General features: G+C 38.4%; 2 protein-coding genes across 2 annotated transcripts; one reads left to right on the top strand and one right to left on the bottom strand.

Annotated features, from left to right (window-relative positions):
* The first annotated feature begins 20,669 nt into the window (after window positions 1-20,669).
* rpf1 (ribosome production factor 1 homolog) lies at window positions 20,670-44,133 on the top strand. Its single transcript, XM_028811543.2, has 9 exons — window positions 20,670-20,975; window positions 21,195-21,251; window positions 21,781-21,861; window positions 29,480-29,575; window positions 36,111-36,264; window positions 39,120-39,202; window positions 40,934-41,115; window positions 41,793-41,919; window positions 42,977-44,133. Exons 1-9 carry the CDS (start codon window positions 20,718-20,720, stop codon window positions 43,016-43,018), a joined length of 1,080 nt encoding a protein of 359 aa, XP_028667376.1. The 5' UTR covers window positions 20,670-20,717; the 3' UTR covers window positions 43,019-44,133.
* gng5 (guanine nucleotide binding protein (G protein), gamma 5) lies at window positions 44,057-55,450 on the bottom strand. The gene is made up of 3 exons (XM_028811544.2): window positions 55,261-55,450; window positions 49,915-50,074; window positions 44,057-44,323 (listed from the first exon to the last, which is right to left on the bottom strand). The coding sequence occupies exons 1-2, from the start codon at window positions 55,336-55,338 to the stop codon at window positions 49,949-49,951; spliced, it is 204 nt and encodes a 67-aa protein (XP_028667377.1). The 5' UTR covers window positions 55,339-55,450; the 3' UTR covers window positions 44,057-44,323; window positions 49,915-49,948.
* Between the last annotated feature and the right edge of the window lie 12,080 nt (window positions 55,451-67,530).

The following is a 67,530-nucleotide window of genomic DNA, read 5'->3' as shown; positions in this document are numbered from 1 at the left end:
TTTTTTAATGAAAAAATTTCCAAAAGGCGTAGCCATTTTTCAAATATACCTAAATTTATTATTTTTATGTTACAAGTAATGAAATGTTTTGTGTCAAACTCACCAGTGACAGGTGTCATTGTAGTGGACCATGGTTGTGATTTGACTCTTTGGAACTGCTGGTCATCCCCATCCTCACCTGTGGTCATGAGCTCAGGTAGTAACCAGAAGAATGAGATCACTAGTGTGAACAAGCCCACCGGGTGAAGAGCTCAAAGCGGAAGCAGGGCTAATGTGGATTTAGCAGAGAGTGGTTGGGTAGGTATACATCAACATTTTAAAAATAAAAAGTCTGTTTCGATGTATTAATCATAACCTTTTCCATTTTTGATTTTCCTAACATCTCTTATATTACATTATGGGTCTGAAAACCTTGTATGCAATTTTGAGAAGTATTTTGATGCCGTTTGATATGGTGGGAAATTAGCAGCACTGAGCATGGAGTGATAATGAGCATACATGACAATGCACTGTAATGAGGAACACAAGTGACTGAGTACAGAAGTCACTGTTTGTGCATGTCTGTAAGTTGCAGTGCCACCCAGAGGAGCATCACAGATGTGTCTGTACCCATTGCTAGTTTTCATGGTTTGACTCCCTGAGCTGTACATGTGTAGATCTTAATAACTCTTCCTTGCCAGCCTCACATCAAGTTGCAGAATTCACTGTTATTGTGGAAATTGGGTCGAGTTGTGACTGCCTCTTGGGATGTCAAACTTTGGCAGGTGGCTTATAATTTTTGGCTGAGTTAGCTTAATCTAGTTTAAAAAATAACCCTGCAGTTTCTAAAAGTGGTGACAATTCAACCATCTATATTGTGTATGCTTGTATCAGTACATGGCAAGTTAGCCTAACATTTAAGATCAATTTGTGAAAATCTTTATAAAGTCCAATTCTTTTTCAATACTTATAGTACATATTTTGATATGGTTGCAGGAAGAATGCTCAGATTCTGAAATCTCAGAGGCCTTTTATAAATGTCCACCATCTGGGGTGCTGATGTTTGGCTCCAAACATAAAAGAAAAGTGCATTGTGGGCTGCTGCCTTGAAGTAAGCCTTACTGTACAAAATGTCTTTTAACCCTTTCTTTCATACCAAAAGACTTATGTTAAACAGATACTATGAGTCATGTGAGTGAGCTCTTGATTCTTTATTTATCCTCTGGTTGGCACAGTGGTGCTGTCATTGGCACTGGTGCCTCACAAATTGAGGGGCAAAGGTTCAGTTCTAAACCTGGCCTTTTTATGTGTTTTCAATTCCTGCCTGTTTGTATTTTGTCTTTCAGTTACTCCTTTTTACTGCTCAGAAAATGTTAGGTGACTTTAAATGTGTCCTTTGTGTCTTGATATCTGCCCAGTGATGGACTGGCATCCCATCCAGAGAAGATCCTCTCCTTGTGCACAATGCTGTTGAAAGGGGCTTTAGCTACTGAACCTCTTATGCAGAAATTGAAAAAAACAAATTTAGAAAATAAAGGACAGATATCCAGATTTTTATTGATGGTTACAGTAAATAAAAGAGACAGTGGAAAGAAATGGATAATAAAATCACTATGCCTAATCAGATGATAGTGTTCAGAGGAGCATTTAGCTCACAATCACCAATGTGTTCAAAAATAGCAAAATCTGTTGTAGCAGAGAAAATCAAAAATTAATTATGATTCTTGAGTGGGTGAATATGTATGTTTAGTACACAAAGTTAACTCAAAGATTTCGATATTCTTTAAAGGTTTAGATAAATGCAGGTGGGTCTCAGGTGACAAACGAGCTAAATTCCTGCAGATATTTGTAATCTGATTTTGTACACAAGCTGGAAAGTGCTGAAAATATCTGTTAATGGAAAAATTGGCAAAAATGCATAATGCTTTGTTATTTATTTTGCAAAAATGTATTTCAAAATTATTAGTAAAATGACATTCAAGTAATATTACTATACTTCAGATATGGAAAATATAAATAACTGAAAGTAACTTAAATTAAACTGAACCACAGGCACACATGGTATAGTATGCTGACCTTGTGCTTGTGCGCAGTACATCATATCTGGAAAAGGCACAATGATGGCATAAAAAGGTACTGTTGACTGACGAGTGATCCCTCAGTACAGACATCCTGTCTTTGCTAAGGTTTTGCACAGGAAGTCAGCTCTGTCTCCCAACATCTGTGCTCCCATATGATGCTGGGAATTGCAATGAATGGCTCCTACTGCTCACCTGAACAGTCAACCGCTGATTTAGTAGCTTACCTGAGACAGAACATATTGTGTGGCTGCACACATCACCATATATGTTTGGTTTCATTTGTGCATGAGAGCACAAAATGGTTGAAAACAATGACTATACTGTATTTCTGTACTATTGCTCAGTGTTAATGATGACTGCTTCTTGTTCATCCTAGTTTGCTTCATTTGTGATTAAAAAGTAAATAACTAAAAAAAGTGGAAGTTATTAGAGGAAAAACTATTTAAAAAATTGGGGTTTTATGTAATAATAATAATTCTTTGCATTTATATAGTGCTTTTCTCACTACTCAAAGCGCTCAGCAATTGCAGGTTAAGGGTCTTGCTCAAGGGCCCAACAAAGCAGAGTCCCTATTGCCATTTACGGGATTTGAACCGGCAACCTTCCGATTGCCAGTGCAGATCCCTAGTCTCAGAGCCACCATATGTGTGTGTTAGTGTCTGCAGCATTATCATAAGCCTGCAGTAGATTTTTATTACATAGCTGTAGCTGCTGGTGTGTAAGGCAAGATCAAGCACGGGTCAAACACATGCTGAAAGAAATCTCTCAGTCCAAAATTTCATTTTAAAATATTTAGTAAAAATTCAAAGCAAATAGTCCACACAAGAATAAAGAAAAAAGGTTGTTACATATACATAGAATACAAGGCAAAAAAATGTTACTTCTCTAAACTTAGCTTTTCTTGTTAAGCTTCAGTTGTTTCTATACTTAAAAGTGCTTTACTTCACCTTCAGTACACTTTAAACGTACGGCACTGCACGTTCAATACAGCATATTAACTTTCATGCTATTGGGCACGTTAGGCACGGTTTAAAACTGTATCCCCTCCATGCCTTACACACGGCAAGGCAGATCACTAACTGAGCCTAATCTATAGTCATAGAGGCTAGAGACAGTTAGAATATACCAATTCAATTCCTCTTGTGGGGGGCTATAAGAACCTCCCATAGACTATGCCATAATATATAGGCAAACATTTAATATTACTTAAATAACTAGCAAATGGCTCTTACAATAGGGTTTCTTTAAAAACACAGCTAAGAATAAAGGTCCAGGGGCACAAGGAACTAGTTCCTATTCTGGAAGAATAGGGTGCAAGGCCTCTGCAGGGTACACTCACACACCTGCACTCACCATTACAGGATATGTGAGAAAAACCAGAATACCCTGAGAAAACCATAGTTGACCTGAGAAGAGCGTGCAACTCTAGATGACTGGGAAAGCTGTGAAGCAGCAACACTAAGCACTCCACCACCAAAATTCCCTATAATATGCTGGTCAAATATTTTGGTCTGTCAGATAACAAACTAACAGGAATAAGGCAACCTAGAAAATTGCAACCTATTAAAGACTACGATACAAAGCTGATTAGATGTGGCTGGACGAGGAAGTCTGTCAGATATCAAACTGACAGGAATGAGGCCATGTACAAAATTGCAACCAAATAAACACCAAGATGCATGTGGCTGGACCTATGGGGGAGGTCGTGTCTCATGAATGGTATTTCTCCAGATTTGTGGCATTCACAGGTGGAAAAATAGCAAGCGGGGTGGTTGAAAGAAGGAAAGAAAAGAAAGACAGGAGAAAGAAATGGGTCTTAAAATTCACTAAAGGCAACACCTCATTTGCATAAGCTATTTCAAGTGATCTGTGATTGGCTGGCTTTGTTTTAAAGTGTTAAATGATTGGCCAGCACTGCCATTGATTTACTTATCTAACTAACTTTTCCTTAGTTAATGGAAAGTGGGGACACCTTCTGGACATAAAGTATTTCTCATGTCTTAAACGAGTCACCAGAGGATTATACCCAGCTTTATACTGAAGCCCACCGCTCTCTGAGAATTAGATTTTTAAACATCTTTTATTACCGTCTCACATATTTTTTGAATAAAACTCTCTGGACACTTGGATCTCCACACTTTCCTCGTGATACATGTAAGTTTGCCATCCTGTTCCAGGAGCTGCTCTTCCTTGCTGAGCTGACACTCTGCTTGGCCCCCTCATACTTATTTGTCTTCCTGCTCTTTCTCAGCTAAGTGTTGTTCATGCTTTAGTAGTGTCATGAGGAGCTTTACTGTGTTAAACACTCCGTTAACAACAAATGTCAGCCTGGAATACAGTAGTCTTAAAACACTGGAATGCTGCAAAACTATTTTTCTGAAGTAAGCTGTAAAGCTCAGTGTTCTAATCACAAGTGCGTCAGATTTTCCAAATGTATGCTTTTTTAAAATAAACTCCACATATGGATCTGTGTGCAGGAAAGTTTCTGACACTAGTACTGTGTGAATTCAAAATGTTCTGCAATTTCCAGACATAACGATTATCTAAGATAAGGTGAAAATTATCGAGTTTGCATCTCTAAACAAGGGTCTGGTAGCACAGGTCAGGGCTTCAGTATTGGTTACATCTGATCTGAACATCAAAAGAATAACCATTGAGTGGCCCCTAATGGTTCTTTTTCACAGACAGTCCTTGTTATGGGTGGTTTAAATGTTAAGGGTTTCATGTATTAATCTGTTCTTTGATGTTTAATGTTTGATATTTGTATCCATTTTATTGTTTTATCTTTTACAGTGCTTTTATTCCTTTTATAGCCTTCTGAATATTTGGGGAGCTCTCAGAGAATTGAAAATGTGCTATATAAATAAAATGCATTATTATTATTATTATTATCCATCCCACTATATCCTAACTACAGGGTCACATGAGCCAATCCCAGCCAACACAGGGCTCAAGGCAGGAAACAAACCCCGGGCAGGGCACCAGCCCACCACAGAGCGCACACACACCAAGCACACACTAGGGACAATTTAGAATCGCCAATGCACCTAACCTGCATGTCTTTGGACTGTGGGAGGAAACTGGAGCACCCAGAGGAAACCCATGCAGACACTGGGAGAACATGCAAACGCCATGCAGGGAGGACCCGGGAAGCAAACCCTGGTCTCCTAACTGCGAGGCAGCAGCATTACCCACTGCGCCACCGTATTATTATTATTATTATTGTTATTAAAGTAGTTGTAGTAGTACTGGAATACTGCCATTCATGATTTTCACAAACACTGTCATACTTGTGAAAAAGTAAGTACAGTTGATGTTTTTTTCATGACTGCAAACTTTACATGTGGAAAAATGTAAGTAAACCCCTACATTTATCACAACCTCAGAGACCTACAATAAGACCCAGCTGCACCAGGTCAGATGCAGATGATTAGATCACCATTAGAGAGGATCTTGCCTAAACTTGTCTTTTTAAGACCTCAGACATTTCAGACATAAATTTGCTCTTTGTTGTGGATGTGTGTGTGTTATCACCATGACTAGATCAAAACAGCTCTCTGAGCCTCCAGAAGGAAGGTTATAGATGCCTATCAAGACGGGATTTAAAAAGATATCTAAACAATTGGAAATAAATTAACCAATAAACAGTTCAGAAACATGTATACAAGTGGAGAGCATTCCAGACAACTGCCAACTTGTCCAGGCCAGGCTATCTGAGCAAGTCCAGCCCAAGGACCCTAGACGAAATGCTGAAAGACTTTTCTAAGAACCCTAGCATTTCATCATGGGATTTAAATGTAGCTCTTGTCACCTTTGATGTAAAATTACATAAACCTACCATTAGAAAAAGACATCTACATGAGGGGTGTACCAGGTGGAAACATTTGTTGTCCAGAAAGAACATCACAGCAAGACAGACGTTTGTCCATGACCACTTTGTCATACTTCCATTAATTATTAGTATCATCTTTTATTCTTTCATTCTTTTCCATAATTAAAACTTTATGTCTCTATCCTTCTTCTCTATTTTTTTCAGTGCTGGAATTGCCATCATTCAATTTTGTTTATAGACATTACTTCTTCCCTGGGCGGTACTGTAGCTCAGTGCTTAACACTGCTCCTTCACAGATCCAGTGTCCTGGGTTTGAATCCTGCACATGGCTGTTGTTCTTAAGGAGTTTGCATGTCTTATATTTGCCTGCATGGGCTTTTCTCCCACATTTCCAAAGATGTGCGTGCTGGGTTATTTGTCAACTCCAAACAGCGCTGGTGGTGTGTGTGTGTGTGTGCGTGTGTGTGTGTGTGTGTGTGTGCGTGTGCGTGTGTGTGTGTGTGTGTGTGTGTGATTGATTCTGCCCAAGTTACTTTCCTACCTTAGGCCAAATGCTGTTGGGCTAGGATGTGTTTGCTGTGACCCTGAACTAGATGAAGAAGGTTTGGGAAAGCGCATATGTAAGTTTCTTTTCTAAAATATGTGGTTTTCACATAGCCTTGCTTTGATGCATTTTTATACTTTTCTTTCAATATACTAGTTGCTTGTTCTTTAAAAATCATTGATACAAATGCATTAAATTGGTAGCAGGCATGCTAAAGAGTAGAACAGCTTATTTCGACCAAATGTCATATTAATTCACATCATTTCACACTATGAAACAATCAGACAACAGAATAATTCTATATTCACAAAAAAAGTACACAGCAGGAAAAGTGGAATTCATCTATAAGAAATGAATTCACCTAAAATCAAGATTTAGCTTTGAATAAACATGACTAACTGACACAGAGATCATAATTTAACTCAGAGACAAGACCACTTTTGAGAATACATGTGTATTTTTACGTTTTTCTAAAGTTCATCCATAAGCCATATTCAGTTAAAGGGTCATATTTATCAAAAGGAAGACATAAATGAAGAAAAGGCAACTCATTTTTGTTGTCTTTCTTATGCAGATGTGTTGAAAATCCATACTGTGTGTTTTTAAAGATAAGATTAGCACCTATATGAATGTGCATTTGAGATAATTAACACGCAGCACATACTGTATGTTAATTGCTCTGCACACGTACAAAAATGTACACACTCATTCCTGGCCAATTTAGAGCTGTTTTTAATCTAACATGCATGTCTTTGGAATTTAAGATTGCGGTGGATCTCAGCAGAATGTGGCAAATCTGTGCAGACAGTGAGTGACATGGTTGGAAATCAAATTCACAGCACTGCTCCAAATTGAAAAATATACTCACCTATAAATAAACTAAATGAAAAAATGTATAAAGTATACAGTGTATAAAATAAATCTATTAGTATAGTCCCAGTCCCATACAAATCTAAAGCACTGTATATTTCCAGGTAATACAGTAGATTTTATGGCATATTAGTTTCATTAAGTAAATATAAAATACAGAGCCAGCCTCTGCCATAGGCAATTTTTGTGACTGCCAAAGATGCATTACATTTAAGCAAATTCAATAGCAGCTCATGGTTTGGGCATTATTTAGTTAAAAAAAATACAAACTAAAAACAACCACTGTATAGCAAAAATTGTATGCTACAGAATGCTGTAGTAATAAAATGTCTAAAAAGAAATAAAGAAAAGAATAAGAATAAAACCATCCCCTCACCAAAAACAAAAAAAAACAGAGCAGACACACTTAAATCTGAAGACTGTTGACTGTGTATTGGGGGCTTATCTAGGGAGACAGCTCCACTGAGCAGGAACAGGTGCTACTTTGATAAGATATAGATGTTGCATACAACTAATTGTTCTCCTGGTGCTGCATTCCTAAACAGTGTGTTAAACAGAAAATTCATCAGTAGTAAGGTACAACAAATAGGAAAGTTTATTGCATTGCTCATCATATTAAATGGTGTGCAATTTAACACAGAAATATGTGTAATCACAAATAGCTTACATAACAAATCACTTTAAAGAAACGGAAGCGTAAGTTATATCATTAGGAAAAAAATACTGAAAACAAGATTAAAGTGATTCTGTACTGTTGATATGCATCCTTTGTATAGTCATTTCATTTTCTAACCATTTTCTAAGATGCTGAGTCTAGACAGGGGTATCGGTGATTGTGTGGGATGTTGATTTTAACTAGAACCTATTCCAGCCAGCATAGTGTGCAAGCCTGGACCAAACCCTGGACAGGGTGCCAGTCCATTGCAATGTGAACACACACACACACACACACAACAACCACACACCAGGGCCAATTTAGTATTGCCAATCCACCTAACCAGCATGTCTTTAGGCTGTGGGAAGAAACTGGCTCTGTCGCTAAATTATCTGGGCTGGTAACTTGAAGATTGCCGGTTCGAATCCCAGCAGTGACAGAAGGAAAGCTACTCCACTGGACCCTTCAGTAAGGCCCTTAACCTGCAATTGCTCCAGGGGCAATGTACAAATAGCTGACTTTGTGCTCTGATCCTAAAACTCTGAGTAAATTGTGGTATACAAAAAAAGAGAATTTCCCCTCGGGGATTAACACAATATTCCTGGAGGAAAGCCATGCAGACACGGGAAGAACATGCAGACTCATGCAAGGACCCAAGATGTGAACCCTGGTCTCTATGCATCGAGGCAGTTGAACTACCACTGTGCCTCCGTGCCACACTTTGTTTAATCAGTTAAGCCTATATTTAGATGTCACTGGCAGCTCAAAGCAAAGATATCCCAGTAAAAAAAAATATATACAATGTATAATTGGTTTACATTTATGAGAACACGAAACACAGTTTATTTGTGTATTATTAAGTATTTATTAATTAATTATTGCATTATTTATATTTCTTCTTTTTATTACTAGGGGGCTCCGCCCCCTGCTCGCTTCGCTCGCCAACCCCTGGCGTTGGGGCATGACAAAGAGTGAGATGTATGAATTAGATATAGAATAGTGTGCAGGTGTGGATGATGCATATAGAAAGCCAAAAATACAGTGTTTGGCACAGAGTAATGGTTTATTGGAATATTTCTTTGTACACAACATTAGTAGTAAAGATGGTGTCCTGTCCTTGAATGAGTCTTCCTTGGCATGGAGCATTTATAACTTTAACTTTAACGTCAGATGAACGTCGAACACGTGAGAAGGCAACATAAAGTTGTCCATGTCCAAAAACGGGCTTAGAGAGGTAGATGCCAACCTTGTCCATGGTTTGTCCTTGTGATTTGTTGATGGTCATGGCAAATGCAGGTTTAATGGGGAACTGTCGGCGTTTCAGTGTAAAAGGTAATTCTAGGTCAGAACTCGTAAGGTCAATTCTAGGAATGAGAACAGTATTGTTAGAATGTGATCCTGTAAGAACTGTTGCTTGAATAACATTGTGTGTCATGGTGTTGACGACTAAACGTGTGCCATTGCATAAACCCTGTTTAGTGTTAAGGTTTCTTAATAGCATGATTATTGTTCCGTTTTTAAGGCTAAGATTGTGTTGTGTTAATCCAGCTGGGTTAATAGTGTTCAAATATTCTAAGGGGAAATTCAGATGTTCATTGTCGTCATCAGAGTCAACTTTGTCAGAGCTTAGAAAGAGCCGTGCCTCTCCAGGAAGTAATGAAATGACCTGGTTATTAATGTGATCAACATTAATATTTTTTGGACATAATATAGTGCGTTGTGTTAAAAGGGGCATTTGGTCTAATGAGACCGCTGTTCCAAATATCTCCGTAAGTAAGTCGTCGCAGATGAAGGGCTGAGGAATTGTAATAATATCTGGGTGAAGTCCATCTGTATTGGTGAGTGTACAATGTTCTAGTTGTAATAACCAATTGTTATATTCGGGATCTGTAAATCGCATGTTTTGTACCAAGTGTATCTTTAGAAAGCAAAGCCAATTTTTCGCGTAACATTTTTTGTTCCTCGGTTTTAGAAGCGCGCCGAGGTGAATTTTTTTTGTTTGATGCGGGTTCGTGTTTGTGGTCCCGTTACTCGAGCTGTCTAGTTTTGTATCCGTGATCGTGAATTGATGACTTGTTTGATCTTTATTGTGAGGAATACGGATAAGTAATAAGTAGGATCGAACTCACTGTTAATATGTGGACTGTTTGTTTCTTCGTATTATCACCAATCAGGTCTCGCGCCTGTATATGTATTGTAGTTCGGTCTCGTGTTGTTTATATGACGTCGTCGCGTATTTTAAGGTGGACTGAATAATAGCTGAGCGCATGGTATGTGGAGCAATAGGTAAGCACTGTCTAAAATCTACTCCTAATAAAAGTACCTTTACTCCAAAGGGAATATTATTATTCATCAACGCAATGCCAATTGTCCGCGTATTTTAAGGTGGACTGAACAATAGCTGAGCGCATTGTAAGTGGAGTAATAGTTAAGCACTGTCTAAAATCTCCTCCTAATAAAAGTACCTTTCCCGCAAAGGGAATATTCTTATTCATCAACGTTTGTAGAAGTTTATCAATGGTGTTGAGTAAGTGACTGGATGCCATTGTACATTCATCTATAATTAATAGTGGGGCAAGACGGATGTCACGTGCATTGTTACTGTGAATTGTCATAGTGGATACCGATGTTTCTGTGATTGGGACCGGTATTTGGAATAAGGAGTGACATGTGTTTTTGGAGCCGAGACATTTTTTCTTCCGCGGTTTCAGAATCGCTTTGTGGGTGCCGACGTGATTTGTGCATATTTGCGTTCTTGATTTGTTTCAGGGTGCACTGTTCCAATGCGATGTAATATTTGTCCACATACGCGAAAGCAGTATGGGTCATTGCCTTTTGGTGACATGATATTTACTCCGGTAGATGCAAAATCAAATGAACTATTGTAGGATGTAATGCAGATGCGCCACCGTGTATTTTGTTGTTTCATGCGGGTTCGTGTGTTTGGTCCCGTTATCCGAGCCGAATCGTTTTGTAATAAGGAGGATTGCACTCATTGTTAATATGGAGCCTTTTCTGCAGTTGAACGGTTAATAGTGCTTTATTGTAAGGAGATCCACCTATGCTGCCTAGTGTGAAGGTGTTGAGATGACATATGTTTAATATGGACGGTTCCTTTAGAAATGGGGCTTTGGGTCTGATTCGTCGTTGTTGTGAACGTTTCGTGTGCCATGTCTCGTCTCTAATGGGCCTGGCGTGGTGGTCACGGCTTCTTTTTTTTGTTGCGTTAGGAGCTTGTTAAATCCTCCTGTTTGTGTGGGTCCCGTTTCGTGTGCAATGGGATTCGTGTGGCGCCGTGTGCTTTTTCGGCGTCTGAGCGGGAGGGGGGGGGGGGGGGGGGGATTGGTGGTGCGCAAGCGTCTTCTTTCTTTTTGTGTGCCAGGGGCTTGTTGAATCCTCCTCTTTGTGTGTGTCCCGTCCGTTGCTTGTAGGGTGGGTGGGGTGGTTTTGGGTTCTTTTTTTTTGTGTGCTAGGGGCTTGTTGAATCGTCCTCTTTGTGTGTGTCCCGTCCGGTGCCTGTGGGGGGGGGGGGGTGGCTTGCAGGTGGGCGCGAGCGGCTTCTTTTTTTTTGTGTGCTAGTTTCGTGTGCAATGGGTTTCGTGCGGCGCTGTGCATCGCCTGCGTTTGACTCCTTTTTTCTGTGCTGACTCCTTTTTTCTGTGGTCTTGGGGCCTCATTTCTTTGACTCCTTTTTTCTGTGCTCACTCCTTTTTTCTGTGGTCGCGTCCGCCTCTCGCGGAGCCTCATTTCTTGGGGCGCCTGCGCAGTACGTCTTTTTGCGGCTACGGTCCTTTTTTCTGTGGTCGCGGGGCCTCATTTCTTTGACTCCTTTTTTCTGTGCTCACTCCTTTTTTCTGTGGTCGCGTCCGCCTCTCGCGGAGCCTCATTTCTTGGGGTGCCTGCGCAGTACGTCTTTTTGCGGCTACGGCCCATGGCCGGATGTCCCTGCGTCCATCCGGTTTAGCATTCTCGGTTAGTAATATGGATTATTAAAGCATGTCCCAGTGTAGCAAAACTGTAAACTTACTTCTGTGTGTACGTACTGTATGTGTATGTGTGTATATATATATATATATATATATATATATATATATATATATATATATATATTGTGGCATGTGGCTGGGGGTGATACCGTGGTGGTGGGGGTGGCGACCGCCCTGGTTGCTTTGGGGGCCAAGGATGCAGAGCTTTGAAGCTCAACCCCGTAGGGACCCGTGGTCACTGCCAGGGGGCGCCCGGATGCCTTGGTAGCCCTGGACCTCAGCACTTCTGCCACACCAGGAAGTGCTGGGGGGAAGAGGTGCAGGGACACCCAGAGTGCTTCCAGGGATACAGCTGGCACTTCTGCCACACTGGGGTGTGTCGGTGGAAGATTGCCGGAGCACACCTGGAGCACATCCGGGGGATAATATCTATCTATCTATCTATCTATCTATCTATCTATCTATCTATCTATCTATCTATCTATCTATCTATCTATCTATCTATCTATCTAATAAAAGGGGCTGCCTCCCTTCATTCAGGGCTGGAGTCGGGTGGAAGAGGACGAGGTCTGGAAGGAGAGAAGGAGGCAGTCTGAAAGAAAGGCAGTGTGGAAAGAGGCCTGGACTTTGGGGGTGATTGGTGCTGCGGCACTGGGTTTGTGCAATTTATTGACGTGTAAATAGTTGTAAATAAATGTGTGTTGGGACTTAATGCTATGTCCGTTTGGTGCAGCTAAAGTCAATAACCAGTTCCTTGGTTTTGCTGAAATTAAGGTGCAGACAATTCTGTTTGCATCAAGAAACAAAGTTCTCCACCTGACTCCTTTCTCAATACAACCCATATCTGCAGAATCATCTGAAAATTTCTGCAAGTGGCATGACCTATACATCTATTAACTATGTAGTTTTATGTTTATTTATCAGTTGACACATTAAAATGAATGCAGTTGATAAATTCATTATTCCATAACAATTGAATAAATATTACACCAGGACCAGTTAAGAAATGAAACCAAAACTAATGTTAAAATACACTGGAAAAATGGAAAAGCACTTAATGTACTGTAAGTGTTAACAGGAAATAAACGATTAGAAGTTTATCCAATGAATGAGGAAAGGAAATTGCCAGGCACTAAAAACTTCAAATAGAAAAGCTAACACATAATATTATTATAATATAATATTATTTTATATTATTAGTATTTTAGAATAAACATTATGTTATCAGGGCGGCACGGTGGTGCAGTGGGTAGCGCTGCTGCCTCACAGTTGGGAGACCTGGGGACCTGGGTTCGCTTCCAGGGTCCTCCCTGTGTGGAGTTTGCATGTTCTCCCCGTGTCTGCGTGGGTTTCCTCCGGGCGCTCCGGTTTCCTACCACAGTCCAAAGACATGCAGGTTAGGTGGATTGGTGATTCTAAATTGGGCTTGGTGTGCGGGTGTGTTTGTGTGTGTCCTGCGGTGGGTTGGCACCCTGCCCGGGATTGGTTCCTGCCTTGTGCCCTGTGTTGGCTGGGATTGGCTCCAGCAGACCCCCGTAACCCTGTGTTTGGATTCAGTGGGTTGGAAAATGGATGGATGGATTATGTTATCAAAACAAAGAAAAATCAACATCACATACAATAAGTGTAAGGCAAAAGCAAAAAGCAAACGGGTGAAAGTCTTTTGATTTTTTTCAGAGTTTACGTAGCGAAAAGAACTATATTTAAATGATACAAACATGAATATTAAAGAAAAGATATGAAGCATTCAAGAAATGTGCAAATAAGACATTAATATAAATTAGTATGTGATGAAAGATAATCTTGTTAACATCTTGTCTTTTTTAACTACTAGGGGGCCTCGCCCCCTGCTCACTTTGCTCGCCAACCCCCGTTTTTGTTTGTCCGGATACACACTTTTAAGATTTTTTTTTTCTTTGAATTGTTGCTGTTTCATTAGTTTCACTTTTATTTCTGAACTTCTGTAAAAACAATATTTGGAATCTTTTGAGTCCCAATGTGCTGAATCTTTTTAGTGAAGTCAGTGAGACATGTGTTTAATGACTTTGTACCATAATTCAGGATAGGTTTCTCTGTTTGGAATTTCAGCACAGACAAAGCGATCTACATCATCAGCAGTTAATAATTATTTTTGCAAAGTAACCAATAAATGCATGAGAGGTAAACTCCGTTTTTTAAATTTTCTTGACTTAAACTTCAAAGCCTTACAATATTTACATACTTCTGACATATCACCTGTGTCCATATATTCGATCTCTGTTCGCCTTTTTGTTATTTCTCTGAGTAATAATTTCTCTTCCTTTGCACTAATACGATGTTTACTTTCTTTTTTTGACACTGTCGTTTTTTTCTTTCATATTCTGTATCTTGCTCTGCATGTGTTTCGCGCATACGCTTTTTTTTGAGACTTTTGAATTCCAGTTTTCATTATCTCTAATCTGCTCTGCATGTGTTTGGCCTCCTTGTTTTTTAACCTCTTTATGATGTTTTTCTTTGTTTTATACTCTGTGTTTTATTTCTGACCTCGCTTTATCCTGCTTTTGTTTCAATGAAACCTGGGGCCTCATGTATAAATGGTGCGTATGCACAGAAATGTTGCGTACGAATGTTTCCATGCTCAAATCGCGATGTATAAAACCTAAACTTGGCGTAAAGCCACGCACATTTCCACGGTAACTCATTCCCTGGCGTACGCAATTTCTCTGCTCGGTTTTGCAGACTGGCACCCAGCGTCAAAGCAGTGCTACTGTTCTTGTGTAGTTACCCTTTCTTTCTTAGACCCACATTCCTGACGCAGCTTTATAAATACACTGAAATTATCTGCATATTGTTTATTAGTGTAATGCATCTGATTGAAATTAACCTGTAGCAATATAATGGGGAATAGCCATAGTATTCCAAATACCATAACTGCTTTAGCGTTGTTACGCTCACTGCATCTTCTTCTTCTTCTTTCAGCTGCTCCCGTTAAGGGTTGCCACAGCGGATCATCTTTTTCCATATTACTCTCACTGCACCACTCGGGAGTATTTATATCACTGTATCTGAGTGGGGAATCACAGCAGCAGCTGATCGGAAAGAGAATTATCGGTATACAGTTTCAAGCACACACTACCTCAACCACGGCAAAACGCGTCAAAGCCTTTCCTGTACGGACCTCGTGTTTCAGAAACAGTTTCATCCCAAGAACTATAAACACACTCAATCAGTCCATCAAGTGCTCCTTGTAGAACTGTTTGTACTTATAAGTACAATTACCCCACTGTAAACTTGCACTACAGTTATAATATTGCACAACTTGCGCCACTTTATAAAGCGTGTATGATGACGATATCATTTTTAAGATGAAATGCAGCAAAATATGTTGCTTATAGTATACAGATAAAACTTTAACTTTATTTAAATAATCTGTATTGCTAATAATTAAACATGTGAGGACACGGTGCCGCAGCGCTAGCTAGTTCACGGAGAGCTCCTGCCTTGCGCTGTATTATTGCTGGTGCTGACACGACACTGGAAGGATAGAATGATAGAATAATTAAACATGTACTACGAAGATATTTCAATGTTCCTTAAAAGTTTTGAAGAATCGGCGTTCTAAGCTTACAGATGGTTTAACGTCTATTACAGAGCTGATTGTGTGGCGATTGGGTATTTGGAGAAAGAAAAGTAAGGACAGGAATTGGAGGTTAGTATATTTGAAAGAGACAGTACTTCTGTAATAAATTATTTCATCGAAGGTCGCACATGGCGCAGCAAGCCTCTTGCGTGAGATATGAACAATCACTGCGCCACCGTTTTCCCATGTTTAATAACATGCTTTCATTCCTATCGTCATGAAAAAGATATCACGTATACATCTCAGTATTTTAATTATTCAAAGAGCTGTAATATCATGAATGCAATGGATTCTGTGTCCTGTTGGAGAAAGAGAAAGAACGGAAGCACGTAGTGATTCACACACATAGAGCACATAGAAGATCAAATACAGAACAAAGCATTTAACGTGCTACTTGAGAAACTAGTAAAATAAACGATTTTAAGATGAAGTTTATGATGTTCTACTTTAATGACAAAATAAACTACGTGATTACAGTAGAAATTTCGAGATTAAAGTTGACATTTCGTGCTTTTTTCCCCACTGTGTGCCTATTTTTTTTCTCTGTATCCTAATAAGCTTTCATATGACACTCAGATGGTCCGCTACGAGTCGCCTTTTCACGCCGACTTTAATATGTGACAACTTCTTTTTTATTTTGGGCACTGTGCGACTTTGTGAACTTGAGCTTTCGAGTTTCTCCGACACTATGTCACTCGATCAACTTTCTTTTGTTGATTATACCACTGTTTAAACCAACAAATAGTACGTTTTTCCTTTGCCTCCACTTGGTATTCCCTGAAATTCTTATATTTTCCCCCGTGCTTTTCCCATTGTCTTTTCACAGAAGGCTATTATATAGATTTGCTTATTCAAAGAGGCATAATTCTGGGAGGAGTTGGGGCGGGACAGAAGGCGCGTGCACGTGTGTTACTTTTCACGCTGATCGGGATTTATGTAGTGGAAGAACGTGAAAGTTTGCGTGCACACAGACTCCTGCATCTGGATTTTTCTGTGCGTACGCACATTCCCGATTTTGTGCTTACCCCATGTTATAGTGTGAGTTCTACACACAGCGTTATACATGAGGCCCCTGGTCCGTGGTGATTATTTTCCCTTTTTCGAGTAATAATTTCCATTTGTTTGCGCTAATGTGATCTTTACATTCTTTTTTTTTTTTTATACTTTCTAATTTTCCTATTTACATATTCTTTAACTTTCTCCACATGTGTATCGCGCCAACGGATTTTTTTTTTGAGCCTTTCAAATTCCATTGCTTTCATAATCTCTAATCTGCTCTACATGTGTATAGCGCCAACGTCTGGATTGGACATGCTTTTTTTTCAATTCCACTTGTTCTGGGCTGATAATTACTTTCCTTATTTTCTGAATTTGCACCTAGATTATTCTTTTTGTTTTTTGTCTCTCCGACGCTTTTGAGTCTCTTTTCTCAATGCTGCTTTCTTCTTCGCTTAGTCATCTACATTTCATCTATAACATATTGTCCTGAGAGCCCTGGATCTGTGTGCGCTCAAAGCCAAAACACGACTGAGTGTGTTGCTGCCCGTGCTCTTATTTGGTTGTAAGTAGGGCGTGTCTTGTAAGAATCTCATGTTCTATGTCATCGCGAGATGGTCCTGGGTCAGTCTCTTGGCACAAAGTCTCATGTTTAAGGTCCCCGCGAGACGCTCCATGGCCAATCTCTTTAGTCTCACGGGTCTTTTAAGTGTCTTCCAGGATCTTAAAGTGAAGATCATGTCTCGACGGCCTACTGTTTCTCTGCAGGATTTTTTTTTTTTATAATAGAGAGATGTTAGTGATGCTGTCAACTTGGATGGAGACCATTAGTGGCCAGTTATTTTCAGGTCTTTTCAGAAATGTTCCATTGGGTTCAAGTCTGGGGTCTGCGGCCACTCAAGATTAGTCACAGAGTTGACCCTAAGCCACTCCTGTGTTGTGTTTGCTTTGAGTTGTTGCCCTGTTGGAAGGTGAATGTTCAGCCCAGTCTGAGATCCAGAGAACTTGGGAGACAACATGCACTGTCAGGTACGTGTGAACTTTTAAGGATGCTTTCATTAAGATTTTTCTGTACTTTGCCATATTCATGTTTCTCTCAACCATGTTTAATCTCCCAATCACTGCCACTAAAACAAAACCCACAGCATGATGCCGCCATCACCGTGCTTCATTGATGGAATGGTATTACATAGGTGATGAGCAGTGCCTTAGGTTCTTCAGACATGACACTATTATTAGGTTTCTTCCATCAGACCAGAGAATCTTGTTTTGACTGTCTCGTAGTCCTTTAAGAGCCATTTTGCAAACTCCAAGTGGGCTTTAATGTGTCTTTTACTCAGCAGAGGTTTCTCTCTGGCCACTCTGTCTTCCATTTAAAAATTATGAAGACAACTGTACTCTTGGAAACCCGCAGTGCTGCAGATTTTTTTTTTTTGCCTCAATACAATCCTGTCTCTAAGTTCTGCAGGCAATTACTTTGACCTCATTGCATTGTTTTTGTTCTGATACACAATGTTAACTGTGGGACCTTATAAACACAGGTTTGGGCCATTCCTAATCATGTCCAGTCATTTGAATTGACCACAGATAGACTCCAAACAAGATGTAGAAATATGTTAGTAATGATCAATAGAATGGGGGATGCACTTGAGTTAAATTTCAAGTATCATAGCAAAGGGTCTGAATACTTGTGTCAATGTTATATTTCTATTTCAGTTTTTTATTTTTAATAAATATGGAAATTTTTCTAAAATCCTGTTTTCTCTTTTCACTCTGGGGTATTGAGTGTTGCTTGATGCAGGAAATAATGAATTGAAATGATTTTAGTCCAAGGCTGCACTATACTGTAGCAAAATGTGAAAACGTGAAGGTGTAAGAGCTGATCTTAGAAAGTTAATGTTAAATTTACACAAGTGTCTGCTTAATTTCAATACAATATCAGTTTCCCATAGTTACTTAGATGATGGTATATTCTTTTACCTCCTGTAAGTGAACATGAAATAGAACTTTCTTAACTATCTCTGTATAACAGAGTGTTAATTATGCCAGTTAAGAAATAGTCTCACTACTAGCACAGACTGTTAGATTAGTTTCTAAACAGAGTATTGGCATACAGTTCCCTGACTGTGCTTAATATTCTATGTGTAATATGACTGTATAACCAAACAAAGAAAAATGAAACAAGATAAATTAGCCTTAAACTGAACTTTCTTTAAACAAGAACTTTTCTCTTCTTTGTAATATGAAATTTTTCTCTGTTTTTGTGTGAACTGTTTGCATTGAATTTTACTAAAACTTTTAAAGAGAAGATATATGGATTGTGGATTTATTTGAAAACGTGCCACACTATTGTCTGAACTGTTCTATGACGCAAGATAAAAGCTGCAGAACTTTGGTCATTTTGGACAAATGCAGCTACAGAAAGGATCAGAATATTTTCTATATCCACTGTAATTACATTGGAGATCCCTAATTTAAGTAACTAAGAAAAATGAAGCACAGAAAAACAGGAATCAATATAGGGAAATAAGAAATTGTGTTGTGCTATGCAACTCAGTGAACAATAAGGATTTAAGGTGTTAAATATTAATTTATCAAATGTAATTTTTAAACTTAAAAGGGGAAAAATGACAGACAAAAATGAGACTATAATTTATAAAGCAATTTTTGAGATGATGGATGACATACATTTCTTACAAATTTCAATCTGGATGTCGACAAGATACCAGTTTAACTATTTAACTTAAATAAACAGGCACTAAAGACTTAGAAATAATCAGAAAACAAATAACTATTGTCAATTGTTAGCATAATATGTGGCATTTTGTTGACAAGGCTGTTATTTAATGAAAACAGTCAACTCTGTAACTGTTTCAAATTCCTTTGAAAATATGGGAAACCTGCTACACTCTTAAAAATAAAGCCAAAGTAGTTCTCCTGAGCGATACCATTAAAGATTTCTGTTTTTGTGCACATATTAGGAACTTACAGTATTTAAAGCCCAAAGAATGAATCTCATAAGCAGAGAATCTGCCCCAGAATGAAATAGATCACTGTCAAGCAATGGCTCTGCAAGGAATCACCCAATCCAGTAAAGGGCCATTAAAGAACTGCCATTTTTAGGAGTGCACCACTAAATATTTACTATTTGATACATCTAGTAGAGGCCATATTAAGCTTTAAAAGTGCAATGTAAATATTAAATATTATTACACAAGACAGATTTTGATTGTGGTCCTGATAATAGTGGTTTGTCGTACTGTAATCAGTGCATGCTCCCAAACAACTGATAATAAACGTGACCAAAAATATACTGTATATATAGAAGTATATATGGAACTATATAAGTATTTATGAATTTTTTATACAAAATTAGAAATACATTTTGACTCACCTGTTAAAGAAATGAGCACATTTAAAATTTTCTCACTTAATATTTCCAGTTAAAATGTAATTAAGAATTTAATAGCAGTTTTACAAATGTATTCACACACATTTTTTGTGGAATGACATGGAGATATTTTTAGTTAGAAAAACAAAATGTAACGATAAAAATAAGAATACTTTCTGTATTGCTAACAATGTAAAGGAAACTAATTGCATTTTTGGATAACAGGGAGAGCTCATTTTTATGTAATATAAAATTAGAAATAATTGTCTCGATGCTTTATATTAAGAAAAAGGCAAAACATACTTTTATGTTCGGAGACATCTGGAATATATTTTTAATGCATGTGAACAAGTGACTTTCCAGTTTTATTTACTTATTTTTGGTTATTTTAATTTAGTACTGCTATTTTTGGATTTTAGTATCGCTATTATTTTTACTCGAGTAAGTAGGTTTAAAACAGGTGGAAAAGCACTACGTTTTAAATTATTGCATGTTTTCACTTGGAATTCCAACAATTCCTTCTTACTTTGTTACAACTACTAATCTCTGTTGGTTTTTCCGTGCACTTTTAATTCAAGGAAACGTTTCAAAGCAGCTACTGTATTGTACCACTTCATCGCCGACTCCTTTGTTTGCCTGCTCAGGCTGCAATGTGTCCTCCTCGTCGCGCGTCGGCGGAAGAGATGCCGCTGTGAAATGTGACCCGGATGTAGAAATGTCCGTTGAGGCGCCCTGCGGCAGATCCACGTGAGTGCTCAGTGGACATGGTAGCTAGTGACAACGAGGAGATGGACTTTGCGGAACCGCAGGTAAAAGGTAAACGGAAAAAGAAGGATAATAAGGCTGAATCTGCGAAGAAACATCTCAAAGAAAAGGATGCCGAGATGGAGAAATTACAGCCGACTTCAAACGGAGATAACAACACGGAATCTTGTTTTCCTCCAACGTTTAGCGTTTCGGACATTAAAAATAAACAACGCAGACACTTCATGTTTATGAAACTAAAGCAACAGAAGAAGAAGGTGAGAAGATATAACAAGGGTTTCGGATCTGTCAGTGCTTACCGCCTTTAATGGGAAAGAAACGAAACTTAATCTTGCATACGAATCGCCAGTGGTATAGTCCACTGTAGGGTTTCATGCTTTACAGAATAGCATCTGCCAAGCAGTCCTTCGTGATTTGGAGCCAAAGCCTGCTAGTAAAAGCTATTTGCTAATATCTCATCTTTCTTTATATGTTAGGAAAAAAGTGATTTGAAGAAGAAAAGGAAAAGAGAGCGAGAAGCACTGGGCGACAAGGTATTATGCTTATTTGCTTTAAAATATCCGTTTGCTTTTTTTTGCAGAAATTAAATGAAATCAGTGTATCTTTTGAGGTAGCAGCTATCAAAAGCGAACTTGCATGTAGGGCTACACAGTCTAATTGATTGCCATTTGCATTTTAGATATATGGTTATGATCTAAAGTATCATGTTACTAAATATTTGTTCACTTAGTGCAGGGGCAAGTTCAGTGAGCAATTTCATACCAACCTTGCCAAGACTGCCTGTGCAGTATTGCTTCTAACTGACTGCCAGAATGTCTTGGCTAAAAGAAAATTAATGATCAAAGTACCCTCTTACAAGCAGAAAATGTAAGTAACTTGGAAGAGTGTAAAATCTGAAGTAGCACTGTATTTTTTATGTTTTGTAGCCTTGTTCGTTTTGTCACTTTTGACAAACTGCCTCAATGAATAGTACCTTTGTATTCCTTGTCAAGTCTAGTTTTTATTAACATTAAGCACATTTTGAATAAGTTTCTTTAATCACACTCTTTTTTTGATTTTAAGGCACCTCCAAAGCCGATTCCAAAAACTATTGAAAACCAGAGAGTTTATGATGAAACCGTAGTCGATCCAGAGGATGAAGAGGTGAGATTTTCCTTTTGTAAATCTCAATTATTGTTTGTAACATTCAAATTTATGTGCATGGTTCAGAAAGCTGAAGTCAAACCATCAGGAGGATGGAGTCAGGCACTGTCTTCAGCGATGCAATTCATTGTTGGGTAAAGTAGGGTAGAGGGTGGAAATTGTAATTGTTGTGTGTTAAGTATATTATATAAGAATATATCATTAGTAATTCAGTCTAAGCAGGATAGAGAGGCCGTACTCCACCAAAGATGAACTATCATTAGATACTGTAGGCATTCTGGCTGATCACCACCTTTAAAGAGCATGCTGAGTCATTGGTAGAGTTGTCATGATGTTTCCTGGGCCAAGCAAACAGGTTAGATTAGCAGAGGTTAAGATCAAGGACTTAACTACTGTTGTTTATACTGTATGTAGTTATTGATTATTGAAATAATAGTATTGATGATAGTTTTACCTTTCTTAAAGACCACCCATACACATTAAAGTATTCATCTGCTTACGTACTGCTTAAGTACTTCAAACAGAAGATATTGTACCATGGATTAACTTCCTATTAAAAGTTTTGACTGAATTCTGTTCACCAAGTGCTCTTATCAACATGCTACTACAAATGCCAGTGATTCCTGTGGAACTATTCAGTCCTTTAGTAATCTACATTCATACTAGTTGATGGATGCTTGCATTTAAAAGTTAAAAAACTCGGACAGTCTTTGCCCTGGGCTGTAACTTAAAACACAGCTCTCAACAAAATGTTGCCGAATGTCCAAAATCGCAGCAAACCTGTCGTTTTTCACATGTTCTGCACGGGTGTCTTTGTTGTCAAAGCACAAATGCCTCATGATAGTCTGATAGCGGTCATGGGACATTGTATCTTTGATTGTCAGCACAACAAATAGTTCTGATCAGGCATCAACCACAACATCAACTGTTGGTCATTGCTGACCTTGTGAAAAGAATGGAGATAAACGGCATCAGCTCAGAGAGGGAGAGGCAAGTTTGTTGTACCACTTGAATGTCACTGAGGGAATAAAACTGAATAATAAAAAGAAAAAGCGCTGACTTTTACAAGTAGCCAAAGTTTACACCGGGTGATACGGAATGAAATGTATGTTTTTATTATATTATAGTCATATTAATAGCAGCTTACTACTCAAAACGTGGAGTGCCCGGATTCATAACCAAAAGGTTTCGGGCTCAAGGCAGCAGTTCTTACTTCTGCACCATCCAAGAGTACATATTAGCTTTCTGTTGATTGACATTTGAGTTTGGGTTTTTAACACATTGATCGCAACATGTAAATTGAATGATTTTTTTTTTTTTTTACTTTGGTTAAATTTTTGAATAAAAGCACACGTGTGCATCTGATATTTGGACTAAAGTCTTCACACATTATACACTTCATGTCATTATTAGTATAACATGGAAAAAGTTTCTGCTTTAGGTTTGTGTTCAGTATTTCTTGCCTTGCATTTCCTTTCATCCTACACTTAAACAGATCGTTGTAGGCACAGAAAACACATGAAATACATGTGTTCCAAATAATGATATACAGTGGTGTGAAAAACTATTTGCCCCCTTCCTGATTTCTTATTCTTTTGCATGTTTGTCACACAAAATGTTTCTGATCATCAAACACATTTAACCATTAGTCAAATATAACACAAGTAAACACAAAATGCAGTTTTTAAATGATGGTTTTTATTATTTAGGGAGAAAAAAAATCCAAACCTACATGGCCCTGTGTGAAAAAGTAATTGCCCCCTTGTTAAAAAATAACCTAACTGTGGTGTATCACACCTGAGTTCAATTTCTGTAGCCACCCCCAGGCCTGATTACTGCCACACCTGTTTTAATCGAGAAATCACTTAAATAGGAGCTGCCTGACACAGAGAAGTAGACCAAAAGCACCTCAAAAGCTAGACATCATGCCAAGATCCAAAGAAATTCAGGAACAAATGAGAACAGAAGTAATTGAGATCTATCAGTCTGGTAAAGGTTATAAAGCCATTTCTAAAGCTTTGGGACTCCAGCGAACCACAGTGAGAGCCATTATCCACAAATGGCAAAAACATGGAACAGTGGTGAACCTTCCCAGGAGTGGCCGGCCGACCAAAATTACCCCAAGAGCGCAGAGAGGACTCATCCGAGAGGTCACAAAAGATCCCAGGACAACGTCTAAAGAACTGCAGGCCTCACTTGCCTCAATTAAGGTCAGTGTTCATGACTCCACCATAAGAAAGAGACTGGGCAAAAACGGCCTGCATGGCAGATTTCCAAGACGCAAACCACTGTTAAGCAAAAAGAACATTAGGGCTCGTCTCAATTTTGCTAAGAAACATCTCAATGATTGCCAAGACTTTTGGGAAAATACCTTGTGGACTGATGAGTCAAAAGTTGAACTTTTTGGAAGGCAAATGTCCCGTTACAATAGGCGTAAAAGGAACACAGCATTTCAGAAAAAGAACATCATACCAACAGTAAAATATGGTGGTGGTAGTGTGATGGTCTGGGGTTGTTTTGCTGCTTCAGGACCTGGAAGGCTTGCTGTGATAGATGGAACCATGAATTCTACTGTCTACCAAAAAATCCTGAAGGAAAATGTCCGGCCATCTGTTCGTCAACTCAAGCTGAAGCGATCTTGGGTGCTGCAACAGGACAATGACCCAAATCCACCTCTGAATGGCTGAAGAAAAACAAAATGAAGACTTTGGAGTGGCCTAGTCAAAGTCCTGACCTGAATCCAATTGAGATGCTATGGCATGACCTTAAAAAGGCGGTTCATGCAAGAAAACCCTCAAATAAAGCTGAATTACAACAATTTTGCAAAGATGAGTGGGCCAAAATTCCTCCAGAGCGCTGTAAAAGACTCATTGCAAGTTATCGCAAACACTTGATTGCAGTTATTGCTGCTAAGGGTGGCCCAACCAGTTATTAGGTTTGGGGGGCAATTACTTTTTCACACAGGGCCATGTAGGTTTGGATTTTTTTTTCTCCCTAAATAATAAAAACCACCATTTACAAACTGCATTTTGTGTTTACTTGTGTTATATTTGACTAATGGTTAAATGTGTTTGAGGATCAGAAACATTTTGTGTGACAAACATGCAAAAGAATAAGAAATCAGGAAGGGGGCAAATAGTTTTTCACACCACTGTATTATTTACCCCATACAACGCCAAGCACCTCACACGCAGATAAAGAGCCTTGAGCTGGGAGAACTTTTTGTCCGAGTTGTGCTGCGGCGGTGGGGGGATGGCTTAGCAGGGTTCTTGCTGCTTGTGCTGATAGACACATTTGCAAAACAAAAGACTCAGATGAGGAGAGGTGCGAAGGAATTTAAGGTGGCCCGGGATTCCGAGTTTTTTCGTTTGCTTCAGGGATTCCGTTGTTAAGGAGTCAAAAACTCTTTAAAGAATTCTTAAACTCGATGGGTATTCTGTCTTCACAGGAAGCACTGCCTGAATAATCAGATAAAACGCTCAGCCTACAAAGATATAGCTGGATATTGTTGGGCAGCCTTGCTTGGCTTTTATTGTCATCATTTTTTGTTGAAAAACGGCAACTGTAACTTGCACTTGTGGGTGTGTCCTCATAGTAAAAAAAAGACAAAATCATGTTTTCCATCTACTGAAAGATTAGTTCATCTCATCCTGGTTAGGAAAATTTCAATTGTACTACTAGGAATGAGGGCCAATAGTCAAAACCTATGAGCAATACACATTCTATTCTTGCTGTGGAACAGTAAATCATGTCTTTGTTCTTGCCTGAATGTTTAAGGAGTTCAGTTTACATGTGTTTTATGGCACTGGTTTACTTGTATATCTACGTAAACCATTATTTAAATGTGTTGCATATTGGTCAGGCATATAAATTAAGAATTTCATTGTACTCCTTACACATGATCATTTTACTGTTTTATGAGATGTGTTACAGTGGTATATGATTCTGGTATTACTTTTTTTTATTTAGCAAGAGATGTTTGTGTACCAGGCTTGTGTTCTGTCATTTTTCAGGATTTTCATTGACAATATACAGGTGCTGGTCATAAAATTAGAATATCATGACAAAGTTGATTTATTTCAGTAATTCCATTCAAAAAGTGAAACTTGTATATTAGATTCATTCGTTACACACAGACTGATGTATTTCAAATGTTCATTTCTTTTAATGTTGATGATTATAACTGACAACTAATGAAAGTCCCAAATTCAGTATCTCGGAAAATTAGAATATCAATTAAGACCAATGCAAAAAAAGGATTTTTAGAAATGTTGGCCAACTGAAAGGTATGAACATGAAAAGTATGAGCATGTACAGCACTCAATATTTAGTTGGGGCACCTTTGGCCTGGATTACTGCAGCAATGCGGCGTGGCATGGAGTCGATCAGTCTGTGGCACTGCTCAGGTGTTATGAGAGCCCATGTTGCTCTGATAGTGGCCTTCAGCTGTTCTGAATTGTTGGGTCTGGCGTATTGCATCTTCCTCTTCACAATACAGTAATCCCTCCTCTATCGTGGGGGTTGCGTTCCAGACCCCCCCGCGAAAGGTGAAAATCCACAAAGTAGAAACCATATGTTTATATGGTTATTTTTATATTGTCATGCTTGGGTCACAGATTTGCACAGAAACACAGGAGGTTGTAGAGAGACAGGAACTTTATTCAAACACTGCAAACAAACATTTGTCTCTTTTTCAAAAGTTTAAACTGTGCTCCATGACAAGACAGAGATGACAGTTCCGTCTCACAATTAAAAGAATGCAAACATATCTTCCTCTTCAAAGAAGTGCTCGTCAGGAGCAGATAATGTGAAAGAGATAGAGGGAAAAAAGCAAACAATCAGAATCAATATGTGCCCTTCGAGCTTTTAAGTATGTGAAGCACCACCGGACAACACAGCTGCTAGGAAGGGAGCAATATAAAGGTAGCCTTTCAGCATTTTTTTAGAGGAGCGTCCATATCGTCTAGTGGTGTGAACAACCCACCCCCCCACCCCCCCAGCTCACACCCCCTCCGTCAGGAGCACAGAATGTCAGAGAGAGTGAGAGAGAGAGAGACAGAGAAAAACAAACAATTAAAAATCAATACGTGCCATTCGAGCTTTTAAGTATGTGAAGCACCATGCAGGAAGCATATCGCTTGACAAAACAGCCGCATTTAAGCCCAGCAAGGAAGAGAGCAATGTGAAGGTAATCTTTCAGTGTTTTTTGAGAAGTGGCCGTATCTTCTAGGGGTGCAAACAGCCCCTGTGCTCACAATATATTTGAGGAGTTTTATTTAATACGTAATACATGCTCTGATTGGGTAGCTTCTCAGCCATCTGCCAGTAGCGTCCCTTGTATGAAATCAACTGGGCAAACCAACTGAGGAAGCATGTACCAGAAATTAAAAGACCCATTGTCCGCAGAAATCCGCGAACCAGCAAAAAATCTGCGATATATATTTAAATATGCTTACATATAAAATCTGGTATAGAGTGAAGCCGCGAAAGTCGAAGCGCGATATAGCGAGGGATTACTGTACCCCATAGATTTTCTATGGGGTTAAGGTCAGGTGAGTTTGCTGGCCAATCAAGAACAGAGATACCATGGTCCTTAAACCAGGTACTGGTAGCTTTGGCACTGTGTGCAGGTCCTGTTGGAAAATGAAATCTGCATCTCCATAAAGTTCGTCAGCAGCAAGAAGCATGAAGTGCTCTAAAACTTCCTGGTAGACGGCTGCGTTGACCTTGGACCTCAGAAAACACAATGGACCAACACCAGCAGATGACTTGGCACCCCAAACCATCACTGACTGTGGAAACTTTACACTGGATCTCAAGCAACGTGGATTCTGTGCCTCTCCTCTCTTCCTCCAGACTCTGGGACCTTGATTTCCAAAGGAAATGCAAAATTTACTTTCATCAGAGAACATAACTTTGGACCACTCCGCAGCAGTCCAAAGGCGAGACGCTTCTGACGCTGTCTCTTGTTCAAGAGTGGCTTGACATAAGGAATGCGACAGCTGAAACCCATGTCTTGCATACGTCTGTGCGTGGTGGTTCTTGAAGCACTGACTCCAGCTGCAGTCCTCTCTTTGTGAATCTCCCCCACATTTTTGAATGGGTTTTGTTTCACAATCCTCTCCAGGGTGCGGTTATCCCTATTGCTTGTACACTTTTTTCTACCACATCTTGTCCTTCCCTTCGCCTCTGTATTAATGTGCTTAGACACAGAGCTCTGTGAACAGCCAGCCTCTTTAGCAATGACCTTTTGTGTCTTGCCCTCCTTGTGCAAGGTGTCAGTGGTCGTCTTTTGGACAACTGTCAAGTCAGCAGTCTTCCCCATGATTGTGTAGCCTACAGAACTAGACTGAGAGACCATTTAAAGGCTTTTGCAGGTGTTTTGCGTTAATTAGCTGATTAGAGTGTGGCACCAGGTGTCTTCAATATTGAACCTTTTCACAATATTCTAATTTTCCGAGATACTGAATTTGGGACTTTCATTAGTTGTCAGTTATAATCATCAAAATTAAAAGAAATAAACATTTGATTAAACATCAGTCTGTGTGTAATGAATGAATCTAATACAGTGATCCCTCGCTATATCGCGCTTCGCCTTTCGCAGCTTCACTCTTATCGCGGAATTTTATATGTAAGCATATTTAAATATATATCGCTGATTTTTTGCTGGTTCGCGGATTTCTGAGGACAATGGGTCTTTTAATTTCTGGTATATGCTTCCTCAGTTGGTTTGCCCAGTTGATTTCATACAAGGGACGCTATTGGCAGATGGCTGAGAAGCTACCCAACTTACTTTCTCTCTCTCTTGCGCTGACTTTCTCTGATCCTGACGTAGGGGGTGTGAGCAGGGGGGCTGTTCGCACACCTAGACGATACGGATGCTCGTCTGAAAATGCTGAAAGATTATCTTCACGTTGCTACCTTCTGTGTGCAGCTGCTTCGTGAAGCGATATGCTGCACGGTGCTTCGCATACTTAAAAGCTCAAAGGGCACATATTGATTTTTGACTTTGTTTTTCTCTGTCTCTCTCTCTCTCCCTGCTCCTGACGGAGGGGGTGTGAGCTGCCGCCTTCAACAGCTTTGTACCGGCGGTGCTTCGCATACTTAAAAGCTAAACAGCCCTATTGATTTGTTTGCTTTCCTCTCTCTCCTGATGCGCACTCCTTTGAAGAGGAAGATATGTTTGCATTCTTTTAATTGTGAGACAGAACTGTCATCTCTGTCTTGTCATGGAGCACAGTTTAAACTTTTGAAAAAGAGACAAATGTTTGTTTGCAGTGTTTGAATAACGTTCCTGTCTCTCTACAACCTCCTGTGTTTCTGCGCAAATCTGTGACCCAAGCATGACAATATAAAAATAACCATATAAACATATGGTTTCTACTTCGCGGATCTTCTTATTTCGCGGGTGGCTCTGCAACGCAACCCCCGCGATGGAGGAGGGATTACTGTATACAAGTTTCACTTTTTGAATGGAATTACTGAAATAAATCAACTTTGTCATGATATTCTAATTTTATGACCAGCACCTGTATAAAGATTTAGCAGTGGTAATTCCATGTTTTTTCTATGTAGATATGAACCCAATATCAATCTTAACTTTTTTTTTTTTTTACAGGTTGCTTTAGATGAAGGGACAGATGAATTTTCATCTTATTTTAACCGTCTTACAAACCCCAAGATCTTAATTACAACATCAGACAGACCCAGAGGGGTAAGTCTTAAAGAAAAGAGAGGCATTATATGTATGTTACATATATATTTGTGAGTATTTAGTGTCTGTAGCTAAGGTTTGGAAGAGAGATTTATTTGCATTCTATTTTTATTTCCTTTGAGTAATAATGACCATTTTTAAGTGTCTCTCAGTTTTTATCTGAGGCTTGCAAATTTGTATTATTTGTTTTTTAAATCGGCTAACAAACTATAAAGTGATATCTTTATCATATGGATTTTAATAATTTGCTGTCATCAGTGGGACTACCGGACTACCTTGTAACTTTAACATTTTGTGGTTCTTTGCATATATTTGACTTTGAATATTGTTCTCTAAAGCAAAGAAGCACACTTCTGTCCTGGGTTTAGCAAACATTAGGTGATCAGTTTTCTTTTTAAAATCTCTTCCCCCTCCCAAAACCCCCATGCTTTTTGGTCGATATCGGATTTTAAGCTAAGTTGTGAGGATGCATGGGGCTGACAGACTGTTAAATGTACACGTGAGAGCAAAGGTGATAGATTCCAGTAGGGTTACCTGATTTGTGTGACGGTTGATTGTAGCTTGAATGTGTTTTACATGCAGTTAATTACTTCTGTTAAGAATTTATTTGAGATGATAGTCATTCCATTTATACTGTCCTTTATTAATGCTAATAAATAGCCCATGTCAAGCCATATGTATAGTTACATGTCTGGTTAATTCTGTGACTGAGTAGAATCTTTTGTTTCTATCTGCCAATGTGTCATGGTTCTGCAGCCCAGAAAATCCATCCTCAACTAGAAGTTAATTTTCTTGTTTTAAAAAAAAAAAAAAAAAAAAAAAACTGGTTTGCATTTAATAGTTGAAAAGGGTGACCTTAGTCTATAGCTGTTGATGAATAGCACAGATAGAAGTTGCAAGTCAGTATATTTTATTTGTTTTGTATACAAAAAATATGCAGAAAATGTCAAAAATTAGAAATTAATTCCGCTGCCACATGCAGCCAGCATAGTTTATAAATAAGTAATGTTTTTAGGAATTAGATATACAGCATTTTCAACAGTATTCTGTTCTATACAGTATATTAATAATAAAACTATTCCTTAATGTCTTTTATAAAAAGTTTACTTTGTATAGTTAGAATATTTATATATTTTTAAAAATAAGTTTTAGTATTGTGTAATATTTTTAGAAAATTAACATTTTTCCACTTTTTTTTTTTTTTTTTTACCAGGTCAGTTTAGTTATACTTGTTAATCATGGCACTATAGAGTAGTGATTTGTTGTATGTTTGTTAGCACATGCAAGTAAGAATTTTACTGCATTCTGTCCATGTGGCAAGAGTGGTCCTGTAAACCTATGCCAAGTTCAAAGTAATCTAACTATTTCTTGTAATTGTTCACTTATTTTAGATTATTTTATTATCTGGAAGCATAAAATCTTTGATTTACTTTGAATTTTCCAGTACTGTATTCTGGATTATGGTATTGTAATCAGTTTAAATTAGTGTCATTTAAAAAATCAGAACTGTTGCTGTCTTTATCCATTCTGAATTGTTCTTTGTTAGTTCACTTGTCTGACTTACTCTAGCTCAAAAGTGAAGTCATAGGTTTCTTTGTTACTATATGTGCTTTCATGATAACTCTTCTCCATTCCATTAGAAAAATACAATTGCTTGCAGAAGGTACACATAAATATATAAATACATCAAAACACAAAGAGCACATGTATGTTGCACCCACTGCTTTCTCTATTTCCCTGCATCATGTCAATTATGAGAGATCAAATACAGAGGCTTCAATTGAACACAGATTTCTAGGTCAACTGTTTTCAGATATCATTCTAACTATATTTACATTCAAGTTCATCACTAAAGATGTGTCCTAGTTGTACCACTTGGTGTATGAAAGGCTGGTTTACAATTGCAAATAGTGTGGTGACAACTGGAGAGACTGCAACTGGGGCACTGAGGGCCAGCTTCCCAAACTGCAGGTCCTGTGAGGGAGCGCCCACATAAAGCCATTAGACAGCCCTTCCGAAAGATACCCACTAGGGTAGAGACCTAGTGACCTACAGAATCTCCTGTGCAGGTATTATAGTTAAAACTGAGAGGAAATGGCAGGCACAGAAGGCAGTTGAACAGGAAGAAACAAGGCTGAGACATGGCATGCTGGTAGGCTCGGTGGCAGTCAGTGGCAGTTGGACGAGCTGGGTTTGATAGCATTGCAAGACCCCAACATGGTAAAACCTGGGGGAGAGAGATATCAGCTGATCCAGGACGAGATCTGTGCAGAGGTGGAAGAGGAATGGCGTAGCAGGGCACTGGCTATGTGCCTGCAAGGAGCTTGGATCAATTGGGATAATATAACCGCTTGAAAGATCACATGGCCAAAACATTGAAAATCAGAACCAGCTAGACTGAAGTTTCTGATTCAGTCAGTGTATGATGTCCTTCCAAGCCCATACAACCTGCATTGCTGGGTTCTAGTTGATACCTTGGCATGTTGCCTGTACCAGGCAAGAGGTTCTTTGGGTCACATCTTGAGCTACTGCCCGAAAGCCTTCCGAGAGGAGGTATAGGCTGTGCCAAGACCAAGTGCTGAAGGTAGCAGCTGACACCATCTGCATTGGAATTCAAAAGAGCAAACACCAGCTCCCAATAAGGCACAATTAAGGCAGGAGAAAAACACCAGGTGGAGCTCGGGGCCCCAATTGGGCCGCTATCCTCAGTGTTGAACTGACAGCTGAAGGCTGAAATAGGAAAGCAGTTGAACTTTCTGGAACACATCGCAAGGCCGACTCTCAGGTTAGATTTGGTCTTAACATCTGACCAGTCTAAGCGAGTGATCATGATAGAAGACCAGATCGAGGAGGCCCATTAGAGCAAGAAGACAAAATACCAAGAGGGGTGATCCATGGTGCAGCACACTACTTGGACACAAGCTGGGTCACCAGGGTGAGGGTGTCTGATGACGTAAGACCCGAAACATCTTATGACCCTGGGTTCATCATTGATGATGTGTCCAAATTAAACCACTTGGTGTATGAAGAAACTTAAAAATAATTATTTAATGAAATACATTTGCTTTGATTAAAATGGAGATATACAATTTGTAATTTGCCTTAGTTAAAAAATGTAATGCCAATGTTTTATTAGTTATAATTAAATTCTGATAAGTCAAAATCAGATTTTAACATAATATTTTTAAACCAATTAAGAGTTGCTGAGAGCCAGAGTGTTTTCCAGGAGTTCCCTTCACAAGGCAGGCACAAGCTTTGGACAAAGTGACACTCCAGTGCATGACAAAAGTACATTTTTGATATTTAAAATACAATTTTTGAACAATTCCATTATGAGAAGTCTACAGTATATGCGTTACTCGGAGAAGTCAAAAATGAGAATTAAAATCTGAACACTTCGGGATTGAGTTATCCAGTGGTTTTCAAACTCAGCCCTGGGTTCTCATATGGCTGCAGGTTATTCTAACCAAGTAATGTTTTTAATATGACTCTTAGACTTATTAAGCAAGCTGTTATTTCTCAGTTTCTCTATTTTGGTGGTCCGTGTGGAAATTAAAATCAAGTTGGGTAAATTTTTATGCAAATGTACAAAGTATTTATGTTATATGGAGATAATTTAGTTTTTTAAGCTTGATTTTAAGATGATGATGAAGATAAACATCTTCATTCTCCAATTCTAGGTGTTCTAGTTATTTAATTCGTTATTTACTAAAGAGCATGTTAGCGGGTTTCAGCATTAAATGTTGTTTACCTGGTGTCTGATTCACTTTTTGCTAAATATCATTATTAGGATACATTTAAGGGAGCAAACTACACATAAAAAGACACACTTAGTAAGAAAACGGCAAAAGAGACTAATTCATTTCAACCTATAGCAAAAATACAAATACACCTTATAAATGTTAAAATAACAGTGCTGTCCTTTTCTGAATACAGAGTAAAAGAAGTAAAAAAAAATGACTCCTTGATTGTGAAACTGGTTGGAACAAAAACCTGCAGCCACATGGGTCACTGGGACTGAGTGAGAACTACTGGACTAGTCCAAAATCAGATTAGAGATCTGTCAGGCACATAATATACAGTGCATCCAGAAAGTATTCACAGCGCATCACTTTTTTCACATTTTGTTATGTTACAGCCTTTTTCCAAAATGGATTAAATTCATTTTTTTCATCAGAATTCTACACACAACACCCCATAATGACAATGTGAATAAAGTTTAATTGAGATTTTTGCAAATTTATTAAAAAATAAAAAAAGTGAGAAAGCACATGTTCATAAGTATTCACAGCCTTTGCCATAAAGCTCAAAATTAAGCTCAGATGCATCCCGTTTCCCCTGATCATCCTTGAGATGTTTCTGCAGCTTAATTGGAGTCCACCTGTGGTAAATTCAGTTGATTGGACATAATTTGGAAAGGCACACACCTGTCTATATAAGGTCCCAAAGTTGACAGTTCATGTCAGAGCACAAACCAAGCATGAAGTCAAAGGAATTGTCTGTAGACCTCCGAGACAGGACTGTCTTGAGGCACAAATCTGGGGAAGGTTACAGAAAAATTTCTGCTGCTTTGAAGGTCCCAATGAGCACAGTGGCCTCCATCATCCATAACTGGAAGAAGTTCGAAACCACCAGGACTCTTCCTAGAGCTTGGCCGGCCATCTAAACTGAGCGACCGGGGGAGAAGGGCAGTCAGGGAGGTGCCCAAGAACCCGATGGTCACTCTGTCAGAGCTCCAGAGGTCTTCTGTGGAGAGAGGAGAACCTTCCAGAAGGACAACCATCTCTGCAGCAATCCACCAATCAGGCCTGTATGGTAGAGTGGCCAGATGGAAGCCACTCCTTAGTAAAAGGCACATGGCAGCCCACCTGCAGTTTGCCAAAAGGCACCTGAAGGACTTTCAGACCATGAGAAAGAAAATTCTCTGGTCTGATGAGACAAAGATTGAACTCTTTGGTTTGAATGCCAGGTGTCACGTTTGGAGGAAACCAGGCACCGCTCATCACCAGGCCAATACAAATCCCTACAGTGAAGCATGGTGGTGGCAGCATCATGCTGTGGGGATGTTTTTCAGTAGCAGGAACTGGGAGACTAATCAGGATAAAGGGAAAGATGACTGCAGCAATGTACAGAGACATCCTGGATGAAAACCTGCTCCAGAGTGCTCTTGACCTCAGACTGGGGCGACGGTTCATCTTTCAGCAGGACAACTACCCTAAGCACATATCCAATATATCAAAGGAGTGGCTTCAGGACAACTCTGTGAATGTCCTTGAGTGGCCCAGCCAGAGCCCAGACTTGAATCCGATTGAACATCTCTGGAGAGATCTTAAAATGGCTGTGCACCGACGCTTCCCATCCAACCTGATGGAGCTTGAGAGGTGCTGCAAAGAGGAATGGGCAAAACTGGCCATGGATAGATGTGCCAAGGTTGTGGCATCATATTCAAAAAGACTTGAGGCTGTAATTGCTGCCAAAGGTGCATCGACAAAGTATTGAGCAAAGGCTTTGAATACTTATGTACATGTGATTTCTCAGTTTTTTTATTTTTTAATAAATTTGCAAAAACCTCAAAAACTTTTTTCACATTGTCGTTATGGGGTGTTGTGTGTTCTGAGGAAAGAAATGAATTTAATCTATTTTGGAATAAGGCCGTAACATGCACAAAATGTGGAAAAAGTGATGCGCTGTGAATACTTTCCAGATGCACTGTATATTTTAACTGAAAGCTGTATACAAGTCAATGAAAAAGGTCTTGGTTGTTTAAACCTGTTTGTATATCAAGAGATTTATTATACTGTGCTGATTCACATTTAAGCACTTTGAGTATAGGAAAGGTACTATACAAGTAAAATATTTTTATTATTATGTTCTGCAATTGCATTGTTACCAGTTGAAATTTGAGATACTTGTAGGTCCCAGTATGATCAGTACAAACTGACAGAATTTTTTTCTCAGTGACATCCATAGAGCTTTCAGTTAGAGAGATATCTTTAATTACATTTGACTTGTCAAAATTTAAATTTTGAATGTCCGATTTACATTTGTTTTAACCAAAACACAATTTAAAAAAAAATTGGAAGCTTTCATGAGTAAAAATAATTCAGGTATTTTTAATTAAAAACTTCATACAAGTGAAAAAAGACCCTCAGTTTTGACCACCCTAAATGTATTTATAAGTTTTAGTTAAAGGCAGTTTCAATATGTGTGATAACTAAAAAACAGAATTTGTGTTCATTGTGTTATCTTTTGTATTATACACAAAGAACTGCTACATTTTTCATTCTGCTAGTACAGTAATTGAATTTTCTTTTGTATTAAGTTCTAGACCTGTATTAATTACACATCTGACTTGATAATTAGAATGTGTAAACCGTGTAAAATTGAAGTTAAATGTTTTATGTAGAATTTGGCAAGCATAGATTTCTATTACATCTCAGTAACTTGGTAAGACTGAATATGTTCTTGTTGCAAGATTGTTATGTATTTGGCATATTTTTGGTACTGACTGACATTGAATATTTTTTCCCTTTAGAGGACAGTGAGATTTTGTGAACAGCTGGCCACAGTAATTCCAGACTCCCATGTGTACTACAGAAGAGGTTTGGCGTTGAAGAAAATTATTCCACAGTGTGTTGCCAGAGACTTTACATATCTAATTGTTGTTAATGAGGACCGAAAAGTACCCAGTATCCTTTTTGTTATGAACATATTTATAAAATGAGTTTTACTTTTATGAGAAGTGCACCTACTTAATATTCAGTATTTGTGGTAGACCTTAAAGTAAATTTTCACAAGACTCGCATATTAAACATGTGTTCCCAGAAGGAGGTGTTTCATCTCGCAGGGCACCCTGGATATGCTCGAGAGGAGTTGCAGAGCAAGGCTCAATGGCAACTCTGGTCTGTACGGGGAACTGAGAAGGACGGCTGCGAGGGCTCCGAGGGCAGATAAAGAGGCATTTGTTAGAGGAATCTGTGAGCAAGTGACACAACATCTGTGGTCTAGCAACCCACGTCCTGCTTACAGAGGAATCGAAGCATTACTTACATCTGAATCTGTTCCTCGGAGAGTCGCAGTCAGGGCGGCTGATGGAACGGTCCTTGCGGATGACACTGCAGTTGTGACCCGCTGGGCCGACTACTTTGAGCAGTTGTTCAAAGCTGATCCTCCGGCTAGGACGTTGGATATCTCTGGGTCCACGGTTCTTGAGGCTGATCCTCCAATTAGCTGTGAACCACCCAATCTCACTGAGATTGCACAGGTGGTGAACCAACTGAGGCGAGGAAAGGCTGCAGAGATCTGCAGTATCCGGGGTGAACTTCTTCAGGCTGGTGGTAAGGCTGTCCTCTTGGCATTGTAAGCAATCTTTACTTCCATTTGGGAGACTGGCATCATCCCAAATGACTGGAAAATGGGACTTGTCCCTATCTGGAAAGGGAAGGATGATCGCTTGGATTGTGGCAAGTACAAGGGGATAACACTGCTCTCTGTGCCGGGTAAGGTCCTTGCTAGGGTCGTCCTCAATAGGATCTGTGATCCCTTGCTCACCTACCAGCGACCGGAACAGTCTGGTTTTACACCTAAGAAGTCTACCATCGACCGCATCCTGGTACTGAGGGTTCTCATAGAGCGCAAACACGAATATCGGCAGTTTCTTTGCAACATTTGTCGATTTTCTTAAGCATTCAACTCAAGTTGATCAAGCTACCCTGTGGGACATCCTGAGGGTTCGCAGGATCCCCTCGAGGTTGCTGGATATCATGGCCGGCCTACACACTGGTACTGTGAGTGCTGTGCAGAGTGGAGGCAGAACCTCTGTTTTCCCCAGTCGATTCTGGGGTTCGTCAGGGGTGTGTTCTTGCACCTACTCTGTTCAATGCTTGTATGGATGGGTGTTGGGCAAGGTCATGGGGTCCAGTGGCTGTGGGGCATCTGTTGGTGAAGAAAGATTCATGGATCTTGGCTTTGCTGACAATGCAGTGATCTTTGCGGAGTAAATGGAGGCTGTGATTGGGGGCCGCTCGAGAACCTGAGCGAGGAGTCGGAGTGCCTGGGCTTGCGAGTGTCCTGGATAAAACCCAAGATCCAGGCCTTTAATGACCTCTTGGGCACAGCCATCAGCAGTGTGTCTGTTTGCGGAAAGAGTGTCGACCTTGTCGAGAGGTTTACTTACCTTGACAGTGACATTCGTGTCTCTGGTGACTCTTCCTATGAAGTCAGTAGACAGATTGGGAGAGCATGGGGGGTCATGAGGTCACTGGAAAGGGGTGTGTAGCACTCCTGCTATCTATGCAAAAGGACGAAGGTCCAAGTCTTTAGAGTCCTGGTGCTTCCTGTCTTGCTATATGGTTGCGAGACATGGACACTCTTCAGTGACCTGAGATGAAGACTAGACTCCTTTGGTACTGTGTCTCTCCGGAAAATTCTTGGGTACCATTGGTTTGACTTTGTGTCGAATGAGCGGTTGCTCATGGAGTCCCGAATGAGGCACATTACCTGCACTGTGAGGGAGCGTCAGTTATGGCACTACGGCCATGTGGTGTGTTTCCCCGAGGGCGTGTTGGGACCCGAGTGGCTGGACCAGGCCAAGGGGTCGCCCACGTAACACCTGGCTGCAGCAGATAGAAGGTCAATTCTGGAGGTTGGGACTGGACCGCGTGTCTGCCTGGTTGCCAACCGGGAACCCGAGCTGTTTTGTCGTGTAGTGGGTGCATGCTCCCCGACTTGACTTGACATCATAAAATGATATCTTGAATTGCACCGTGTTCTTTGAGAAATTTATTTTTTTTTATCAAATTATATGTTCTGAAGCTACTGTCCTTTTAATCTCTTTGGCTGGTAAAGGAAATGATTTTCATCCATTTTCTAAAACATTTTCTTTGAAAAAGTATCAGCATATGCAAGGCAAGGGCAAATCCTTGATGGGAATACCTTACTCATGCATCCACTGCCAGTCTGGCAAATTTAGAGTCACTAATTAATATATACATTTTTGTCCACAAATACCAGTGCTACCCAGTGCTAAACTGTGTCATTAATTAAGAACTTGTTTAACATATATAATTATCCATTAGTAGTTTGAAATTTTCCTTGTAGCCTTAACTACTGCACAGTGGACCACTAGAGCTAGCATTTTAGCTTTACAGCTCTAAGAAGACTCTCTGTGAATCCTGTCCTAGTCAGTTTGTGGAGTTGGCTTATTTCCCCCCTTGTCTGAGTGAAGTTTCTTGTGTGTCCTGGTTTTCCATTCTTTTCCTAAAGGCGTTGACAGATGGGTGACTCTTAATTGGCTTGATAACAAGTATGAGTGTGTGCCTGGTTTTCTTTTTTGACACTTGAGACTGCCAGAATAGGCTTTGGACGGCATTGACACTCTATTTGGAATGTGTGGTTCTATGAAATTAATGGATGTAGTTGACAGTAAATAAAGATGCAAAAATATCCTAAATGAGTGGGGAAAAAAGAGCATATGGCTTTTAGAAAGGTTTTGTTTTGTTCTCTCTCCCCCCCCCTTCCATGTGAGCTTCCTTAACCAATACAGATGGTTTAGTACTTTGTCATCTTCCTAATGGACCAACAGCTCACTTTAAAGTGAGTAATGTTCGTCTCCGCAAAGAAATGAAGGTAGGATAAGCAGTAAAACCTTACTCAAAAAAAAAAACTGGGCTGAATGTTGTCAGCATTGTGCATGTTTGATTAAAATGTATGTATGTTGCTCTTATTTTTGAGTCAGACTTGACACTTATCTTGCATGATAACTTTCCAAATATTTGTTCAATTTTAAATCTTTGAAACCAGCACGAAATTAATGTACAATATATATGATGGTGTCCATGTACTAAACATTGCCATTGTAGTTGCATTAACAATATGTAAATGCTGATTTAGGCTTTACATAGTTGGAAGACCTGCTTTTTACACTGCAATTTATAAGACATTATGATGTGGAAGATGGATATATTGATAAAAGCTTGTTCTAATACATGCCTCATACAGAAAGGTGGCTTGTAGGTTTCTTGCTGTTATCGAAGAGCAATAGTGTAATTTTGCAGAAGAATACCGGAGAAGAATGCATATTTTGGAGAAAATTTTTAATAGTATCTGAATTGTGTATCAGTGTATGTTAAAGAGGGATGCTAGCTTAGCTCTAACGGATGAGGCATTTTAGGAAGTGCTTGGCAGGAGTTAACTGCGGTGTCTTCATGTTATTTTTCCTTATGTCGGCTGGAAGTAAGGCAAAGCACTAAAATGCAAGTAACTGATTCACTGTGAAGCTGCTAGTGCTATTTAGCTAATAATTCTAATTATTTTGAAGTATTGTGAATAAGCTTAACTGGTTACTCATGCACAAATAACTGGTACTTAATATATAAACCACTAACCAAACATTTTGCTATGTATTTATTGGTGGAAAGCAAATACCCTTTAGCTTACTTGCTGTAGCATAGTTGTTTACTTACCTCTCTCCCTTTTTTTCTTGCCCAGTGAGAGTGTTGACATATAATAAAATGTTTATTTAACCATTCTTCTATTTTTGTGAACAGCTTGGCCATAAATTCATAGTAGTGGCTCTGTTTCACTCAGTTTAATGGCACAGATCACCACTACATAGCTGTGTGTATAGCAGTGCAGATAGTTCTTTTAAGTGTTATTTATAGCTACCAAGTTTTTCTCATAATGCTATGTTAGAAGGCCTCCACATATGCCCAGGTAAAATATTTATCTGCACATATGTCAAGACTGTGGAAAATAATGATAGCCCACACCCCAGCACAACAGCCTAGAGTGGCCTATCTTCACTTACTGCCATATTTCTAATTTCATTACACTCTGTTGAGAGACACTTTGCTGCTTGTTCCATTGTGAATGCCAACCGCCACACTGCATGCACAAGTCTCCTTATGCTGTCGACTATCATCTTATTTTGCATTGATTCTCCACGTAGAGGAGAGTTGCTTGAAGTTTGTTGGTGTTTGTACTGCTTTGCAGTAGGTCAGCATTTGGCTGCTGTAGGATGAGTACAAGACTGAAAGCAGATCCTTTATCCATCAGTGTACTGCATCTTAGTTCATTTCTCTTGTATATCTACCCACATCATGCCTTATTCTAGCTGTTATGTGCCTTGGGTTCTACCAGCACCATTAGGGAAAAAAAGTATTTCATACTAGTATGAGTGCTGTTTTGAACACTGGAAGAAAAGGACCATGTTTGGCTTCATTGTTAAAAAAAACTAAAACCATTAAATTTACATTCTTCTGTAATTAGATTAATTTAAATGATAGCTTCCTGTGCGTGTTATTGTTTTTTCATAACACAAGTTTTAATACTTTTTTTTTTTTTTTTTTTTTTAATAAGCGAAGAGGCAAAGACCCAAGTGAACATCTTCCTGAAGTTATTCTCAATAACTTCACCACACGACTTGGCCATTCAATTGGTCGAATGTTTGCCTCTCTGTTTCCTCATGACCCAAATTTTATTGGACGGCAAGTGGCAACATTCCACAACCAGCGAGATTACATCTTTTTTAGATTTCACAGGTTTGATTTTTTTTTTTTTTTTAAATTGTATATTCTTTAATAGCATGTCAAAACATGGTTTCATATTTTGCAACAGATTATTATAGCCCAGATTATGGTCCAGTGTAAGATTTTTTTTTTATTATTTTAACACTATACTGGCCCTGTCCAGGGCTGTATTTGGCCTTGTATTCAGTGCTGCTGAGATAAGCTTTGACCCCCAATCTCAAATGAGATTGACCGAGTCTGAAAATGTTATGTTTTTAGCAGTCTTTTGTAATTTTTTGAAATGGAATATAAGAAATATATTACTGTGATTTAGTGAGTAGTCTATGCAGCACTGGTATTAAATCGGGGGGGATGTTGAACAGAATGGCATGAAACTGGAACATATCAAACTTATGGTCCTTTTTTTAACAGTGGCATAGAATTCTGATTTCACCGGGAATCAACAGTCAATGGCACAATCATATTACCAAAGCATTTAGTAGAGTAATAACTTCATTACCTGATCTTTTCTATTACATGGGGCATATTATGCTGTAACTAATGTTTACTGCAACGTTTGTATCATTCTTAACTGCCATTGCTCCACAGATAAATATATGATCATATACATTGTTAAATCAGAGATATTTAAAAATTTGTATACTTCAAGAGAAACTTGTAAACCTATTTACTATTTGATTTTCTTATAGATATATCTTTAAAAATGAAAAGAGAGTAGGTCTTCAGGAACTTGGACCTCGATTTACACTGAAACTTAGATCTCTTCAAAAAGGAACGTTTGACTCAAAGTTTGGTGAATATGAATGGGTGCACAAGGTAAGAGTTAAGTTGAAATCTTACTCAATAGGTGAAATGTCTTTAATAGTAGACAAATTAAGAGTTTAAGCTCTTTAATTTTAAGTAATTGTTATTTTTCATATTTTATAAAATTGTTGTGTATTTCACAGTTGTGCTTTTCCACTTCTCCCTGTCCTGATGTGCAAAAAAGGTTGATAAATTTCACTTTGCTGTGTTTTTCTAAAAATCCTCCTTGTATTAGTCCATGGAGCTTTCAGACTCATTTATTTGCGTTAGGAGAGTCATAAAAAGTTTCCAAAATGCTTACAAATTGTTCTGAAGATAATGGGTTTTTTTTTCCACCAAAATTAACCTGTGAAATTACTGGGAATGAGACATCTTTAAGTAGGGCAGGTCACAGCTTTAAAATTTGAATCTGTAGTATTGTACCAGTGGCCATTCCAGTGAGATGACTAAATAGCCTAAGTTGGAAGATAATACCGGTGTTACGAGCATTCTTATATTTCATCTTCTTTACTAGTCCATATTTGCTCATTGTGCATCACTCCAGTTTTATGTCCTCTTATTTTTATTTTTAACCACCAACCCTCACTCTCCAGCTGCAAACATGAAAACTCTACTGCTGTGTTTCTAGCTTATTGAAACTTGGTCATGTTGCTGATGGCATGCAAGACTTGGATAGGTAGAAGGTAAAATTAATGCAACCATGTGTAGAGGAATCCTGGAGGATAACTGCAGTCTGTCAGAAGGTTTGTGTGGGCAATGATGCTGGAGCCATCTTCAAGTTTATTGAAAATAAACTGTAGAGATTTCTGAACAAAGCTGCAATAAACATATCCTAAAAGACATTCCTGCTAAAGAGACACAACACAGGCAATAGTTTTGCTGTGTACTTCAACACACATATATACCTGTGTGTGAAAATTATATATTATACACACACACTGTTGCTTCATATTGGTGAATGCGTTATAGCCACTGCATGTTTTCCAGTTTTAATAATGTATACTGAATAGTTTTGTAGTTTTTTTTTTTTTTTTTGAATCCTCTCACAATCTGTGTTTTTATTTCACAGCGCCATGAAATGGACAGTTGTAGAAGAAAGTTTCATTTGTAAAAAGTATTTTTGTGAACCAAGAAAATTTAAAGACAGACCTGAAGTTCTTGCAATTGGAGGAATAAAATCTACTGCAACCTTACCCTTTTTTGGGTGCATCTTTAGTGCCTACATGTTGAATTTGTTATATGACTGACAAGTAATAAGGCTCAACTGTGTGTTCTGCAGTGGCAGAAATCTGCTTTATTGGTAAAGTTTGCACCACAAGAGAAAATGTTTAACAACTGCACCTTCCAAAAGGTATCTTGACAGCTTTTTATGTAAACTATAACCCATTGTGTACATTTTAATATCTATTTATTACAAGTGTTTTCAGAGTAAATACTTAATCATGATTTTTTTTAAATATATATTGTTTAATAAATGAACCCAGTGTATGCTCAGGATGGCTGTTTAATGTCTAATTTTAGACATAATAAAAACATTTCTGATCTGTAAAAAAAAAATACATTAACTTCTATTGTTACTGTAGCCCTTTGCCATGCCGTATGGCAATTGGTGAGAGGAGACTCTTTTACTGAAATCTTGAAAACTTACAGGCAGTCTGGCAACCAGCATAGGGACACGAAACAAATGAGTGTACTTGGTAGTTTCAACGAAAGTTCATTGCTTTCAGATTTTCCATGTTGGTGCTGAGGAAACCAAACTATCGATTTCAAACTGTAAACACACTTCATAATTGTTCCGCAAAATTTAAAATAAGTAAATACAATATCAGTTTTGAAAGTTTTTTTTTTTTTATTAAACACATTTTAGTGATTCATATTTGCATCCAGTAATTTTAAAAACAGCCTTTTTGTAAAATTTGTATATAAAATACATCAGGACAGAATGGCATCTAATTACAGGAAACAGTTTACAAATTGAATTATCCTAAATATTACATAACATCTAAAGGAAATGTTTAGAACAGCACCTTTGAGTAAATATAGTCGCTGTGTATTTAGCATTTTTTTTTTGTAAAACCACAATATAAGGAATGTCTTCAGTTAAATGGCATTTATTTTAGAGATATTTATTTTCAAGAACATTAAAAAAAAATAAACAGTATTCATATGATTGTGGTCTTCATCAACTGTGAACGTGAACACACATTCCTTAGCATGCATAGACAACAAAGCAGTAGACAGAGGTAGGTGTATTTAAAGGCACATAACTGTCAAAATTGCTTGAAGTTTATATATAAAAAAAACAAAACAAAACACACACGTGTTCAGATATTGGCTCTGGTTAATAACCAGACTGGATGAATTCCTGATGCTTTATGTACTTCAGAGTTTAGAATAGAACAGTATTTGCCAAAACCTGAAAGACAAAATAAATTTATTTGAATTAATTGAATTTACTGATTAACGTACGATTGTGAAAAAAGTTTATCCTCTTAAGCTACTAGTTGTTAAATTTGTCATAGTAAACTGTGTTCTCAAATCAAGCAGTTTCCATAAATATGCCTGTTCTTATTGTACTGTTTAAAAGGGGTCTAAGGGGCATCTGTCGAAATTGGGAGTTGCACTTAAGTTTTACTGAATACATCCACCTTGGGGCTACAGAAATTTTGCTTTCAGAAACCTTTTGAAGTAGTAAATGATCACATTCTTGGAGCAATTTTCGTGAAGTAAAGAGACATTCCTTTTTACAGCAACCATTGTGGGTGTGTTTTTCATGTACACAAGGAAGTAAAAATCACTAATCAGCAATACATTTTACTATTCCTGAAGACATACTGCCCGAAACATCTATGACAGAACCAAAACTTACTCTAGAGTGAAAGCAATGACTAGGCAAAGTCCACTCCACACAGGCAGACAGCAAAGGTTCTGTACTGTGGCCATGGAAGTTCCATTTCAGGATTTTTGGACTTTGTTTGGCATTGTGAACTATTTCAGCAAGTCCCTATATTTCATATGGTGTAGTCAGCACAGAAGCAGTACAATTGTAAACCTGTAGTAAATAATCTTTAGTTTAGGCAGACAAGTATGCAGGTTTGCAGAGATTTTTTTCTGTCTTGTGCCCAGCTTCCCCACAGCCCTGCTCAAGATAAGCATATTTAGAAAGTGGATGGATGGAATGCAAGTATCCAAGTTAGAATCTACAAGTATGAAAAAGTTGGTGCTTTCCATACTGGAATGGTTTCCGGAGTTTATTTCAATTTGAAGTTCTCTGCACCAGAAGGAAAAGAAAAGCCAATAATGCTGTATACATAGAAGCTTTCCACTGGTTGAGATAACTGCAACAACTTTAATGGTTAAAAAGGCTTTGTAATATATTCTTTGAAATTACTTTTCACCTTTCCACCTATCGTGCACTTGAATGAACCCAGTGAATTTTACTAAACAAGTTTAAATTCTGCTGCAAATTATACACATACACCCTCTATGTAGTGTACTACTACTCTAATTCCAAAGACGTTGGCACAGTATGGAGAATGCTAATAAGAGCACCAAAGAGCAATTTTATTCACCTTGTACTACACCGAAAATACTGCAACTGTTTACCTTATAAATTTTTCTGAAAATGTATTCACGTCAAATCTGATGACTGCATCATGTTCCCAAAAATAAGTTGGGACAATAACAGGTTTACCCCCGTGTAATGTCACCCTCTCTTTTATTAACACTACTGCGAAGCATTCAGGCATTGAAGACACAAGCTTGTCAAGTTTAGCAAGCAGAACTGTCTCCCATTCATCCAGTATGCAGGTGGTCAGCTGTGTAGGCAGTTGTGCAGGGCTTTCATTGTCACACATTCACAAACGAGAGACAGTTCAGGACTGCAGAGAGGCTAGTCTAGTATCTGCACTGTCTGCTCACACAGCCATGCACTTGTAGTCAGGGCTAAATAAGAGTCTGACATTTTCCTACTGAAAATGGACACCCCTGCAAAAGACAACATCTGGAGGGAAGAATACACTGCTCCAAAACTTGTACAGATCTTTATGCATTAATGGTGCCTTCACAAATGTGCAAGTTCCCCATGTCATGACATACGCTGGCTTTTGGACCCAATGCTGAAAGCACCTTGGATAGTCTTTTTCCTCTTTGGCCAAGAGAAAAGGATGGCGGTTATTTCCAAAAATATTTGAAATATTGACTTGGACTGCAATCCACGATTCTACTTTGCTACTTTCCATCTTCGATGAGACCAAGCCCGAAGAATTCGGCAGCACTTCTGAATAGTGTTGATGTATGGCTTCTGCTTTGTAACTTTAGTAAAACTGCCATTTGCAACTGTGGAATGTAGCAGTAAAAGGGGGCAACTGACAAAGGTTTACCAAGTTATTGGCAATCCAAGTCATGATATCCATTACATATCCATGACTTTTTAGACCGAGAACTCGGGGAACAAAGATAACACACACTCAGAACTAGTTTTCAGCTTTATCCTTTACGTGCCAAACTTTAACTGGACTCTTTGAATCTTAATTACGTTATGAGCTGTACAAGGGTGAAATGCCCAAAATCCTATTTATCTGGCTTTGGGGAACATTGTTCTCAACGTGCTGGATTATTCACGGACACCTCTGTTACCACATAAGCAAGTTTTGAGCCATCCTTGCACTTGATGGAGTACACCATTTTTGGAGGCTCCTTTACATACCAGAACCTGACTGCCTCACCTGTTTAACATTGCCCTTATTTTAGCTTGTCACATTGACATTCGTTTGGAAGTGCTGCAGGCACCAATTTCAGAATAAATGTATCTTCAAAAAATAGTGCAGTTGATTCAGTAAAACAAACTGCCCTGTCTTTTTAATACAAGTAAAAGTAAATTTACAAATTGCTAGTTTTTGTTAACATTTTCCATACTGTCCCAACTTTTTTGTATAATGTGGCATTTATTATGGTAGTAGGCTGTCTGAGACACAGCCAATAAAAAAAATGCAGTTGATGTATACAAGTTAAATACTTATATTTTTCCCCCGGAGGAAAATTCAGCTATGCAGTATCTCAAACACATCATGGTTTAAAAAAAAAAAAAGGCACAAATGGGTCAATTGTTACAGTGCTGGAAGGTAGAGTGGCAACCAGGCCATAAATCACTTGTATTGACAACAGCATTATAAAATGTCACAGCCGCAGGAACAAATGATCTTCTAAAGTATTGTGTTCTACAGCATACTGAAAGAAGGCAACTACTACATTTACTTTTCTGTTCCATCTAAATATTATGGAGGGGGGTGGCCTGTACCTTCTTTCCCATACACTTTTCCACCACAATTCCCAATGAGTCCACAGTCATGTCCAGCACCAAACCAGCCATCTTCACCTGCTTGTCCAGCCTCTTAATGTCCTTATCTGCCATACTACCTTCCCCAACAAACAGCAGAAAAAAAGATGACACTGGCAACAGTGTCACAGCTTCTGTGGTATGTAAATAAATATTCCCCAAAAAACCACCACACCTCTCACAACCTGTGGAACAATCAATCAATCACCGACAACAAAGATATGCTTAGTAAACTAAGAGGAGAGAATGGCACAAAGATGTGATAGTTTTGGGGTGTTGTGAGTGAACATTGTAAGGGTTGATATAGTATCATGGCAGTGTTCTATACTAAATGCAATTTCAGTGACCATGGAGAACTGTTGGTGCCTCATTGCATGTTTGACCTTCATGGCAGATACTTAATCTACATCTGTAACATCGATGCAAAGAAGATTTTCTGTTAATTTAACCTGCCTTGATGAGGAAGATATCCTTCTGGTGAAACTCTTAACAGTTTCAATAAACTTCATTCTTCCAATAGTGTGAAAGATGTGTTTGCTGGACCACTATGGTGGTGGTACAGTTCTAAGAAATATTGAAAAGGCTGTACAGCAGACCCCTTAGCTTTCAGCACAATGTCAGTTGTTAGTATTAAACATTAACTTGAATTAAGTGGCACATAACATTTTATGAAAACATTTAGCTATATGACTTGACTTTTGTACACAGTTTATTAAATGAAAAAGTGTATGCTGAATAATTTGCAAACTTGGCTAGAAGAATGTACTATTATTGGTAAAGCTCTTTTACAAAATGTTGTTCTAAAGGTGAGGTAAATAAACCGCACGGACTTGGAAATTTTTGGACTATATTTCTCATTAAACTCACTACGCCCCAAGATGTCTGGAAGGAGAAACACACAACACATCAGCACTCTCCGGCACCTGGTCAAGTGACTATTCACATTATCCTTTCAAAAACAATCATGCCTTTATGCCTCACCCATTAAACAATTTGTTTACTCGGATTTATTAAAGCTAACACTAACCATTTACACTGGCAGTGACATACACCCCAAAATTCTATTCACTATTTTGAAGAACTGTTTTAATAACTATGTTTACTTTCCACCTTTCTCTTTTACTAATAATTTCGTGAGAAATATGCTTGATTGGAAACAAACAATTTTATTATAGTGCCATTGTTATTGGTCTATGTATGCAGTCACAATATGGTGCCAGTTTTCTTATTTAGTTCCTCAGATTAAAGTTTGTTCTTGTAACTGTGTGCGAGTACAGTCAAAACAACTGCATCCATTTCTAGGTCTCTTCATCACTGCTGTTTTAAATCTGATTTACTGATGTGTAAGCAGCAGGTGATTAACCAGTTGCTATGAAGTACCAGATGAAATTCTTCTTGCAGTATGGATTTTGAAAATAATTTACCAGTTTTCTCAAAAAAGTAGTAGAAAACTGTCAAACATTTTTAAACATAGGTTTTTGTGATTCTGTGTTTGGTGTATTAGTATTTTAAAGGTCTTTGTGTACAGACTTGTATGTGAACAATGTGTAATTGATCCATCTACCCATTTAAAAATATTACCCAGAGAGATGTACATGTTAGCCTGATTAGTGAGTGGAATGTGAACAGACAGAACAAACCGGTAAAGGCCACGTCTTGTGCTGCATTAACAGCACCGGAGTGAGTTATTGGTTCAACACAGACAAAGTCCAGCTATTACATCTATTTGTGTAGTTTAGCCTTAAAAAGTGTTAAGGAAGAGCTGCACCTATGTGCACAAGTAATCAGTAATACTGTACATTTGTGACTTGTTAAAAAACAATGTTTCCCTTTGTAAAGTACATGCAAATGCATTACAAAAATGCAGGTCCAGTACTTAAAGCTGTCAGAATTTATATTATACTTAGATCAGGAAAACACCTAGTAGAGAGCTTGACTGTTGTGCGACATTTGAGGCATTTAAGAAGAACATTTTAAGCAAGCAGTTGTTTCAGGAGTTTGGTTTATAAATACTTGCAAGTATAAAACAAAGGAATAACTAGTGGGTCAACTATGTCATGCTAGCAGACATTCCAAGTCTACAGTGCGGTCTTCCAGTGCTCAGCAGAATATGTAAAATACTCAAAATCTTTCAATTTTGAGTTGCTGTAACTTAACTTCTGCATTTGACTATTTTTTCACATTGACTTTTTATAGCAAATGTTCTTCTTGGATTTTAACATCTCTACTGACAGTAAAACTAGCAGACCTTCAAGTAACAATTTCATTGTAGTATGTGCACATAACAAACTTTATTTATACCATACGTGAATTTCGTTAACTTTGATTTCTGTAGTCTGCTCTTTTCCACCAGATGACAACTTTGTCCTTTTTAAAAGGAGACATACAGTTGAGTTCTACACATTATAAACATTACACAATAGCAGAAATAGCTGCACACCAGGTAAATTTGGCATTTTTCTGTTTCTGAAATCTGTTATTTAGTGTAATAGAACCAAGACTTTATGAGAATCTCTGGCTTAAGCAGCATACTTAGTAGTCGTCATGTTACAATGACACGTATGTTAGTTAAACAGAGCATGTTTGTGTTAGAGGGTTAAGTTCTCCAAGTCAACATTTTAGTAGTAAAGATTCAAAACAGTAAAAGCACACTGAAATTGTGTACTTACCAATGATAAAAATAATGTTAAAATTCCTAATGGTTTATAAGAATGAACACACTTTCTGCGGTCTGAAGGGGTTGGTGCTGGAAGACACCCCAGTCAACAAAGGGTCCTGATTCTCATTCTGTACGCAGAACTGCTGAAGGTCTGTAGCAGCTTGGGACACCTATAAGATAAAAGTCCAGCATTAACAAGCACATTTGTTCAATTCAGACAAAGTAATGATGCTATACAGTAATCCCTCCTCCATCGCGGGGGTTGCATTCCAGAACCACCCACGAAATAAGAAAATCCGCGAAGTAGAAACCATATGTTTATATGGTTATTTTTATATTGTCATGCTTGGGTCACAGATTTGCGCAGAAACACAGGAGGTTGTAGAGAGACAGGAACGTTATTCAAACACTGCAAACAAACATTTGTCTCTTTTTCAAAAGTTTAAACTGTGCTCCATGACAAGACAGAGATGACAGTTCTGTCTCACAATTAAAAGAATGCAAACATATCTTCTTCTTCAAAGGAGTGCGTGTCAGGAGCACAGAATGTCACATAGATAGAGAAAACAATCCCTAGCAAACAAATCAATAGGGCTGTTTGGCTTTTAAGTATGCGAAGCACCGCGGCACAAAGCTGTTGAAGGCGGCAGCTCACACCCCCTCCGTCAGGAGCAGGGAGAGAGAGAGATAGAGAGAGACAGAGTTTGTTTTTCAGTCAAAAATCAATACGTGCCCTTTGAGCTTTTAAGTATGCGAAGCACTGTGCAGCATGTCGTTTCAGGAAGCAGCTGCACAAAAGATAGCAACGTGAAGATAATCTTTCAGCATTTTTAGACGAGCATCTGTATCGTCTTGGTGTGCGAACAGCCCCCCTACTCAATCCCCGTACATCAGAATCACAGATAGTCATCGCAAGAGAGAGAGAAAAGTAAGCAATCTAGCTTCTCAGCCATCTGCCAATAGCGTCCCTTGTATGAAATCAACTGGGCAAACCAACTGAGGAAGCATGTACCAGAAATTAAAAGACCCATTGTCCGCAGAAATCCGCACACCAGCAAAAAATCCGCGACATATATTTAAATATGCTTACATATAAAATCCGCGATGGAGTGAAGCCGCGACAGGCGATATAGCGAGGGATCACTGTATTACAATATCTGCACCTTTTAGAGGCCCATCTGGTTGAAGGAGAATAATTTAATGCTCTTGATACCTCACACTTACTATTAACTATTCTGTCCAGCTCTCAAGATCAGGCGTTTTCTAAACTGGCCCTAGTGTGTAATTTGTGTGTGTATTTGTTCTGATGAACTGGTGCTCTGTCCAGGGTTTCTTCCTGACTTGTGCCTTATGCTAGTTGGAATAGGCTCCAGCAGACCCTTCGACCCTGTTCAGAAATGAGCGGATTAGAAAATCACTGACTTTTCAGGTGTACTGGAAGGCTGTTCCCACATGCATCTGCCACTGACAAATAACCAAAGGTCATTCCAATGCGGAAAAGAAAGTTCCATCATTTCTCCTGTACAGCCTTCACTGGGGGAGTATCAGTTATACACAGCCTAAACACTCTCTCTCTTACTTTCTTTTCAGTGTGCAATCTTTATGCATTTCATTTGTACAGTGCCTACTAAACTCCTGGGAAGTTTCAACATTTTATCTCACTTTATATAACACTGAATCACTGTGGACTTAATTTGACTTGACGCTGATCAACAAAAAACACACTTCCAACGTCAAAGCGAAAACAGATCTCTTCAAAGTGGTCTAAATTAATCACAAATATTAAAACACAAATTGAGCGTGCAAGTATTTACCCCCTTCAGGTTTAATAGATGCAGATATGACAGCTGTTAGTCTGTGTGAACAGGTCTCTATCAGCTTTGCACATCTGGACATGAAGGTTTCTCCATTCTTCTTTGCAGAACTGTTCAAGCTCAGTCAGACTGAATGGAGATCATGAGTAAACTGCCTTTTTCAGGTCCTGCCAGAATTTCTTAATTTGACACTCCAGGACATTAATATTGTTATTTTTAAGTCATTCTTGTGTAGCTTTGGCTTTATGCTTGTAGCTATTGTCTTGCTGGAAAACAAACCTTCTCCAAGGCATAGGCTTCTTGCAGACCGCCTTAGGCTTTTCTTGTAGATTGCTGCATTCATTGTCTCCTCTACCCTGACAAGCCTTCCAGAGTCTGCTGCAGAGAAGCATCCTCACAGCATTGTGCTATCAACACAATGCTCCACAGCAGACATGGTTTGTTTTTATTTTTATTAATAGGGTTTGCTCAAAAAGCTCAGTTTTGGTCACATCAGACCATAGGACCTTCTTCCAGCTGACTTCAGAGACTTCCAAGTAACTTACGGCAAATTCTAGTCAAGATGTCACAAGTACGTGTGCGTTTTTTTTCTTCTTCTCTCTTTGCCAATCTCCCATAAAACTATTGTCTGCACAGTCTCCAATCTTGACCGCTGTAGTTTGTAACTCCATCAGAATTATCACAGGACTCTTGATGGCCTCTCTCATCTCCTTCTTGCACAGTTTTTGTGGATGACCTGCTTGAGGCAGATTTACAGCTATGCCATACTCTTCCATTTCTTAATGATTGACCTAACTGGATTCCAAGGGGATGTACAGTGAATGAGATATTTTCTTGTCTCCGTCCCCCGACTTGTGCTTTTCAATCACCTCTTCAAGGAGTCACCTGGAATGTTCTTTTGGCTTCATTGTGTAGGTCAGGCCATGACACTAACTCACCATTAGTTAGCTGGATCTTCCAGGTGAGGTGCATTTATACTACAATCAGCTGAACCCCCTCTAACAATAAATAGGGGGTTCCATTGAACTCACTCTGCAACTTCTAAAGCCACGTAGCTGTTCCAATGATGATTTAGGTGGTCATATTAAAGTGGGTGAGTACTTAATCAATTAATTGTGTTTTAAAGTTGTAATTAATTTAGGCAACCTAACAGAGATCTATTTTCACTTTAGATATAAAATGGTCTTTTTCTGCTGATCAGTGTCAAAGAGCCAAATTAAATCCCATGTGATTCAATGTTGTATAACAGTAAAATGTAAAAACCTTCAAGGGGTGAATACTTTTTATAGGTATTGGAGATGTTTGTTTCCTTGTATATACTGTATGTACTTTAGCATTCTCTTAAAAAGTCATATGTAAGATTTCACTGCACTGTGTGCACGAGATTGACCCTATGAACTTGTTCAGGCAGCAGCAGTGTAATGCTATTTAAGTTAACACAAACCCAGCAATTAGACTACAACATACTCTTAAAATGACTGCTCAACACTCAATGTCAACTGGACAACCTAAAAGAAACTTGCTCAACTATAAAACTAAGTGCCCAATCATCATACAATTCATTTTGCCTCTGGTTTAACTGCCATTACCAGGGTTTACAGCACTTATAAGTTCTTGAGTTTTCTTCTTCTACCAAACATGGAAGCGGACATCCTTAAGATTGAAATTATCTGCTGCCACATTCATGGGGGGGCCCTCTTCATCCTCAACAAGTATCACTGTGTACCTCCTTGGTCAGTCACTTTCTTCCTTTTGATGCACATGCCTGAACTATTTCGGAACACACCACACAAACTACTTCTTAAACAATGCACTTTTCATCCTCTCCCTCAATCCTCCTTCTTTCAGTCTTTTCCAAATCTAGGCCATGCTCTGATGACATCAGCCACCTCTTACTCTCACTTACCATACAAACAACAACATGACAATTAAAACAATCAAATAAAATCAGCTCTTGAGCAATGATACCAATAGTTGGAGTGTGTAATGAAGGCGATTGAATGTTCAAACAATAATCAACTGGGGTCCAGGGATTGTGACAGGCTCGTTTCATGAAAACTGTGCTATGGTCACATGTGTGTGTCAATCGACGGAATGGCATTTCACCCAGGGCTGGTTTTTGCTTTTACTCCAATAGATGCTGAGAGGCTCCAGCACAGCCCATCCATAAAATTAAAGTTGGGCAGAAAACACATGGGGTTGATTACAGCACATAACAGAAATTCTACTCTTTCCGAAGTCTTCATTTTGTCACCCCGTCTTATTCCTGCTCTTTGGAGTATAAATCACAACCTAACTGAACACTCCCAAAACCGCCTAGGCTTAACCCGTTTGGAGGAACACTGCTTACTGTGAAAAGTGCTAAACAGGATTTATCAAAGGAAATCAAACACTCTCAGATCTTGGAAAAACACGATAAAATGTGAAAATGACTTTCAAATACAATATGTGGTTTTAAATGATGTTAAACAAAAAAAAAAAAAAAACAAAACGATGTGATCCTTTGCTACCATACAAATCGTGCCAAGGACCTCCTAGAGCAGGGCTTCCCAAATGAAGACATGGGGACCCTCTGTGGCTGCAGGCTTTTGTTCTACCCACATTCACAATCAGTAATAATAATTGATCTCATTTAATTAGCTTACCTTTTTTCACTTATTCTACATTCAGAAAAGCACGATAGTATCATTTTTACATGTATAAGATATTTAGCAGTATTTCTATTATTTTAACATCTTTAAATGATTGCCTAGTTTTTTCTGTTATTTTAAGCTTCTTCTGTGTAGTTTGCTACTTTCGTTGTATCCTAATAATGACAAAAAAGATGAGCAACAAAAGTTGGTTCGTACAAAAACCTGCAGCCATTGTGGGTCTCCAGGACCGAGACCGAGAACCCCCCTGTCCGTGAGTATCGTTCAGGTCCGGCCCAATATCGGACACTTTCATTGTAATGCGCACGTGTTCCGGAAAATTCGGACAGTTCTTGTCACAATTAAGAAAAAAAAGGACAGAAAACAACAATTAGCGGTACTATAACAGGAAGGGCGTTATACAAAACGTGAACGCTTCGCAGTAATCGATAGTTCAAAACTAACAGTCGCCAGTATCACAATAACGGCTTTTCCTTTTTGCTTCCTCATTACAAGCACACGTCTTTAAGATGGCTCATTCCAAAAACGTTCTCCCTGTGCAAGACAGCGAGCGCTCTACCGTCGGTTCCTGGTTTAACGCCGGACACGACGGCCTCAGAGACGTACGTTTCGCCGGAAATGGCTTAATTTAAAACATGTTAGCAAGAGGTCCTACTCAAAGGAGGACGGCCAGACCGCGAACACCACTAAAAGATACATTTATAGATTTTACTACGAAATATTCCAACGAACGAATGCTACACTTTTCCATTTTAGTCAGACTACACGTCTGTTCTCCTGGGCTGTCGTTACAAAATCCCACAAGAGGCACAAAGAGCCCAGCCAGCGTCCCCACGCCCTGCTCGCGTTTACAGTTACCAAACGCATTCACGTTCTCAAGATGAGACTCACCTTCACCCTGTGTATGCTGGCTTCATAGCGCAGCTGCTCCACAACTTTCTTCATATAGTTCACGTTTGAACCGGACATTTTGCTACACTTGGTTTTAATCACTATGTACCAAAACACTCGTCGCTCTCTTCTTTTCGGTTCTTCCCTTCCGGGGACTGAAAAGCTCACTAGCGCCGCTTACGGTGCCACTAATGAGTGCTTTGACTTCAGCGGCACGCGCACCCCCTCGCGTGACCTGAAATTTTACTGCACCAGAACTAGAAGCAGCGGGGAAAGGAAAAGGATGATCGCGCCTGGCGTTGGTAATTGGTTAACGTTGTATTGATTGACTCCTCCTCGGCCCGCCTCCCCGTGGCACTTAGTGCTACGGAAAACAAACCGAAGCAAAGCTGATTACAGGCGCTGTGTCCAAATCAGTGCGCCCTGGCGAAAATGTTAATCAAACCAAGACCCAGATTCTCTTCACTTACTAAGAAGTCTTCTTTTAAGATATTGGGGATCAGAATATGAACGAAGAGTCACGTAGAGGTTCCCAATTTATACATAAAATATATAAAGATAATTTTGCAGCTTTTTCTATTTTTTTCTCGGTGACTTAGTTCTCATACATATAGCTTGAGGCCTCCCCAAGTGTAAACAATCGATACAAGAGGTGGGGGCAGAACGATTAACTTGTGATGTCCCGAGTTGAAATCTCATCAATTACCAGTACGCACGTCTGCATTGTACATGTTATCAGCGTCTGAACTCGTCTAAAGATAGCCAGACAAGGATAATCATTAAAATACCTTCTGTCATTTCTTAACAATATTTTTCCCTACACATGACGGTAATTTGCATTGCTTTGTGTTTTTTTAGATATGAAGTTTTAACTCTTACGACCCACAAAGTATTATTAAATAAATATAGTTCATGTCAATATTGGTTATCTGCAGGGCCGGATTTTCCTATAGGCTAACTAGGCTTCAGCCTAGGGCCTCAAGATCAAGAGGGGCCTACATTCAAATTGTTAGCAAAATTTTATTATCTCTCATGTAATTTACAAACTTAAAAATGGAAGGTGAAAGGGCCTCATAAGTGGAATAGCCTAGGGCCTCTTTTCATATAAATCCGGCCCTGGTTATCTGTCACTGGCACAATTCAACAATCCTGTGTTGCAGGTTTTTTTCTTAAAAAAAAATATATATATATAAATATATACAGGGCTATTCAAAATGAAAGAGCAGATTTCAAAAATCTATTTCAAACAAACTGTATAAGACGTAAACACATTCCGCTTATAATTGGATAGAGGAAAGTTTAAAAGCCCACCTAAAAGTACCAGTGAATGCCACCGAGCGCTGACTTCATTTTCATGCAAGATGATTTCTACTTGGAGGTCTGGCATTACCTGAACGACACCATTCCTGGAAGATGGATTGGAAGAGATGAACAGCAAGATTTTGCTCATCGTCTATGGCCTCCTTGGTCTCCAGACCTTACCCCCTGCAATTTTTATCTATGGGGGTACATTAAAGAAAGAGTGTTTGTTCCACCTATGCCCGCTAATCTTCAAGATTTGCGACATCGTATTGGGGAAGCTGGGAATTCAGTAACTAGGGACAAGTTGACTCATGTGTGGCAAAAAATGGTCAACCGCTTTGATGTTTGTTGCGCTACATATGGTGCTCATGTTGAGTGCATGCAACCTCAAGGACCATTGGACCAAACTTTGAACTTTGATTTAACTTTGTGAATTTCCCCTTGGGATTAATAAAGTATCTATCTATCTATCTATCTATCTATCTATCTATCTATCTATCTATCTATCTATCTATCCAGTGATGTGTGGAATGTGTTTCTGTCTTATACAGTTTGTTTGAAATAAATTTTTGAAATCTGCTCTTTCATTTTGAATAGCCCTGTATATATATATAAATTGAAGAAAATACATTAATGCATTCCTGGAAACATGTCACTTCTTCCTTCTCATAAGGTAAGAAAAACAAATTCTTACTAGCATATTCTTACTCAATCCAATTAAAATGTACATGTGCAATGCAAATTCTTACTCAGTTGTCTTATTTTATTAACTGAAATGGCACTTTCCCCGATCGTCTGTGGTTCAGGAACTCAGACAGACGATTTACACTTTAAATATAAAGGGCACAGAAGCGGACTGATGTGTAGACACTCTTATATCTAACTATGCAAATTTTAATGCAATGCAATGCAATAATTGCATAGTTAGATCTGGACCACCCTGTATCTTGCATAAATAAGAAATAGAAAGCCAGTGTTATAAGCAATTTACTGTGGTTATTAACTGACAGGTAAGTCATCAGATTCACTCCCCTCTATGATTTAATGTATCAGTAAGGAGTAAGAAATCCGTTAATGCATATTTTAAGACATTATTGTGCCTCATAATATAAAAGGGAAATACATCAATTCTTTGTTTGATCTTAAAATAAAGGGGGACCAAATTTAATGGGAAGGTTATCAAATTTGGTACCCCCAATGATTTTAAGAAGATAAGAAATCAGTTGATAAATGTTTTAAACTATTCTTGTCTCTCATAATAGAAAAACACTAAAAATAAAGGGGGAGACAAAATTGATGGGTAAATGTATTACTGTAAGAAATCTGAATGTCATCAATGAAGTAGTATACAGTATTTAATGCTGACATACATTACATGCTATGAAATACAGATAATACATTCATCCTAAAAAATACGGAGTTTTGGATTAAATTGGAGAGAATGAAGAAATAATAAACAGGTGCATGGACACAAGAAAGTGAGCCTAGCGTTTATAATGTTGACATAATTCTGACTTTGCAGTTTTAATAACTGAAAAGGGCATCAAGTAAATGTTTAATGTGGTGCTCGGCATTTTCTTTAATTTCAGAGCCTTCATGGGAAAAAGTTACTACCTTTGTCATGGTGGTCTCGTGAGGCTGATGTACATCCATGCCAGCCAGATGGAACATCATGAGGTGCATTTTTGAACGTACATACTTGATAGGCACATATACTTCCAGGGGTTCATAAAGTGTCCATACTTCCTTAAGTCATTGGCAGATGTTCAGCTTTAACACTGATCTGGCCATTACTCACAGTTATCTTATGCCAGGGGTAAACTGATAAACATTTACAAACAGCACTATGACTAAATATCCTTTTAAATATCTCATTTGCAGAAACAAATGTGGCAGATGAACCCATGTGCTTTCTGTCTGACATTGACCCCATAGCTGATTTAAGACTGGAAATTGCTAAGAAGCTGCTGCAGGAGTCTGGTAAACCTGCATGTAGACATGCAAACTCTGCTGTCTGCTGGGTTGTAGTGTAGTTTCTGTTAATCACATTGAAATCAACTGTCAGAACTGAAATAAATAGCATACTGTATGCATTTATTTTAACAGAACTGGTAAAAGATAGACATTGAGAGTGAAAAATGATATTTGATGGATTGCATTGTATCATATGATTCAGGTATCTGAAGTACTGCCATTTATATATTGCATTGTAAAGATGTGTGCCTCCTTGAAGAGGAGGACAGGAAGATTCCAGCACAGAAATTAAATTTAAAAAGACAAGTATTTGGACAATGTTGGTTTTGTTTATTTAAGATTTTTTTTTCTAACCAACAAATTCCAATATAATTTATTAACATTAATATGAAATGTGTTAAATATTTTTTCAGCATTACATTTTATTCAAAATCCCTAGCTTTTATATTTATTACATCTAATATTTTATATGTGGGTAATCCATCGGCTGAAGACTCCTACATTTGCCCAGCATGTTTATCAAAAGCAGATGAAACTGATTTCTGAGTTTGGGCTAACAGAGAAGTCTGCTATAAAACTTTTCATCTATGGTTTTATTTATTTCTGTTAAACCTTACTGTTACAGATAGTACAGTTTAATTACTGAAAACCTACATGTTGTACTTTTTCGTGGATACTGTATAGTTTTTGTTTATGTATATTATACATTTTCTTAATAAATTATTTTCCACGTTTTTTAAAACCTTATTGGCAGATTGAGTGACACACATGTATGTTGTCCGATGAGTCTGGTTCATATTCATTTATTCCATTTTTTTTCATTTATTCCATGTTTTTTTCCACAGTTTATTTGTCCTGCTTAGAGACATGAATAAGAAAAAAAAATATATAGAAATACAGTACATCACTTTGCCTTCAATACGATTCCACCTTTAACTAGTAACATTTTCTTATTAAATCGTCCCAAACATTTAGTGGTGAACAGCTAACATTTTCTTAAATGTAAAAAAAGCAAAAATTTAACTACATATTATAATACATTTCAGTCTCTACATTATACACTGAATCTATACTGGAACAACATTTATGAAATAAGAAAGAGATAGGGATCATTGAAGAGGAGGAATAAAATAGTTTTTTCATGGTGCGTCACATAATATCATATATCTATGAAAACATTTTGGTCTCAGGAGTGATTATCTGTTCTTGGCATGGCTGGATTAAACATTAAGCAAAATAAGCACATGCTTAGAGCATCGAGGGAAGGGGGACACCGCAAGTATTTTCCAATGCCAGATTTACCATGGACTATATGGTGCAAAACTGCAAATGGTACAGATGAACCAGGTTCCACAAAAAGGGGCTCCCCCATTAAATGAAAAAAATACATATGTATATAGTATATATTGTATATACTATATACAATAATACAAATAATAATAAAATAGCAATAGAGGTTAGAATAGTAGAGGTTAGAGTAATAGAGGTTAATGCTATACAGTATATTAATCTTGAGAATACAACAACATTAGAATTTGGTAACTGCCACGCGGTCCACTGAGGTTCCCACGATCATTCTTGTCTTAGTCAGGTAGACTGTCCTCTTCGGTCATCCACTGAGTGGGAGTGCAGCTCATACAAACCTTTTAAATCCTTAAGGCCTCTAAAGGTCTTAATCTAAACCTGGTTCTTGGTGAGTGTGGCAAATATGATGATTTTTCCCTCTCGCTCCCTTTGTTTTAATTTCAAACAAAGATTTAAAATGAATGTTTGTTCCTTTTCTATTATGAAAGACAATGATTATATCAAACATGTATCAACTGGTTTGTTATTCCTTACTGATACATTAAATTATAGAGGGGATTGAATCCGACAACTTACCTGCCAGTTAATAACCACTGTAAATTGTTTAACGCTGACTTTCTATTCCTTATTTATGCAAGATCTACACATCTACACATCTGTCAGATTCTGTGCCCTTTATGTTTAAAGTGTAAATCGTCTGAGTATCCAGGTAGGTGCCATTTCAGTTGATAAAACAAGATAGCAGAGTAAGAATTTACATATACATTTTTAAAGTCTATTTAGAGTAAGAATATGCTAGGAAGAGTTTGCTTTTCTTACCTTATCAGAAGAAAGAAGTGACATTTTTTGCAGTAATGTCTTTCATCATTTATTCACATCTATAATGCTTTTTGAGAAGGGAACGAGGCTTGTGTCTGATCCCCTATATTGACATGAACTATATTGCATTTAATAAAATACAATATATGCTTCGTAAAAATAAAATGCTTTGTGCCCCGTAAGGGCTAAACATTCTTACATACTGAATTTCCCCTTGAGATTAATAAAGTATCTGTCTGTCTGTCTGTCTGTCTGTCTGTCTGTCTGTCTGTCTGTCTGTCTGTCTGTCTGTCTGTCCGTCCGTCCGTCCGTCCGTCCGTCCCATTTCCAAAAAGTTTGGGACACTTTCTAAAAAATGCAATAAAAACTAAAAGGACAAAGAAAACATTTACAGTGTTTTCACCAACAAACGTAATTCTACAGTATTTGTTAAACTTAATCAAGTTTAGAAATTGATGCCTGCAACACACTCCAAAATAGTTGGGATAGAGGCAAAGTAAGACTGTAAAGGTTATACAAGTAACATTCTGTAAGGTTCCTCAATTAGCAGGTTAACTGGTAACATGTGTGGGTATCAAGATTATGGGTAAAAGGAGCATCCACCAAAGGCTCAGTCTTTGCAAGCTAAGATGGGTCATGGCTCACCACTTTGTGCTGAACTTCGTGACAGAATTATCTGTCAATTTAAAAACTATGTTTCTCAGCACAGGACAGCAAAGAATTTAGGTCTGCCCCCATCTACAGTTAATAATATTGTGAAAAGATTCAGGGAATTAGGAGAAATCAAATCTCTATGCGTAAAGGCTAAGGGCTGAAACCATTGCTGAATGTGCCTGAAATTCAAGACCATAGGTGGTATTGCATTAGGGAACCATCATGCTACCGTGACAGACATAGCCACATGGGCTCGGGAGTACTTTGGAAAATCATTGTCGCTTAACACATTTCGCCTCTGCATCAAGAAATGCTCCCTGACACTGTATTATGCAAAGAGGAACCCTTACATAAATTTGGTGCAGAAACGTCAGCGAGTTCTCTGGGCCCAAACTCATCTGAGATGGACGGACAGACAATGGAAACGTGTTCTGTGGTCAGGTGAGTCCACATTTCAGCTTGTTTTTGGGAAAAACAGACATCAGATTCTATGTGCAAAAGATGAAAAAGACCATCCAGACAGTTATAAATGAAAGGTGCAAAAACCAGCATTTATGATGGTATGGGGGTGCAGCAGTGCCCATGGCATGGGGGATCTGTATCTATGTGAAGGCACCACTGATGCAGAGACTTACATTGGAATTTTAGAGAGACTCGTGCTTCCGTCAAGATGACGTCTTTTCCCAGGAACTCCATGTGTATTTCAGCGGGACAATACCAGGCCTCATTCTGCACAAATTACAAAAGCATGGCCTCGTAGACATAGAGTCCATGTGCTTGACTGGCTTGCTTGCAGTCCAGGTCTGTCTCCTATTGAAAATGTCTGGCACATCATGAAGAGGAGATTCAGACAACTGTGACCATGGACTGTTGGGCACAAGTCTTGTATACAGCAAGAATGGGCAAAAAATTCCACTTGAAAAACTGCAACAATTACTTTCTTCAGTTCTCAAACAATTAAGAAATGTAATTAAATAATTTAATTAAAAGAAAAGGAACATGACCCACTGATAAACTTGCCTCTGTCACAACTTTTTTGGAGTGTGTTGCAGGCATCAATTTCTAAATTTGTTTATTTAAAAAAAAAGAATTAAGTTTGTCAGTGAAAACACTGAAAGTCTTTTCTTTTTCCGTTTGCATGTTAAATTATCAGGTTACAGATTTTAGTTTTTATTGCATTTTTAGAAAGTGTCCTAACTTTTTTGGAAATGGGGTTTGTATAAAAAAAGTAGGATATTATTGAAATATTTTCAGGGAAAAATATTGTGATAAATGATAAAAGGCATTTAATGGCTATCTTTGGAAGACTTCAGGCGCTGATAGCACATAAAGAACAGATGTGCACAGTGGCAATTGATGAAGAGTTCAATTCATGACATCACAAGTTCATCATCCAACTGGAAGTGATCATTACCCATGGGGAGACCACATGCTATACATCTGAGGGTTAAGCTACCAAGACAAAAAAAGTTTTAGAAAAAGCTGTAAACATGATACTGTATATATTTTATGAATACATAAACTTCTCTGTGATATGCTTCATTCATATTCTGATGTCTATGCTTCAATATAATCAAAAATTGTGCACAAAATTTTCACTTGTAAGTGAACTGCAGAAACACATATACTGCATGTTTCTTGTTGCGGGCTGGGCATTCATAAAGGTAAATAAATTTTTATAACAGAACAGATTTTGGACCTTGCACTGATACGTAGGGAAGGGCCTGCTGAAGTATTGATTTCTGTGCAAACCCTGATCATGAAATGTCACAAATTTCGAGATTTGATTGAAAATTTCAGAAGGGTATTGCTGCAGCCCAGAGAGGTAGGGGGTAAAAGTCAATCAAATTTGACTTCAGTGAATCATGTTGTTGCTATTGCAGGGGCTACTGTTGAAATGTCTGAAAAGTGAATGGCTACATTTACAGTAACTGATGCTCATCATTTTCCACTGCAGGCCAAAGTGAAACAGAATTATTGTGTTGAAAATCCCAAGCTCATTTTCAAGAAACTTAAGATTTCATACAAAGTTGTCTATTACTGCCTTGAGAGAAAAGGGCAAACTAGATCTGACCAGGACAGAAAAAGAAGGGGATAGCCCAGATGGACAACTGGGTTAGAGGATACGTACATCACAGAATCTGTAGTTTGAGACACAAATACCTTACAGGTGCTCAGTTGGCTTCTTCCTTAAATACCTACTAAAGTCTACTGTCATCTGCAACAGACAAAAGATGACTCCAAGATGCTGGTCATAATCTGCTTTTCCAGTCATCTTCCATCCAGTGTCTGTGTTCTTTTGATCATTTGAACCCTTTTTTATTTGCCAGTTTTAGATATGACTTTTTCTTTGAAATTCTGTCTCTAAGGCCAGCATCCTGAAATCATCTTCTCTCTGCTGCAGATGACATAAGCATAAGAATATGCATACATTTAATATTAGTGGTCAGCAGTAACATATTAAGTTTAGCTGGTTGTGTTATGAATTGACTTTGTAATTTCTATTTTTTCTGAAACTGCTTATGCAGATAGGTCTGCTTCTTGTCTGAAACTGTAAGCATGTAAGTAAGTACATTTTATTTCTATGGTACTTTTTAAGAATAAATGTCGCAGTCATCACAGACACTAATACAAAAGTAAGCTAATAAATTAAAACCAGGAATAAAACCAGGAATAAAATGCATAGAGATACACAATAAAATTTAGTAACACAAAAAAAACAATCTTACAAGTTAATTAAAGCAAACAATTGGCATAGACATACACAATAAAACTTGAAAACCCACAAAAGTAAGCTTGAGCAAATTAAGACCAGGAAGAATGCCTTGAAATACATATTAAAATTAGACAAAGGCGAGCTTGAATAAATGGGTCATAAGTTTCTTTTTAAAAATGTCCACAGTGTTTTTGTCTACAAATCTGCATGAAGAGAGTACCACAATTTAGAGGCCACAGCTAGTCTTAACTCTTTCAATGTTGATGTCAACTTTTGTCGTAAGGAGGGGTTGATGGTGGCAAAACCACATGTTATGTTTAAGTTGAACTCTCTCTGCTAGAAGGAAAATTAGCTTTACTGGTTTAACCGAGATTCCCTATGCATTCGTGAGTAGTGAGGAACAAACAATGGCAAAAATGGCATCAACATCTGGCGAGGGATCAAAGCAAATGTGTAAAGCAAAATACTCCTTGGACAACGTTTTACATATTATCGCTGAACTGGACTCTGACTTATCAGACTCCGATTTTGATACAAGTGATCAAAATGAATGGGAGGTACCAGCATCAGTTGATCAGTACCCCAGTTGATTAGTTCATGTAGCTAATGCGTCTACAGCAATGTTCACCTGTGAGGACTGCCACTTACAATGACAAGAGGTACAAACCAGATTGAGATGCTCAGCGACCGCCCCCTGCCACACGAAGACAGCCTGGCAGCATATTCCTGGTGAACTGATGGCCACAGCGTGCAGCAACAGACATTTTATGTTGATTTCTGAGTGAAACCGTTACTTGTGTGCTTTTCAGAAAACTGTCTTTTTTGGAAAAAATTAAGCCCTCAAAGAGTTAAGCCAGTTAAGTTGTTAGCGCAGGGCAGCTAACAAACCCTGATCAGAAGACGTCAAAGACCTGGACGTGATATAAGGCTGCAGAAGCTCAGTAATGAAGGTAGGAGTTTGACCATGTAGCTTATCTGATCTGACTGCGTCACGTGCACATAGTGCATTAAAAATTAAAAAAAAAAAGGCTGCCTCAAAATAGGGCATATGGAATATCTATATTATGTGCACATTTCCTGGATTTTGGAATGAAATAGGATAATGAAATGTGACATACTTCTATTACACCAGGAATGTAAGCTTGCTTTGTAATAAAAGGCATTGAGTTACAATTGTGGTGCTGTTCTTGCCCATGTTATGCCCATATTGAATGACATACACTTAGATATTTGAACAAAACAACAGCGCCACTTTCAATCCTCCATTAGTATTCCAACCTAGTGAAATTCCAAAATGCATTTTTGTTTGTTAAACTGGACTTTATCTTACTGCCTAAAAAGCAAAATTTTGTGTACAAAAGTTAAATTGTGCTGTGTAATGTATTTCTATAAAAGATACAGATGAGCACTGTAGCTATCACACCCTGTTGATCTTTTTGCCTGAATCTTTTAAATGGTTTGACATTCAAAGCTATACAACAAATTTCACTGATAAGCAATATATGCACTAAAATACTAAAATATAACAAGGATGTTTTTAATATTGCTGCTAGAAGTAAAAGAAAGGAAATAAGTATACTTTAGGTGTACAATGGGAATTAAACAGTGCAGTAGGGCTGTCTCTGGCAAATGACAGCTTAGTGAAAAAGGCAGGGTCAGGGGAAGGAAAGGAGAATTATGCAGCTTTTACTTAGAAGACAGATATTTCAGACAATTTAAAAGTATTTTAAAGGAGGAGCATTGTGCTCCAGCCCAAAGATTAAAATGCAGATCCTTCATCTGACATGTTTCAGTCTGGAACTGTTGTGTTGAACATTTCAAACACATTGGTTAAGTAAGTGCGCTGAATTAACAGTCTGCACTCAGGGTGAGCTTACATGAAAAAGAAACTGATCCTTGACTGAAAAAAATGATTTCTTCAGTGACGCACATCAGTTAAAGGTCTGTCCTTACTCAATTTTCAGTTTATTCAGAGGCTTTAAACACTGTAGGAATTTTTGATTGATTAATAATAAATACGACAGCCACCAAGGAGGATGCCATAGTAAAGTGGGATTTGAAAAGAAATTTTAAGCTTGGTTAATTAATTATCAGTTTTGCCTTCAGCAATACAGATAATTAATCAAATACTTTAAGGCTCATACTTTATTTACCTTTATACTTTCTCTGTTGTAGGAAGTGATTCTCCGGCCTGTAGATTTATATTAAGGTAACTGAGGCACACACATTTTAAAAAACAGAATATCACAATTTATTACTAAACAGAAGGATTCTAGAAGTATGATAACGGCACATATATTGATATAAAAGACTGGATGCAGACAGACTAGACAGACAAACATATAACATATAGGCTGGCTCTTTATTGGTATTTAGAATTCTACTTTATCTTGGCACAGATAAATAGCTTTACGATACCAAGTCTGATGTTTGAAGTTGTTGCTTTGCTGTTGCTCTGGGTTCAAATGGAAGATTCTTCACACATTCCAGTGCATTCTTTCTCTTTGCGGCCTGATCCTTATCAGTGTGGTTTTGCTGCTACCTCTACTTGCCTTCTGCTGTCTTTTGCCACTTCATAGAGAAAACCCATTAGTCATTTTGACCCAAGAGTTTAGATGCTGAAGTTCCCTTCTTGAAGTCATGGCTTCTCTGCGCTTGACAGACTGGGTCTTAGCTTCTGGGTCCACAAAGATAAGAGTTTGTCAAATTTAGCTCTCCAAGCAAGAGGCTCATAGCTTTTTTGTTTCAGAGATCTGGATTCAAATGTTTTCAGTCATTTTGGAGTGCTCTCCCTCCCTGATAGAATCCCAGAGAAAATCTCTGAACATCTCTCAACTTGCCATTCTCTTGTCTCCTCTCACTTTTCACCACTTTGTAAGATAGTGTGTATGTGGCTTTAATGGAAGGCTGAACCTTCTCCTGATTGGATTAAAGTCACTTCCATTTACAAAATCAGTGTCTTAATAGATGGGTTCTTCTGTCCATCTTAGTTGCCATTCCTTGAATTATAGGTCTTTGTCCTTGCTTGAGTCCATTTTGTGCCTTCTGGCTCAATAGGCCTTCAGAGGGACCTCAAGAGAGACGCCAGTGCAACTCTGATTTACAAGAAGTTATCAGATGAAGTGCAGGCAGATCCTGTTACAAGCTGAAGTTCAGTCACTTAGTTTGAAATGCAAGAAGGGGTTTTCTGCAGCTAGATGCCTGCATCTCTGTTAAATGTGCTTTCTTAACAGGCCTGATGTGGCACTAAAGCCTAGTGGAATGGACAATGCCCACTTTGTCCTACAACATTCACACTTTAAAACTTTATAGTGATGGGCATATTACTGGACCCATGCTAGCACAATTTACTGTAAAAACACAATCCAGCATTTTGTCTTCTTTGTATACTCTTGCTCTGTGCACACATATTCACAAACTGCTTTAAACACCATAACAATTACTGGTTCAGAAATTCCTGGGAATCTGATATCTTGATTCTCAAATATTATTATCAATTA

The sequence above is a fragment of the Erpetoichthys calabaricus genome, chromosome 10 (genome assembly GCF_900747795.2).
Source record: "Erpetoichthys calabaricus chromosome 10, fErpCal1.3, whole genome shotgun sequence".
In the NCBI taxonomy this organism is placed as follows: Eukaryota; Metazoa; Chordata; class Cladistia; order Polypteriformes; family Polypteridae; genus Erpetoichthys; species Erpetoichthys calabaricus.
Note: the sequence above shows the minus strand (reverse complement) of the source record. Positions and strands in the feature narration are given on the sequence as shown.

What these genes read in the sequence shown, in the direction of transcription:
- gng5 (XM_028811544.2), bottom strand. Translation starts at nt 55,338, where the DNA reads ATGTCCGGTTCAAACGTGAACTATATGAAGAAAGTTGTGGAGCAGCTG. An exon ending in CCAGCATACACAGGGTGAAG is followed by an intron (nt 50,075 to 55,260) that starts GTGAGTCTCATC and finishes TTTATCTTATAG; the next exon opens with GTGTCCCAAGCTGCTACAGA.
- rpf1 (XM_028811543.2), top strand. Translation starts at nt 20,718, where the DNA reads ATGGTAGCTAGTGACAACGAGGAGATGGACTTTGCGGAACCGCAGGTA. An exon ending in GTCTCCGCAAAGAAATGAAG is followed by an intron (nt 39,203 to 40,933) that starts GTAGGATAAGCA and finishes TTTTTTAATAAG; the next exon opens with CGAAGAGGCAAAGACCCAAG. An exon ending in ATCTTTTTTAGATTTCACAG is followed by an intron (nt 41,116 to 41,792) that starts GTTTGATTTTTT and finishes ATTTTCTTATAG; the next exon opens with ATATATCTTTAAAAATGAAA.